This window comes from Gigantopelta aegis, unplaced genomic scaffold (genome assembly GCF_016097555.1).
Source record: "Gigantopelta aegis isolate Gae_Host unplaced genomic scaffold, Gae_host_genome ctg1824_pilon_pilon, whole genome shotgun sequence".
NCBI classification, from domain to species: Eukaryota; Metazoa; Mollusca; class Gastropoda; order Neomphalida; family Peltospiridae; genus Gigantopelta; species Gigantopelta aegis.
In genome coordinates, this window is record NW_024532793.1 from 2,299 (window position 1) to 74,387 (window position 72,089).

At 34.1% G+C, this 72,089-nt stretch overlaps 6 protein-coding genes and 5 pseudogenes across 6 annotated transcripts; 6 read left to right on the forward strand and 5 right to left on the reverse strand.

Annotated features, from left to right (window-relative positions):
• Window positions 1-1,224, forward strand: part of LOC121391168 — a 1,460-nt pseudogene extending 236 nt beyond the window's left edge.
• Window positions 1,225-3,970: 2,746 nt separating this feature from the next.
• On the forward strand, window positions 3,971-13,216 carry LOC121391167 (annotated as a pseudogene).
• A 6,674-nt stretch (window positions 13,217-19,890) lies between these two features.
• On the forward strand, window positions 19,891-20,627 carry LOC121391156 (ras-related protein RABF2b-like). Its single transcript, XM_041522875.1, has 2 exons — window positions 19,891-20,070; window positions 20,187-20,627. Exons 1-2 carry the CDS (start codon window positions 19,891-19,893, stop codon window positions 20,625-20,627), a joined length of 621 nt encoding a protein of 206 aa, XP_041378809.1.
• A 154-nt stretch (window positions 20,628-20,781) lies between these two features.
• On the reverse strand, window positions 20,782-23,491 carry LOC121391157 (RNA-binding protein 39-like). The gene is given in 7 exon segments (XM_041522876.1): window positions 20,782-20,786; window positions 22,594-22,804; window positions 22,892-23,035; window positions 23,037-23,074; window positions 23,130-23,205; window positions 23,254-23,346; window positions 23,429-23,491. Coding segments are annotated over 7 exon segments (630 nt in total).
• Window positions 23,492-24,273: 782 nt separating this feature from the next.
• Window positions 24,274-26,993, forward strand: LOC121391158 (cysteine desulfurase, mitochondrial-like). The gene is given in 17 exon segments (XM_041522878.1): window positions 24,274-24,277; window positions 25,042-25,097; window positions 25,180-25,296; window positions 25,339-25,422; window positions 25,468-25,521; window positions 25,567-25,665; window positions 25,724-25,817; window positions 25,868-25,917; window positions 25,971-26,055; window positions 26,106-26,181; window positions 26,230-26,311; window positions 26,359-26,464; window positions 26,514-26,595; window positions 26,658-26,741; window positions 26,790-26,879; window positions 26,931-26,938; window positions 26,941-26,993. Coding segments are annotated over 17 exon segments (1,224 nt in total).
• Window positions 26,994-45,071: 18,078 nt separating this feature from the next.
• LOC121391159 lies at window positions 45,072-47,950 on the reverse strand (annotated as a pseudogene).
• An 88-nt stretch (window positions 47,951-48,038) lies between these two features.
• Window positions 48,039-51,451, forward strand: LOC121391160 (annotated as a pseudogene).
• Window positions 51,452-51,575: 124 nt separating this feature from the next.
• LOC121391166 lies at window positions 51,576-53,064 on the reverse strand (annotated as a pseudogene).
• Window positions 53,065-53,455: 391 nt separating this feature from the next.
• Window positions 53,456-56,563, reverse strand: LOC121391161 (transmembrane protein 64-like). The gene is given in 5 exon segments (XM_041522879.1): window positions 53,456-53,567; window positions 54,342-54,589; window positions 54,974-55,137; window positions 55,140-55,285; window positions 56,559-56,563. Coding segments are annotated over 5 exon segments (675 nt in total).
• A 343-nt stretch (window positions 56,564-56,906) lies between these two features.
• LOC121391162 (1-phosphatidylinositol 4,5-bisphosphate phosphodiesterase gamma-1-like) lies at window positions 56,907-64,981 on the forward strand. Its single transcript, XM_041522880.1, is given in 26 exon segments — window positions 56,907-57,087; window positions 57,145-57,275; window positions 57,277-57,295; window positions 57,645-57,735; window positions 58,573-58,654; window positions 58,713-58,805; window positions 58,807-58,980; window positions 59,032-59,147; window positions 59,192-59,281; window positions 59,320-59,537; window positions 60,551-60,588; window positions 60,637-60,735; window positions 60,872-60,903; window positions 60,990-61,121; window positions 61,238-61,418; window positions 61,618-61,772; window positions 61,838-62,015; window positions 62,128-62,181; window positions 62,183-62,611; window positions 62,677-62,776; window positions 63,067-63,288; window positions 63,338-63,383; window positions 63,433-63,535; window positions 63,587-63,701; window positions 63,782-64,023; window positions 64,781-64,981. Coding segments are annotated over 26 exon segments (3,522 nt in total).
• Window positions 64,982-65,792: 811 nt separating this feature from the next.
• LOC121391163 (dolichol-phosphate mannosyltransferase subunit 1-like) lies at window positions 65,793-67,554 on the reverse strand. The gene is given in 9 exon segments (XM_041522881.1): window positions 65,793-65,897; window positions 66,017-66,147; window positions 66,513-66,567; window positions 66,569-66,581; window positions 66,840-66,961; window positions 67,135-67,188; window positions 67,190-67,246; window positions 67,297-67,396; window positions 67,445-67,554. Coding segments are annotated over 9 exon segments (747 nt in total).
• Between the last annotated feature and the right edge of the window lie 4,535 nt (window positions 67,555-72,089).

Below are 72,089 nucleotides of genomic sequence, written 5' to 3' on the forward strand. Positions count from 1 at the left end.
AACGCGACAGGGAATACTTGGCTAAGTTGGAGACCTTAGATAATGGTAAACCTTACCATATTGCATATGCAGCTGATCTTGACCTTACTATCAAATGTTATCGCTATTATGCTGGTTGGGCTGATAAGATCTACGGGAAAACTATTCCTCTAGATGGTTCTTTTCTTTCAATGACACGCCATGAGCCTGTTGGAGTATGTGGGCAAATTATTCCTTGGAATTTTCCTCTTTTGATGCAGGCTTGGAAACTTGGACCTGCATTGGCTTGCGGCTGTACAGTTGTTATGAAACCAGCCGAACAGACACCTTTGACTGCACTATATGTTGCATCCCTTATCAAAGAAGCTGGTTTTCCACCTGGTGTCGTTAACATCATTCCCGGTTATGGTCCAACAGCTGGTGGAGCTGTTGCCGCTCATCCCGACATTGATAAAGTAGCCTTTACAGGATCAACTGATAAGTAGGTCATATCATCTTGGAGACTGCTGGTAAAACTAACCCAAAAGAGTGACATTGGAGCTTGGAGGGAAAAGCCCCTGCATTGTTCTTTCTGATGCAGACCTTGATGATGCTGTCGAACAGTCTCATAACTACTTGTTTTTCAATCAAGGTCAATGTTGCTGTGCTGGCTCTCGTATTTTTGTTGAGGAATCCATTTATGATGAGTTTGTTCGCAGAAGTGTTTGAGCATGCTAAAAAAAGGAAAGTTGGTGATCCGTGGGATCAAACAAGTCAGCAAGGTCCTCAAGTTGACCAAGATCAATTTGATAAGATTATGGATCTTATTGACAGCGGGAAAGAAAGAAGGAGCTAAGCTTGAGTGTGGAGGCAATCGAATTGGTGACAAGGGTTTTTTTGTTGAACCTACTGTCTTTACAAATGTTGGTGATGATATGCGTATTGCTAAAGAGGAGATTTTTGGTCCTGTGATGCAGATTATGAAAATTCAATACAATCGAGGAGGTGATTGAACGCTCCAATAAATCTCGTTATGGCCTCGCTGCAGCTGTGTTTACAAAGAACATCGATCGTGCTTTGATGTTTAGCTCAAGGTCTTCAAGCTGGTTCTGTATGGATCAATTGTCATAATGCTTTTTTCATTCAGTCGCCATTTGGTGGCTTCAAAGAATCTGGTATCGGACGTGAGCTGAGTGAGTATGCTCTGCACGAGTACACAGAAGTGAAAAAACAATCACCATAAAGCTTCCACAAAAGAACTCTTAAAATTTAAGTATTTTGAAACTGCTGTAGTTAATTGAACCAATTTACTTGTTTTCCCTAATTGAGAATTAAAAATTACATTTAAATGATTTAACCCCGTGTCCACGTGTCGTGCTTAGCAATGATTGTCAATGTTTTCTGGAGAAGATATTGTACAAAGAGTGAATTTAATCATTTAGGATTAGACACCATCTTGTGTAAGAGGTTATCAAGACTTGGTATAGTAACACCAACTGATATACAACAGAAAGTATGTACATTTAGAAAAGGAATATTATTGTAGTCATTATATTGTAATGATGTTAAACAATCGTATAAAAATTGGACAGAAAATAACTAATGCTACCTTTGCAAAAGAACTTCCATTTAATAAAATGGCGTAGCTTCATTAACTTAATTTAAATAAAGGAAAAGTGTTTTAAAGGTATATAGGTTTTTTTTTTCAATGTAATATTTGATGTTTACAGTAACTAAGCCTTTGTGAATGTCGTCAGTTCCAAAAGTGTCACAATCTAGTCTCAATGTCTAGTTTTAATTTGCCTCTATATGAGCAGAAGAACAAGCTGGTCATTTTCAATTGTATACTTGAATGACTACATAATTATCAGATGATGAGTACGGTGACTATCATGTGATACTAGTATCTCTTATTGATATCCTTGTCTATCCTGTTAGAGTCTACATCATTTATTAAATGGACATCATGTCATTGCAAATGCAGAGACTGGTTCTGGCAAGACTTTATGTAAGATATGATTATATCATTAATTGTAACAATCGATTCTTTTATTGTTGTTTTAATAGGCTTTTTTATTGCCAGTTCTTCAACAATTACTATCTCATTCTCGTATTGGTGTAAATATTTCATCTCCTTTTGCAGCTGTATTAGTTCCTACTCCTGATCTGGCCCATCAAGTAAGTAATGATGATATTTTAGATAATTGAGTTCAGCAGGTAATTGGTGTAAGAAGCTGTTTAATTTTGAGAAGCCACCTTAATCACAATTTATACATACTGATATAGTTTTAATGATCTTTAGTAAAATGTTTATGAGAAGACTAGTAGGTGTTACAATTTGATTTAAAGGGATATATTGTGTCTGAAAAGCTTAGCTGCATGACTTTGTGGTTTGACCACCTCCTTAGTATGTTACTATAGCAATACTACTCAATCAGATAAACTAACTCTCTCAAGTTTATTTTGAAGTCTTGTCGGTATACGTTGTCTTAGCATGTTGTTGTTTTCACTATTTAAATAAATTACTGGTCCTGACTTAAATTAACAAAATAGCAGCTGTTCTAAAGACTTTCAGTATTAATTATCTGTTACATAACTGTCATCAATTAAGTTGTGATTTACTTTATAATATTTTAGGTCGATTTGTCATTTAAAGAACTTGCGTCTGATCAGTTTTAAGTCTTCCATGGCATACTCAAATCGTCGTTTATCTATAACACCAGCAACTCATCTGATTATAACCACACCCACAATGTTATGTCAATATGAAATCTATAAAATATTACGCAATGTGAAAATACTTGTTTTTGATGAAGCTGATGTGCTATTTGTCGGAGGACAAAGACAATATTCTTGGGATGTTCTAAAAGTATTTCAAAAGCTCTCTTTTGAGGAGAGAAAGTCCCATTTGAAAGACAATTCTGTTAACCATAAAAACCATAACACCATACATGACAAAATCCTCATCAGATGCCATCAATATCTTTACCAGACCCTTTAGACAGTTAATTTTTACTGCAGCCACTCTTCCTAAAAGGGTCCAAAGAGTGTTGGTATGTTACTAAGTAGACATGTTCCACGTAGTACTTTGTTCATTAATACTGAAACAAACACATCGTCTTATTTTGAAAACTGATGTAAGCTATGTTAACATTAATTGCACAACAAGTAGTGAAGATCTCTTTGATTTAAAGATTAATCAATTAATTAATGATCTGAACAATTTAATTGAACCAGTCTCAAGAGCTTTGCCGAAAGTTTTAATATTCTGCAACTCTGTTGCAACAGTACAATCAGTATATATGAAATTATCTCATATAAATTCATGGTGGTCAGAGAGAGCAGCTGAATTACACAAGATGGTCCCTCCGGAAGATAGGATATCATTAATACATCAATATAATACAGGAAACATTAATGTGTTGATATCAACAGACTTAGCTTCTCGTGGACTAGACCTTGTTGATGTTACCTTTGTCATTATGTTTGATTTTCCTGTAAACACAATTGATTTTTTACATCGAGCTGGACGAACTGCAAGAGCTGGTAAATCAGGCCATGGTATGTTGTGTTGTTGTTGCTATGTACATGTATTGTTGCTATGTACATGTTTGTTGCTATGTACATGTTGTTGTTTTTATGTAATACTTGTACGTGATGTTGTTGTTGTTGTTGTTCATTATCTTTTTTTGTTTTCAGTGAGAGCATATGTCTGTCCTACTGATAACGATCTTGCTATTGAGATACAAAAGGCAACAAAAGATTTTCCAGCTGGTCTACATTCCTTGTTCAGTAGAAACAAGATGTTTCGTAGAAAATTAAAGAGAAAAAGAACAACATTGATAGATCAGTAACACAATAAGATGTGAATTTATTAATAAATGATGAAAAATTATTATGCAGATAGTTTGATTATTATATCCCACGTGTAATTGTGTATGCCACACCCATGAATGGCAGACAGCTCACTCAATTAGCAAGGAAGCAAACTCATCTTCTCAAGACTTACAAAATGGCTACTGCTGAACTTTCTTCACAAGAATCAAAAAAGACAGTTAACAGATTGTCACAAGAGAAGTCTCCATATTTACTACAACATGCTACAAACCCTGTTAATTGGTATTTTGCATCATAAAGCTATTTACAATTAGACTTAAATAAATTTGTCTCAGGTATCCTTGGGTGAAGAGGCATTTATGAAAGCTAAAAACAGAAAATAAAAACCGATCTTTCTTTCTGTTGGTTATTCCACTTGTCACTGGTGCCATGTTATGGAAAGAGAATCCTTTGAGAGCACCAGTATTGCTAAGATCTTAAATGATCATTTTGTCAGTATCAAGGTTGACAGAGAAGAGAGACCAGATGTAGATCGTGTCTACATGACATTTATACAAGTTAGTTGACTTGATTTAAATACAGAGGAAATCTGAGGACGACCATCACTCTATCATGAGTGCAATATCAATTACTTTGTCACAACTAAATTATTTCTTTTTTAGTAATGTCTTGATCTCCATTAGGCTACTCAAGGTGGTGGTGGTTGGCCAATGAGTGTCTTTTTTAACTCCAGACTTAAAACCTTTTATCGGAGGAACCTATTTCCCTCCTGAGGATGGGCTAGGTCGCCCAGGTTTGCTACTATTTTAAATGCCATACACAAGCAAGTCAGTATAATTTTATTGTTTTAGTGAAATTATTTTTTCCCATTAAAAGTGGACAAAAGATCATGACCAAATTAAAGATAAAATGGCGCATTTGATTACTGCATTACAAAGACTCTGTTACTATTTGTCCAGCTGATCCTCAACTACCTGGGTCAGGATGCATTCAACGAGGTGCGGAGACTCTGGCAAAGAGCTTTGATAAGGAATATGGTGGATTTGGTCGAAGACCCAAATTCCCTCAGCCAGGTTAGTATCAGCAATTTGTATAAACTTTAAAAACATATTCTTTTTGTATTTAGTTTATGCTCGATTTTCTGCTAAGGGTATATGCTCGTTATCCAAGTTCTGAAATGGGACAAGATGCTTTAAAGTCAATCTTATTTACATTAAAAGCAATGTCCAAGGGTGGTATTCATGATCACATTGGACAAGTGAGATATATAGTCTAAAATAAATTATAAGATCTTTATACGTATGTATATAGGGTTTTTCATCGATACTCCACTGATCAGTCTTGGCATGTTCCTCATTTTGAGAAGATGCTTTATGATCAAGGACAATTAGTCTGTGTCTATCTTGATGCTTATCAGGTATTTAAGTTATAAGAGAGTTCTATAGCTGTACATTTGGTATGCTCTTAGATTACTAAAGATGAGGATTTGGCTGATACTGCTCGTGATATTCTCGTGTATGTTTCTCGAGATCTTAGTGATAAAGTATGTTAACAAATCAATTAATAAAAGAATTTGTAATGATTTGTTAAACATACTTTGTTATAGGATGGTGGGTTTTATTCTGCTGAAGATGCAGATTCTTATCCTGATTTTAATGATACACATAAAAGAGAGGGTGCTTTTGTGTTTGGACATTGGAGGAGATTAAATCTCTCCTACCTGACCCCTTACCAGGAGGAACAGATGGAAAAACATTAGCTGATTTAGTTGCATGTCATTATGGGATAAAAGAAGGTGGAAATGTACAAGGAGAACAGGTCAACAACAAGTCACATGACCAATTAATCATTAACTCCTTTATCTAGGATCCTCATGGCGAACTAAAGAACCAGAATGTTTTAATAATAAGAGAATCAGTTGATAAATTAGCTACTCAGTTTTCTTTGAAAGAAGAAGTAGTAAAAACTCAGCTGGCTAAAGCTAAAGAAATACTTTACAATCACAGACAAAAACGTCCCAAGCCACATCGTGATGACAAGATACTCACAGCATGGAATGGTAAAGAAAGCTTTAGCTCTTTATGTTCATTTTGATATGACATCTCAGTGATCAATCATATAATTATAAAATCCGAAATCCTTTTATTGAATTTAGGTATTAATCTAGTGAAAGATATAATGGAAGAAGAAATGCCTTCCTATTAAGAGTGTAGAAATATTTGCCATATCACAAAAAAGAAGTGTTTGATTAGATAGATAACACTAATTTGAATATCTATTCTATGGCTAAACAAAAATGCATTACTTTATAAAAGTCTGAGTGGCTAAGAAAGATATCACAAAAAATATTTAATAGCTCCAGTTTAGAATGTATTGCGGTCCCAATGTATCTACATGTAAATACATGTATTTACATGTAAATGCATGTATTTACATGTAGATACATGTATTTACATGTAGATATATTAGTACCATAATACATTATAACTGGAGCTATCAAATAATGTTTGTGATATTTTTTCTTAGCCACTCAGACTTTTATAAAGTAATGCATTTTTTTGTTTAGATATTTATTTGAGATAGTTTTTGTGATTGTTTTCTATTTTTTGATGAGGTTGTGTAATGTTTCATCTCACCTTTATTAATAGGTTTAATGATTTCTGGACTCTCTCGTGCAGCTCAAGTACTCAGAGGATCTGAGTATCTTAAAACTAGCAGAGAAAGCTGCTACATTTATTAAAGAGAACCTCTATAACAAAGAGACTGGTATGCTGTTAAGGAATGCCTACAGAGATACTAAAGGGTAAATAAAAAGATATTATATAATTTATCTTACATTATAATTCTGTAGTGATCTTAGTGTGAGTAACATTGAAGGGTTTGCTGATGATTATTCCTTTCTTATTTGTGGTCTTCTTGACCTCTATGAGGCTAGTTTTGTCTCCCTGTTGGTTGGAATGGGCTTATAAACTCCAAGTACAACAAGATGCATTGTTTTTGGGACACAAAAGGAGGTGGATACTTCAGTACCAGTGGAAAAGACACAAGCATCTTGATAAAAATAAAAGAAGGTTTGAGAGCTCTTTATAAATTGTCTGTCTCTCTACCTCTTTTATTTTTAGATCAAGATGGTTCTGAACCCAGTCCAAATTCTGTCTCAGTTCTAAATTTATTAAGGTTATCTTCGTTACTTAATAAACCAGAACTTCGTTCACGAGCTGAAGATATCTTCAAAACTTTTAATAATCATATGACAGAGCATCCTGCTGCTCTTGGTGGAATGGTCAGTTCCTATATTTCCTATCTTCAAAAAGGAAAACAAGTAAGAAAGACTATTAAATTTTGTTGATTCAAATAAAATTTATATGTACCAATTTTCAATTTTCTCCAAAATTAATAGATCATCATTGTGGGATCTTTATCTTCAGAAGACACTCAGCAGCTGCTTCAATGTGTCCACTCTTTTTATATTCCCATAAAACACTTTTGCTACATGATCCTCAGAACCCATGTCCCTTATTGGTAGATAATCTCTCAGTGCTGCAGCAAATGAATGTACTCATGGAGGAGAAAGCTACAGTGTATGTGTGTGAAAATTATCAATGTTCTAGACCTACAAACAATGTAAAAGTTTTGAGTGAGATAATTAATCCAAAGAAATCAATGTCTGTTTGATATTTAAAGAATTAATAACTGTACAATTTATTATTATAATTGTCCGCTCAAATTTTGCATGATTTTGTAAAAAAATTAAACTAATAAATTAAAATTTTGTTAATGGCATGGAGCTACGTGTGTAGAAAATGTTCACTAATAAGGCAATCACTAGAGTGCTGACAGTAGCGTCCACCTGTGTTTTCATCATAGTAGGACTTGTTATTTGTAAGTGCAGGTGTATTTTAAATGCATATGAATACAGAATGACTCATATATCAATGTTTTCACATGTATATTGGTTAGTGAAGGCATTTAAGGGTTAAATTTAGAACATAGCTGATGCATGATCCTTAAATAGAGTGCCATGATATATTCTCTCAGCTTTAGTCTTATCCCCAGACCTATACACATGGCAAAAGTACTTTTAGTTTTGTGTGTGTAGGCTCTGTATAAATGTCAGGGGACAAGACTGGTCTCAACCTCTATGTGGAAAAGAGAATAAAATCTGAACATTAATCACATATTATTGTTGAGGAATTTAAGTTGGTATATGCATCAAACTAAAAATGTTTTATTAGTTTTTGTTACTAGTTTGTTTATTAGTTTTGTTTATTAGTTTGTTTATTAGTAATTTTCCTATTCAGACGTTGAATTTCATTATCCAAATCATGAACAAAGACTATGGCAACAAATTTTACAAGATTATCATTTTCATAATAATTCTGTGAGTTATTGATCAATTTATCACCTTAACTACAGTATCTATTCATCCATTTATGATAAATTAGTTGTCCATTTATTCCTTTATTCATCCATTTACTATAAATTAGTTTGTCCATTTATTCCTTTATTCATCCATTTACTATAAATTAGTTGTCCATTTATTCCTTTATATGTCCCATTTACTATAAATTAGTTGTCCATTTATTCCTTTATATATCCATTTACTATAAATTAGTTGTCCATTTATTCCTTTATTCATCCATTTATTATAAATTAGTTGTCCATTTATTCCTTTATATATCCATTTACTATAAATTAGTTGTCCATTTTTTTCCTTTATTCATCCATTTATTATAAATTAGTTGTCCATTCATTCTTTTATTCATCCATTATACACACAGACTATAGGTAAAGTGAACTATGACATATGGACATGTGGACCATACGTAGGATATCTTGTTGATGATATGAGATTACAAAGAGATTGGCCTAACAATCCAACAGTAAATATATTAATAGTAATTAATTACTTAATAACTAACAGTAAATAGTTAATTAATATTGATTAATTTATTACTTAATAACTAGACAAGACAGTTTAGTGAAACATTACAAGTAGTCTATGAGAAAACATTTCACATTGGAGTCAAACTTTATGGCTATATATTACCACCTTTAACAGGTACTATCATTATATATTCCATACTTTTCTCCTTTATTCCCATGTTAATCTATGTCTATACTCTCATCATTTCATTCCCATACTATTCCATACCTATACTCTTATCATTTCATTCCCATACTATTCCATACCTATACTCTTATCATTTCATTCCCATACTGCTCCATACCTATACTCTTAGGTAACTATGAATTCATGATTGTTCAGAAAGTAAACAAAGCAGCTGTTAGTGGAGAATTTTGGCTCAGTAATGATTCTGATCCAACAAATTTAAGAGAACTTTTAGCAATAACATATACTGTAGTAAGTAATATAAATGATATGTGTTGCTATGGAGATATTATTATCATGTTGCTATAGATGGAAGGATTCACTACTTATGTTACAATTTCAAAACCAGCAGCTGTAAAGTTAGTCTTAAATACATCATATTTACAAGGACATGTTTTGAAAATTCTCATATCTTATCTCATTGTTGATACAGTAGTAGATATAGCTAGTAGGTTTAGAATTACATGAAATGTACTGAGCCCTCTAATTCATAATCAATCACGCTTTCTTTGTATGCTATGATCAGATAATAGTAACTATTTTATACATTCTCTTTAATTTAATTTACAATTATCATGTTTTATAACTTTTAAAAACAATCTTACTGTATATTATTGCATATTACTGTATATTACTGTATATTATTGTATATTACTGTATATTACTGTATATTACTGTATATTATTGTATATTACTATATATTACTGTATATTATTGTATATTACTGTATATTATTGTATATTACTGTATATTACTGTATATTATTGTATATTACTATATATTATTGTATATTACTGTATATTATTGTATATTACTGTATATTATTGTATATTATTGTATATTACTGTATATTATTGTATATTATTGTATATTACTGTATATTACTGTATATTACTGTATATTACTGTATATTACTGTATATTATTGTATATTACTGTATATTACTGTATATTACTGTATATTACTGTATAATATTGTATATTACTGTATAATATTGTATATTACTGTATAATATTGTATATTACTGTATATTATTGTATATTACTATATATTATTGTATATTATTGTATATTACTGTATATTACTGTATATTATTGTATATTATTGTATATTACTGTATATTATTGTATATTACTATATATTATTGTATATTACTGTATATTATTGTATATTACTGTATATTATTGTATATTACTGTATATTACTGTATATTACTGTATATTACTGTATATTATTGTATATTACTATATATTATTGTATATTACTGTATATTATTGTATATTACTGTATATTATTGTATATTATTGTATATTACTGTATATTATTGTATATTATTGTATATTACTGTATATTACTGTATATTACTGTATATTACTGTATATCTTACTATTGTATATATGATGTGTAGTAGCATGCAAGATTGAAACAAATTATTTAAAAAATTGATGTAAATCTCTTTCTTTAGTCTTCAAAATGATACATTTTATTATTTCGAGTTTCATGTTAAAAGCTTTAATTGTTCAGGTGATATAACTGTTATGGTAAGTTTAGAATTATTATGAACTTAGTTCATACTCTCATTCCTTCTGCCAGTGGAAGCTACCACTTTTCAAACAATATGAAAGAATCCCTAAATCATGTTTAAAAATGGCTGTAAAATGTTAGTTAATTCATCTGTCCATTTATCCACTTATTCATCCATTTTTCTATTCATATATCCATCTATCTATCATTCACTCACATAGTAAATGGTTCTAACTACATCAACTCAACAACTACATCTTATCTTATTCAATATTTAAAATCTTCCGAACTTCCTAGCAACAAACTAAAATCTATTGGTTACAAACAACCTGTTCCTTATAAAGTAAACAATGGTATGACTCCTAAATTAATAACTTTTAATTTAATTTTTGTATAATTTTTATAGTAAAAGATTTAAAAATTCTTCCCAAGTGTGATTATAAACCTTCATATGTTAAAGTAATGACAATAAAACCTAACAAGGGTGTTTTTAAGGTTGACAATAAGCAACTAAATTGTTGTTGAAATCGCTCATTTTAACAGATATTTAAAATAGAGTCAGCTATATATCCTCCTGATGACTTCAAATATATGTATGAAAACAAACCAACACCACAAAATAGAAACATCCCCAAATCAGTATGTTACTATGGTAACATAATGTTAACATGTCTCTTTTGTTATATATGAACAGACTGCAGATTTGGTTACTAATCTCTACAAAGAGACTTTTTCCAAACAAAACAAGTACAAGTAATTAATTATTATTTACATAATATTTTGTAACGTATTCTCTTATTCAGAGGTAAAGTATTAGGACTCCATTACTTGGAAGAGTCAAAGAATTTAAAGCTTGGATCCCGTTTTCTCTTAGAAATGGTATGTATTATATCATGTGACTGACATTTATGATTTGTTTTGTCATGTGACTATCATATGACTGTGCAGGATGTAAAACTAATTGGACAAGGTAGGTTTATTACATTTAAATATATTTTTCATACTGTACTTTCAGAGGAAATAATTCCTACATCAGAATATGTTTACTTACCACAAAACAGTAGGAGACTATGTCACATCTCTAACTTCCAATGGAAACGTGATGTAGATGTCCATTTTGTTGTATCTTGTAAGACTGAAATGAGAGAGAGAGAGAGAGAGAGAGAATCAAACAGACAGTCACAAAGAAAACAAAAGTCTTACTTTTTCACTTTCTTCTAGTTAAAGGTCTTGGCAGATGGGTAAGACACTTAATTCACAACATGGAGAAAGTGAGTCCCTCCAAAACTAGTCAGGGCTGTTCTAAGATTGTTATCTCATTAGATTTATCACTTAACAAATGACAAACTGTTTGAGCTAGTAATAGTAGACTACAATAGCACTGACATTGATGTACTGGATGAACTAAAAAAATCTTCTTTACCAAGGTAAAGATATTGCTACCAATATAATTATTACAATAAAATTACGTACAAGATGGAAGCTAATTACTTTGGAGGGTAATTTCTCAAGGGCTGGTGGACTACAAGCTGGTGTTAATTATGTCAAAGTTAGTATTACTTATTACAATACTAGTTTATATATGACATGTATAGGATCCTAATAGCATCGTCATGACAATAGATATGCACCTTACAATTCCGCCAACTTTCATTGAATCAGTGAGAAAAGTAAGTAGAGATTATAAGAACTATTATTACAATTATCAACTTGTTAGCATTCTATTCAAGGAAAAATGGCATATGCTCCAATGTTCTTCAGGTTGAATGGTGGTTATACAGAGAACAATGTCAATGGTATATATTTTTTAATAGCAAACAATTTGAACCATAGAAATTACCTCAATAAATATTATATTATTTTATTAATAACCATTTTCCTTATCATTACCAGGTTGGTGGGAAAAATGGACATTTGGACTTTTTGGTATGTTCAAAAGTGATTGGTCAACAATAGGTGGTTTTGATACCAAACAATTTACTACCAAATGGGGAGAAGAAGATAACAATTTATTAGATAGGTACGATTATCTAATTGTTTCATCTCTTTACTGCCCATCTTCTTATTAATCTACCTGTCCCATCATGTTCATATAATTATTTATCCATTTTCTTCTTGAAGGACTCTATCCAAAGGTTATGAAGTCTTTCGATGTAGGCCACCTGGATTATTTCATTATTATCATAGTTATGTTGGTATGTGGAGTACCAAAATTAGTAACTATTATTGTTAACTAATTTTTTAAAATAAATAAAGTTGTTGTTTTATAAAGAGTAGACATTTTTAAATTTCTCTCCTCTAAAATAAATTACATGATCATAATTATGTACCGTATAGCGAGAAAATTTGAGCATCACCTATCTTGTACCAGTACGTGATTGCCGATAACCCTCTGACTTTTGGTAGACTAGTTGAAAGATGTCAACTAACCAAACAATTGGCAGGGCTCTAATATCCCTCATTTTTATCATATTAGTGATCTTCATTTGTAAGTACAATGAACTCACACACGTATTATATAAGATTATAGTTTTAAGTATCATAGAAAGGTTAAATGTCTAGCACGTGTAGTCTGCTTTCTGACTATTTCTGAGAGACATAATACTACTTTAGATCATGGAAATTGACCAACGAAACCATCTGTATTAATCATAAAGATTAATAATATGATACTTGCATGTCTGGGAGGGTAACGTAAGACTACTTCTGCAGAGTGAGAGTCTTCCTCTTCGAAGAAAGAGTCTGACTCTGCAAGATGAGTCTCAGGTTCAGACTTGTATATGAAAAGGAGACTGGATGACTGGGGCTGTGACTATATTCATTTTTTATTGCATGTGTTATTTACATCTATGAATTTTGAAAATACACAAACATTTATAAGCCAAGTAATTTAATTTTATTTGTGTAATACTGTCTTCTTTCTTTTAGTTGTACAATATCATAATAATGGAGCTAGTACATGGCACTATATTATACAAAACTATCAATTTACTAATGATACAGTTAGTTAATTATTAATTAATTCATTAAATCATTAATTTAAACCGCAATATAAATGTCTTTATTCATCCATTTACTATAAATTAGTTGTCCATTCATTCCTTTATACATCCATTTACTATAAATTAGTTGTCCATTTATTCCTTTATTCATCCATTTATTATAAATTAGTTGTCCATTCATTCCTTTATTCATCCATTTATTATAAATTAGTTGTCCATTTATTCCTTTATACATCCATTTACTATAAATTAGTTGTCCATTCATTTCTTTATTCATCCATTTACTATAAATTAGTTGTCCATTTATTCCTTTATACATCCATTTACTATAAATTAGTTGTCCATTCATTTCTTTATTCATCCATTTACTATAAATTAGTTGTCCATTCATTCCTTTATTCATCCATTTACTATAAATTAGTTGTCCATTTATTCCTTTATTCATCCATTTATTATAAATTAGTTGTCCATTTATTTCTTTATTCATCCATTTACTATAAATTAGTTGTCCATTCATTTCTTTATTCATCCATTTACTATAAATTAGTTGTCCATTCATTCCTTTATTCATCCATTTACTATAAATTAGTTGTCCATTTATTCCTTTATTCATCCATTTACTATAAATTAGTTGTCCATTCATTTCTTTATACATCCATTTACTATAAATTAGTTGTCCATTCATTTCTTTATTCATCCATTTACTATAAATTAGTTGTCCATTTATTCCTTTATTCATCCATTTACTATAAATTAGTTGTCCATTCATTCCTTTATTCATCCATTTACTATAAATTAGTTGTCCATTTATTCCTTTATTCATCCATTTACTATAAATTAGTTGTCCATTCATTCCTTTATTCATCCATTTACTATAAATTAGTTGTCCATTCATTCCTTTATTCATCCATTTATGATAAATTAGTTGCCCATTCATTCCTTTATTCATCCATTTACTATAAATTAGTTGTCCATTTATTCCTTTATTCATCCATTATACACACAGACTATAGGTAAAGTGAACTATGACATATGGACATGTGGACCATACGTAGGATATCTTGTTGATGATATGAGATTACAAAGAGATTGGCCTAACAATCCAACAGTAAATATATTAATAGTAATTAATTACTTAATAACTAACAGTAAATAGTTAATTAATATTGATTAATTTATTACTTAATAACTAGGTAAGACAGTTTAGTGAAACATTACAAGTAGTCTATGAGAAAACATTTCACATTGGAGTCAAACTTTATGGCTATATATTACCACCTTTAACAGGTACTACCATACCTATACTCTTATCATTTCATTCCCATACTATTCCATACCAATACTCTTATCATTCATTCCCATACTGCTCCATACCTATACTCTTAGGTAACTATGAATTCATGATTGTTCAGAAAGTAAACAAAGCAGCTGTTAGTGGAGAATTTTGGCTCAGTAATGATTCTGATCCTGCAAATTTAAGAGAGCTTTTAGCAATAACATATACTGTAGTAAGTAATATAAATGATATGTTGCTATGGAGATATTATTATCATGTTGCTATAGATGGAAGGATTCACTACTTATATTACAAATTCAAAACCAGTAACAGTAAAGTTAGTCATCACAAAAGCATGTTAAGATTTCATTGTAATTGTAAAACTGACAGGAAAATTAATGTTGTAATTGATTTAGACTATACTATTATTGGTGAATAGTAAAATGACTACTTATACGATCTATTGATTTATCAGACACTAACTAACATTTGAAGACTTCTGTATAGAAAACTGCCTGTTATGATGTAAAGTATAGCAGGTGGAAATGTTTCTCTTTTTTTAGTCTTCAAAATAATACATTTTATTATTTCGAGTTTCATGTTAAAAGCTTTGATAGTTCAGGTGATATAACTGTTATGGTAAGTTTAGAATTATTATGAACTTAGTTCATACTCTCTTTCCTTCTACCAGTGGAAGCTACCATTTTTCAAACAATTCAAAAAAATCCCTAAATCATCTTTAAAAATGGCTGTAAAATGTTAGTTAATTCATCTGTCCATTTATCCACTTATTCGTCCATTTTTTCTATTCATATATCCATCTATCTATCTATCCATTTCTTTACATAGTAAATGGTTCTAACTACATCAACTCAACAACTACATCTTCTCTTATTCAATATTTAAAATCTTCGGAACTTCCTAGCAACAAACTAAAATCTATTGGTTACAAACAACCTGTTCCTTATAAAGTAAACAATGGTATGACTCCTAAATTAATAACTTTTAATTTAATTTTGTATAATTTTTATAGTAACAGATTTAAAAATTCTTCCCGAGTGTGATTATAAACCTTCTTATGTTAAAGTAATGACAATAAAACCTAACACTGGTGTTAATAAGGTCACTTGAACAATTATAATTGGTGACTCGTTATATAACAGCTGCTCATTTTAACAGATATTTAAAATAGAGTCAGCTATATATCCTCCTGATGACTTCAAATATATGTATGAAAAAAACAAACCAACACCACAAAATAGAAACATTCCCAAATCAGTATGTTACTATGGTAACATAATGTTAACATGTCTCTTTTGTTATATATGAACAGACTGCAGATTTGGTTACTAATCTCTACAAAAAGACTTTTTCCAAACAAAACAAGTACAAGTAATTAATTATTATTTACATAATATTTTGTAACGTATTCTCTTATTCAGAGGTAAAGTATTAGGACTCCATTACTTGGAGGAGTCAAAGAATTTAAAGCTTGGATCCCGTTTTCTCTTAGAAATGGTATGTATTATATCATGTGACTGACATTTATAATTTGTTTTGTCATGTGACTATCATATGACTGTGCAGGATGTAAAACTAGTTGGGCAAGGTAAGTTTATCATATTTTAATATATATGTTCATACTGTACTTTCAGAGGAAATAATTCCTACATCAGAATATGTTTACTTACCACAAAACAGTAGGAGACTATGTCACATCTCTAACTTCCAATGGAAACGTGATGTAGATGTCCATTTTGTTGTATCTCGTAAGACTGAAATGAGAGAGAGAGAGAGAGAAACAAACAGACAGTCACAAAGAAAACAAAAGTCTTACTTTTTCACTTTCTTCTAGTTAAAGGTCTTGGCAGATGGGTAAGACACTTAATTCACAACATGGAGAAAGTAAGTCCCTCCAAAACTAGTCAGGGCTGCTCTAAGATTGTTATCTCATTAGATTTATCACTTAACAAATGACAAACTGTTTGAGCTAATAATAGTAGATTACAATAGTACTGACATTAATGTAGAGGATGAACTAAAAATGTCTTCTTTACCAAGGTAAAGATATTGCTACCAATATAATTATTACAATAAAATTACGTATAAGATGGAAGCTAATTACTTTGGAAGGTAAGTTTTCAAGGGCTGGTGGACTACAAGCTGGTGTTAATTATGTCAAAGTTAGTATTACTTATTACAATACTAGTTTATATATGACATGTATAGGATCCTAATAGCATCGTCATGACAATAGATATGCACCTGACAATTCCGCCAACCTTCATTGAATCAGTGAGAAAAGTAAGTAGAGATTGTAAGAACTATTATTACAATTATCTACTTGTTAGCATTCTATTCAAGGAAAAAATGGCATATGCTCCAATGTTCTTCAAACTAAATGGTGGCTATACAGAGAACAATGTCAATGGTACATTTTTTTACTTAGGAATTTTGGGGTCTGTCCTCAATACTTACATGATTGATAGCAGCTGATATCTTGTAGGTCAATGGCGTATATGGACATTTGGACTTTTTGGTATGTTCAAAAGTGATTGGTCGACAATAGGTGGTTTTGATACCAAAAAATTTACTACCAAATGGGGACAAGAAGATTACAATTTATTAGATAGGTATGATTATCTAATTGGTTCATCTCTTTACTGCCCATCTTCTTATTAATCTACCTGTCCCATTATGTCTATATAATTATTTATCCATTTTCTTCTTGAAGGACTTTATCCAAAGGTTATGAAGTCTTTCGATGTAGGCCACCTGGATTATTTCATTATTATCATAGCTCTGCTGGTATGTGGAGTACCAAAAGTAGTAACTATTATTGTTAATATTTTTTACGTTAATATATTATATTCAAAATTTTTTAAACTCTTTACTGAAAAATAAGAATAGTAGATTTGACAGATGATATAAAATGAGCTGATACTGTAAGAATAGTTAATGATGTGATGACCTTTTACGTTCTAATTTTTTGATTGACATTTTCTAATTCTTTTAAAATTTTTTCGCGATGCAGCAATGATGGATTTTGATGTGCTGAACTTGACTATAACAGAAAAAATATGAGAATCATGCTTGCCACTTTCTAGAGTTGTTATTTAATGGGCATGGTTTCTTTACCTTAGGGCTTGGTTTCTGTGGTGACATAAGTTCTTTCTCTTTTCGTTTTGAGTGAGATTTTGTTTTTTCTCTTGTCATCGTTCGAGCTATCAGAGTCACTTGATCCTTTCTTTGTGGTTTTTCCTAGACATTGACGATCCCACGGATCTACCCACTCTTCTCCTCTTGTCCGATCATTTTCACGTTTCTGTTGTTTTCTTTTCTTCTTATGTTTCTTTTTCTTTTTTATAGAATCTTTACTGCTATCACTATAGAAACAGATAATAGCCTATTGTATCAAAAATTATACTAAAAATAGAACAGTTCTATTTATAGAACATATGTGATTACATAATGCATATGTGTACCTATCAGAGCTTGTATTTGAAGATTGATGTTTTTTCTATTTAAAAGAATGATTTCAAAGCACACAGCTATCGTCATCTACCTTCAATTTACTTCGGAGATCATTGGACTCCTTAGGGGGTGTAGCTTTCTTCATTTCCTCCTCGTCACTGTCCCATCCTGATGGGATAGTCCTCAATCGATGCCAACCTTGACTCTCCTCTATCTTCTCAACTCCTCCTATCATATCAGGATGACTGCCGCCAGAAGGAAGAGAACGATGAGATAATGGCTAAAACAAAAAAATGATTATTTCTATTCTCATCTTAATCATCCTCTTCTGCCATTAGTCCATTTACCCCTTTATCTATCCATCTATTCTTCTATTCTATTTGTCCATTTAACTTACCCAAGGGATGTTCCTGTAATATGGAGGAGGAGGGGGTGGATGGTGATAGTGAGGATGAATCATGTCCAATGATGACCGAGAGTGTCGACCTAATATGATATCACATGACATCATGTGACATTATAGTTCACAAACTCACCGTGTGAAAATGCACCGAAATCCATCAGTGAATGTGGGTGAGGTAACCGAGGGTGGGGTGTGGTCTAAAGGAGGCGGTAAGCCTCTATAGCTATGGGGAGATCTAAAGGAACGTAAGGAATATTCAATAGGGGAACGAGAGCGTCTTTTGTGTGGGGAACTGTCTTCTGTATTTGATGGAGTCTCGTGAACAAACCGACACTCATCACCCCATGAACACCGACCTAGAGTAGAATAAAAGTCTGAGACCCATACCAATACTATCCTCATAGTCTGAGACCCATACCAATACATCCTCATAGTCTGAGACACATACTAACAGTCTGAAATTCATATTAGTGATAGTCCAAGACTCATACCTTGTAAGAAATGACGACAAATATTCTGACCTTTGTCCCTCTAAAAAGGTAGCATTAACCACACCCACATAATTAATTTTACTAACTTGATTACTGGACGATGAAGTCTTTTCACTTTTACTACGAAGAGATTCTCTAAGTGTTCTTCCACTAGTCGAACTTTTCCGCTTTGAAGGGTTCCGAGATGGGGGGGTATTCTCTCTGATTTCTCTTCTTCTTCGCCAGATAACACTTCCCCATCTTCTCTCCCTACTCTTTGGGCTTTCCTGGACTTGTGGGTGTGGTCATCTTCAGAATCTCCTTCAACAGTTTCATCATAATCTAAAACATCATCATAATTTTCAGGACTCGAAGAGACGCAATGATGTGATTGATCCTCTTGTCCAAACGAGACCTTCCCATCGGAAATAATCCCGCTCTCTTCAGCCATTGGACTGATTAAAATAAAGACAATAGACAAATTACCCAAGAGAAGTTGGGTGTACTTGTGGGGGCATGATCCCCTCTGGGAGGAGACCACTATTTTGCTATTAGTAATGTTATACTGACACATTTCTTACACAGTCAAACTATCACTTGATACACTTATGATCACTGATTTCAACACTAATCAATTGATACTAGTAGAAGACTAACACAATGTTCACTCACTGGTAAACTGGGATCTTACAAAGTAGATTTTATAGATCACTGTGTATAATACAAAGGACTCACCACCACAATGACAACACGACCACGCCTCCAATTAATTATTTATAAGCCACTCCCTTCATCAGCTAATCACATGCATGTTTTGTTGTCTGCAGCCAACTATGGAAGAAGTGAAGATCATTCTATTGGGCGATTCAGGAGTAGGTAAAACCAGTCTTATTACAAGATTCATCAGCGATGATGACGACAGTTTTGCGCGAAAGAACAGCGCACCACGCAGTTCTCAATTCGACCCTGACGTCAAAGCAAAAGAAGTGGAAATAAATGGAATAACTATAAAAGTACAGTACCATACAGATTCGTTCTCAAACTCCCTTAACATGGGAGTCTGGGAACGAGGCTACTGCAGCATATTGATACTATAGAACAGTATAATGTATACTTTCTTTACATACAGGCTCATTTCCACGACAGTCCTGGGAAAGACACTTCATACTCCTCTCATAGCATCGCACCCAATTTTTACCGCAATGCTGATGCTGTTATTTTAGTATACAGTGTGAATGACCAACACACTTTAGAAGCACTACAAGATTGCTTTGTCACTGAATATGCAACATATGCTGACATTTCAGCGACATCTTGGATAATCGTGGGTAACAAAAATGACCTTCCTTTGGATATCGAAAAAAGTGTACTTGACGATCTCAGTCGATGTCTGGGAAAGTCTGTTGCGTTATTTGCTTCAGCCAAAACAGGTAAAAATGTCAAAGAGGTATTACATATTGCAGTGAAGAAAGCACACGAAAGACGCAAGCAAAAAGAAGGAACATTTAATTTAAAAGAAGAAAGACAGTCAAACAGAGGAGGCCAGGGTGGATGTTGTGGAAGGAGATGATTTTATTAACTGTTAATATTTTTTTATCAATGACGTTCTATTTTACTTAACAATAATACATTGTATAGTTTTTGTTATTGTTAACTATTAACTATATAATTATTATTATCAATATTTTGTCATTATAAATTAGTAATTGAGTTTAGTCACACAATTATCCTACAATTTCAAGAAATAATTACATTATATGTATATTAATCCTATATTATAAAAATTATCACTTGTGATGTCATTGATAACAACCCTTGAGAACAAATACTACAATACAACAACAGTTTATACAACATTTGTGACTGAATCCAAGTTTACTCCATTGACATCATAACATCCCCCTAACACTAACTACCATATATAGACAGTAGATTAATCCCAAGGGTTTGATATTGAAAGTATATCATCTCCTTGATAGTATTTTTTTACAAACAAAATATACAACACATTTTTCAGTAGTAATCTGTATGATTAACATGCATGAGAAGTTTCTGTCCTCGGTTATGACTTCAAAGGTACAGTAGCTGCTAATGCCCCAGGAAATTTAAGATGGTAGGTGTTTTCAGGGATTAGTTCAGCTGTTATATAGTTACCTGATAATAAAGGAAATATGATGATATGATAATCTAGAACAAGAAAAGTGACAAGTACAAAACAAAAACACACAAAGAACAATAAATTGAGGATACTTGTTCTAGTCCCATACTAATACCTTAGTGTATTATACAACCTCTATATTGAGGACACTTGTTCTAGTCCCATACTAATACTTTAGTGTATTATACAACCTCTATATTGAGGACACTTGTTCTAGTCCCATACTAATACTTTAGTGTATTATACAACCTCTATATTGAGGACACTTGTTCTAGTCCCATACTAATACTTTAGTGTATTATACAACCTCTATATTGAGGACACTTGTTCTAGTCCCATACTAATACTTTAGTGTATTATACAACCTCTATATTGAAGACACTTGTTCTAGTCCCATACTAATACTTTAGTGTATTATACAACCTCTATATTGAGGACACTTGTTCTAGTCCCATACTAATACTTTAGTGTATTATACAACCTCTATATTGAGGACACTTGTTCTAGTCCCATACTAATACTTTAGTGTATTATACAACCTCTATATTGAGGACACTTGTTCTAGTCCCATACTAATACTTTAGTGTATTATACAACTTCTATATTGAAGAGATTTCTATACTAAAGTAAGGACAGTTTTTCCAGTCACAGCACCATTATAATAACCTCTGTATATACTATAAAGAAGCTTTATTGAATTGTACACTAAACAATAAAACTCCACCCATTTTAATATCATAAAGGGTATCACTGACACCACCCACCTGCATATCGTCTTCCCGAAAAGTTTTCAATAACTGCATTAGCAACTTGAGGGGACTGGCATTTGATGTAAACATTTCCTTGAGAGAATTTATCAACGTGTACGTGTAGTATGTTACCAATCTTTATACACTCTTCAAGGACATCATCACGTATATCTCTATCCCAGTCTGGACCAGTCTCTCTAATAAATAAATTAATAATTCAAATAAGGAAGGTTGAGTTGATAAACAGGAAGATGAGATAAGTGAGTAAAGAGTTTATTATTTTAATATCGTGGTTTGAGGACCATGAATATAATTTATAAGAGGAATTCGTGGTTTGGTAGTGTAAATTTTTCACAATTGTAAAGTAACCACAGACATTAATAGATACAATAATACACCTACACATTGGATGCATAAGATTTATAAATGGATAGATGGTTGGACAAATGGATGAATGGATAGGCAGACGAATGGATTGATATAAAATGCTTACTTGGATGGATCAAACATATTACTTATAGCTATACAGGAGGAGACAACAGTCATGGAGGGCATTTGAAACTGTGGTATATTCAGATCTAAGAAGGAAAAAAAGGGTATTAAATAGAAAATTTTGTCTTTAGCCTTACCTGAATTACGACCTTCAGCTAACTTGTGCATTAGAGCCACTCTTGAAGCAGGGGTCATTCCAATACCAACATCCATATCTTCTCCATCCAATGAGTCTATGTTAGCTACACTTGTATCTATAGTACCGTAATTGACCTTCATGGGACGACCAGCTAACTCAAATCCATTGAGATTGGCCATAGCTCTTTCGGCTGATTCCGAGTCTCGGAACTGAAAATAAATAAATAATACATCCATTATGTGTCATCGGTCAATCCATTCATCAATCTATCTGTCCATTCATCCTCCAATACTCACTTCAACAAAAGCATAGCCTCTTGATATATTAGTAGCAGTGTCTCTCATAATACTGACTCTCTCAATATAACCAAAAGGACTAAATATTCCATGCAACATATCTTCAGTAATATTATAATGAAGAGAACCGACGTAGAGTTTTTTTAGGACCTTCAGCCTTTTTCAAATTCTCAGCAGCTGCTGCTAGGCTATACAGATAAGGCAAAAAAAATGAAAACTTTAAAAATAAAAAAAATACCGATTTTTTTTTCTGCCATTGTAGGTTGTATCATAATTGGAATTCCATGTACTTTTTGACCACTTAATAGTAATGCCTAAGGGTATGTATTGATAATACTGCTTAATAAGTGGGTGTGGCTTACCCCAGGCACACTGCTCTCCTCTTGAAATTCTACGTAAGCAATACCTTTGGAACGTCTTGACTGACGATCAGCAATGAGATGAACCTCACGTACCTAAGGAAGCAAGGAAAAAAGGAAGAGAAAGAGAGAAAGGAAAAAGAGATGTTGTACATATTATATAATACTCTTCACTTACAGCTCCAGCTCTTCCAAAGAAATCTTCCAAGTCTTTTCTCGATGTGTGTGCAGACAACTGCATACACATTACGGTACGATTGTCTCTCTCTATTGAAGGTGGCTCTGGATCAGGTGTCTTAGGACGTTTCACAGGTGCCACGGGAGCAGGAGGTGGTGGTGGTGGTGGTGGTGGGGGGGGAGGAGGTGGACTGTTTCGGCGTCTTTTATCTCCTCCTCCATCTTTGTCTCTAGAGCGAGATCTTCTGCGTCGATCTCTTGAACGTGATCGAGAGCGTTGACTATGTCTTCGATAATGACGATGACGATCTTTATCTCTATCTCTATCTCTACTGCGACTGCGTCTACTCATAATGATAGAAGTCATGTGACTATCATATGATACCAACAAACTTTTTCCGTCGTGGAGAACGTGATCGGCTCCTGCTTCTGGAACGACTTCTTTTCTTTTTCTTATGCCTACAAGCCAATATAAAAACATCAATGAAGTTGTCATTCTTACCGTCTTCTATTGTCGTCATTATCAGTGCTCTCCGAGGGTGGATTAGGATCTGTTTCATTGTTGTCATGGCTACCAGGTTTTTCCTACATGCAGAGAACGCCAGATACATCATATGTTGTCATCACATTTTACGAAAGAGAAGAAAATAATAGAAAAAAGAAGGAAATTTGAGAGAGAGATAGGATGGAATCAAAAAAGAGAGAAAAGGAAAAAAAAAAGATAAAAAGTGCAATAAAAAATACATGAATGACATCATTATTACACCATCACCCTAGCATACCAGTCACATAGCAGATAACAGATCAGTACAGTCTACCTGTAATATTACATAATATGACATAACAATGGGTAATAATGAATGGGTGTGGTTGATTGGTGGGTGGAGTCAGGAGTGCTCCCAATGTGAACACCTAATGTGAAATAACAATTGGCTCGTTAGTAGATCACATGACAATAAATGAAGTGCAACATCAATTAATATTAATTAAGGGGTGTGCCTAATTAAAAGAAGGTGTATGGCAAAATGATTTACTGCATTAATTGCCATAGTGCACATGCAATAGAGAGAATTTTGTTTTTCAGGGCTTACCACTACTGGTTCATTTCTAATGATGGGCTGTGGTTTATTATAAGTCGCTTCCAGCATTTCTTCTACGTCAAGATCATCTGTGCGATCATCCGCCATTTTGTTGACCTCTATCCGTTCGAATGACAAAGCAAGCTATCAGTAAAAAGAAAGGAATCAACTATAAAAATACACTCTCTGAGGCTTAGATCACCCACTGGTAGTCTGTAGAGAGGCTAGTTAACCTGATACACAGTCGCAAGTAGCACGTTGCACAATCCGGACGTAAACGGAGAAAACAATTACATCATATAGCGTAACACGTGTGATCTTGTGTGTGTGTGTAAGCAAAAATGGCCTCTTCAAACAAAACTTTACTTCAGCTACTACTGAAAAGAAGTAGCCATCATTGGAGACGATATCTTCATAAAGGAAGTACGCAGATGCAACAAAACACAAATAAATTTAGATAGGCTATCGGACTCAAATAAAGGTAGATGACTTTGCCTAATCCACTCAGACAATGTTTGTTATTTATTCATACTAGATACAGTTACAGAACTTAGACCATTATATTTAGATGCACAGGCTACTACACCAATGGTAAGCAAACAAGCCACGTCCAGAGTCCTGGAGTGATAGCCCAATTATATGTAATATCTATGAATTGATCCTTACCTCCTAGGATCCTCGTGTTTTGGATGCCATGTTACCATATATGGTATCATATTTTGGTAATCCCCACTCTCGTACACATGCTTATGGATGGGAGAGTGAAGAAGGAGTTGAAAAAGCCAGAAAAGTATATAATGTTATGTACTATATTACCTGATATCCTATTTAGCAAGTAGCTGAGCTGATTGGGGCTGACCCACGTGAGATTGTCTTCACAAGTGGAGCCACTGAATCTAATAACATGGCTATTAAAGTGGGTGTGGTCTCATATTGAGAGTTAATTTGACTTTGTATAAAGGGTGTCCTTCATTTTTATAAATCAAAGAAGAATCATGTAATTACAACACAAACGGTAGGGGTATCCTCATTATGATATCCTCTTACATATAATCCTTAGGAACACAAATGTATATTAGATTCCTGTCGCTCTCTTGAGAATAATGGCTATGATGTAACCTATCTCCCTGTACAAAAGAATGGGATCATTAGCTTACAGGTACATATATTATATTATAATGCACGTACCTGTTTATGTCGCAAATGTTCCTACATAGGAACTTGAAAGTGCCATACGACCTACTACTTCACTTGTGTCCGTAATGACCGTTAACAATGAGATAGGGGTTCTGCAGCCTATAAAAGATATAGGTAGATATATACATGTATAAATGATATATGACTTCTTTGTCTGTTGGTAGGAGAGATCTGTCGTAAAAATAAAGTTTTTTTCCATACTGATGCTGCTCAAGTGAGTATATGGATAAATGGACTGACCGGGTTAATGTACTTTATTATTTGTAGGCCGTGGGTAAAGTTCCTGTTGACATTAATAATATGAAAATAGATTTAATGTCAATAAGTGGTCACAAAATATATGGACCAAAAGGTGACACACCCTTCCAATTAATTAGCATTAATTAATTGCTTCATTAATAAGGTGTGGGGCGTTGTATGTCCGTCGTCGACCGAGAGTCAGAATTGAACCAATCATAAGTGGGGGAGGACAAGAAAGGTGCATACTTCAAGAAATATTTATTTAAATTCCACACACATATATTAGGGGAATGAGGAGTGGTACAGTCCCTCATACCCTTGTCATTGGAATGGGAGCTGCTTGTGAAATAGCTCAAAAAGAAATGAAAGTACTTACATTAAAGATGCTATCAATATTTAACCCTTTATTCACTAGTATGATGCTGAGTGGGTGAAGTATCTCTCTCATCGTCTTGTTAATGGAATAACATCTCAAGTTGGTCACATTGTTAGAAATGGTGACCCTGACCAAACTTATCATGGTGGGTTGATTAGGCCACACCCATTTTATTGTTGCATTTGTTTTTGTAGGTTGTGTAAATCTGTCATTTGCTTTTGTTGAAGGAGAGAGTTTATTAATGGCAATGAAACAAGTGGCATTATCATCAGGAAGGTAAGTTATATTGGTACGATATACAATAATGGCTGTCCAAATTATTCTCATTGTTTTATTAGTGCCTGTACGTCAGCCTCATTAGAACCCTCTTACGTTTTGAGAGCTATTGGAGCTGACGAAGACTTAGCACACTCGTCTATAAGGTATGATGACTCCACCCATTTGACACGCCCACATTGATTGTATATTAGATTTGGTATTGGACGATTTACTACTGAGAAAGAAATTGATTTTACTATTCAAAAATGTGTAACTGAAGTCCAAAAATTACGTGAAATGAGGTGAGTCAGTCATGTCTATGAATATCGTTAACTGTTGTCTCCACCCACTAGTCCTCTTTGGAAATGGTTCAAGAGGGCGTTGATATTAAAACAATACAATGGACACAGCATTGATATGACTCCTCCCACAAATTATCGTTCAGTCAAAAATAAAAATCCTTATACTTAAATTTGTCGTACTTTATATTGAAAATGTACACCTTTACCTGCTCAAAAAATTTATTTCATTGTTATTACTATTTTTGTTGAGTGCATTCTCAATAAAGTAGACCCATTTGTAACATGGTGTGAGGTAGTAATCACCTTGTAATTGCTTTGAGACAGGTTGTGGTCAGTAATTAGGAATTCCGGACATACTTTTCTTCGTTAGTAATACCATAATCTGATATAGTCTGTTGTTGTGCTGTCATGGCTAGAAGGAAAGAGAAAGATAAGAGGAGAGTTTTGTGCACTCAATAACTTCAATGCTGTGGCAGTAAGTAATATATATTATGTCTAACATCTATCAGAGGTTATATAATACTGTATATACATATATATATATATGTAGGTGTGTATATATATATATATATATATAATATATATATATATATATACATATATATATATATGTAGTGTGTGTATATATATATATATATATATATATATATATATATATATATATATATACACACATATGTATGTATGTATGTATGTATTTTGGGATGAATAGTTACATTAGATTAAGTTTTGTATATTGAATAAAAGGATGTATTAGAATTACAGTAAGTGTGTGTTTACAAAGTATAAATTAAGTGTTTATCAAAATTATCTTTCTTTCGTTTTCAATGTTATTGGATGGGAATGAGCCAAACATGTACTACATTTAATACTTAACATACTATATTAGTCAGCTTTCTGGGAATATAAATGAAATCTTTAATAATGGTATGATGAATTGAGGACACCCTCTATATTCAGGCCACTTGTTTTACTCCCATACTAATACTTTAGTGTATTATACAACGTCTATATTGAGGACACTTGTTCTAGCTTGTTCTAGTCCCATACTAATACTTTAGTGCATTATACAACCTCTATATTGAGAACACTTGTTCTAGTTCTATACTAATACTTTAGTGTATTATACAACCTCTATATTGAGGACACTTGTTCTAGTCCCATACTAATACTTTAGTGTATTATTTAACCTCTATATTGATGATAGTTCCCAAAACATCCATTATGGAGAAGTCTCACTGTAACATTATTTATTAAAGTTACCTTAATGCATTATCACCATAGCAACAAATTAAAAGTTATGTCCGTCTTTCCTCCAGTTGCTCAGTTTTGTTTTACTCTTTGTTTGTCTAATATTGGTATCAGTAGCTCTTGGACTTGATGACTGGTCACAACAACAAGTAAACAGAAGAGGGAGTCATCAAGCACGGACTGATTCTAGTACTGTCAAGACTCAGGGCCTTGCCAAGAGATGTATCAAATATGTACTTAGTGATGAGGTCTGTGTGTGTATGTGTGTGCAATATCTTTTATAAGATTGTCATCACTAGGTGATTGCTCTTAATCTGCCATCAGAACAGTTACCTCAAAATGGCTGCATTTATTTAAATTCTATGTCATGTACAAATGAACAATCATATCTAGTAAGTGGCCCATGATTCTGCAAGTGTTATGGAACTACAAAATACCGATAGCATTGCTGACTGTAAAGAAGGTAAAGACACACCCACTTAATAATCTTGTTAGCATCTCTTCCTCAGTTCGGACTAGACTACAAGTGTCTTTCTCCTTTAACATTCTCGGCATTCTAGCAACATTTGTTGCTATGGTGATAATGTTTCCTACCTGGCATCAAGTGTTCTTTGTCATTGGTTCTGGAATCAGTCTTTTAGCAGGTATGGAAGTATGAGAATAGAGCAACTACAGTGAGTATTCCATATCATTACAGCTATCTGTTATTCTGTGGCTTTGGGAGTGTTTCTAGACACTGATAACGATTATGCAGGATTCTTCTCCTTAAATGGACGACCCAATGAAGGATGTTTTGGAATAAGTTTTGGTTTGTCATTGGGGTCCTTCTCTATTGCTATCATTGCCTCCTTTGTGGGTGGTCTGGCCTATTGCTTTCATTATATTGAAAAATGGAGGAACGACAAGATCAACTGACATAAAAAAACTACTTTCATTATCATAATTTTTAAATCATCAATTTATCATATCATCATAGCCCATATCTTTTCTAAAACATTATTTTTAGTTAGAGTTTCTATATAGAATATTAATATAACATTCACTGAATTGATAATATCAAATAAAAAAAATCTTGTTAGTATACTCAAGTTCGGACTGGACTAGAATGGACATGAGACTTAAATTAGATTTGGACATGAGACTGGATTCAGTGTTTATAGTTACAATAAATCAGTGCATTTTTATAACATAATAATAACACACAGAATTGATCATTCCCCTCAATGTTTTTATAAACCTTGCTTTTGTAGATATAACTTATACAAAGTAATTTGTCTACTTCAGTTTGTCGTGACATAGCCTTCTTAGTTTTGTTGTAGAAGATGAACAAAATGTACAAGTCTCTGTTGTGTCTATTATTATATCATGTGACTTGTTTGTCAGTACAAGCAACTTTGACCAGAAGTCCTATTATAATTGGTATGTTCTATAAAATATTATTAATACTCTCTTTCTTTCTCTTTTCTCTTGTCCTTTTTCTCCCTCTCTCTCTCTCCCTCCCTCCCTCTCCCTCTCTCTTCTGGTACGCAGTGCCGGGCATACTAAAATAGATTGGAGGCCAAATTAGACAAGCCTTCTGTTGTAAATAAATATTGTAAAAAAACGAGTGACTGGTACACTCTGTGGATTGACTTGAAAATTTTGAATCAAAAATATGAGGCCTGTATTGTTGATAACATAGAGTAAGAGAATAATCCATCCATCCTTCCATATCTTTCACTCATTTATTATATCACTGTAGATTGCAATATGATCCTGCTACTAAACAGTATCATAATGCTACTGGTGTCGATATTAGAGTGCCAGCATTTGGTGGAAACAGATTCTGTAGAATATTTATCAAATGGAGGATTCAAATTTGGCTATTTTACTGATTTTGTTAAATATTTTGAAAAACGTGGATACACTAGTGGCAAAGATATTCGTGCAGCTCCTTATGATTGGAGATTTGCACCAGGTAGATGGATGGATGGATGGACATACAAATGATGAACAGATGGTATGTATTTTTTATTTCAGATGGTCTAGAGGTGTTAGGATATTTTGATGCACTATATCAACTAATTGAAGACACGTATACAACTAACAATAACACACACGGTGTCTATAGTTGTCCATAGTATGGGCGGTCCCATTACTGTATATTTTCTAACTCACATTGCCAAACCAGATTGGAAAGCATCACGTATAAAACAATTTATTTCTCTCTCTGGAGTATTTGGAGGTTCAGTTAGAGCAATTAAAGGTTTAGTTGCAGGAGATTCATTCATGAACTTTATTAAACCACTAATTTTACGTAAGGCACAGAGGACCTTCCCCAGTCAACTTTGGCTACTACCTTCTCCTAAAACTATGGGATAGTCAAGAAATTATTTTCTCCCAACCAAAAAAGAACTATACTGCTCATGATTTGAAGTCTCTATTTGTTGATATGAACTATACTGACGGACTGCGTATCTTGAGTGAAGTACAAAACCTTACCAGTGATTTCTTAGCCCCAAATGTTGCACATTACTGTTTCTATGGTAACAATGTCTCAACTATCTCTTCAATAACACAAGACTCATTTCCTGATGGTGAAGTTCAAGTAAAGAATGGGAATGGAGATGGAACTGTTAACATACGAGCGCTCAAGTCATGTTCATTGTGGAGTGGTAAACAGAAGGAACAAGTAGTACTAAAAGGATTTGATGGTGTCGAACATATTGAAATGGTTATGAATCAGGAGGTCATGAAGTCTGTAGAAGGATTAGTCATAACTAATTAGATTATGACTGTGTGTGTGTGTGTGTGTGTGTGTTCGTGTGTGTGTGTGTGGTGTGTGTGTGTGTGTGTGTGTGTGTGTGTGTGTGTGTGTGTGTGTGTGTGTGTGTGTGTGTGTGTGTTCGTGTGTGTGTGTTCTTCTGTAATTTTAATAATAGTCAGGAACGGTAATTGGCCAACATTTAATGTTATTTTTACTATTATTGTTGTTGTAACTTTTTTCTGAACTAATAACTAATTAGATTATGACTGTGTGTGTGTGTGTGTGTGTGTTCGTGTGTGTGTGTTCGTGTGTGTGTGTGTTGTTCTGTAATTTTAATAATAGTCAGGAATGGTAATTGGCCAACATTTAATGTTATTTTTACTATTATTGTTGTTGTAACTTTTTTCTGTCTTAAAAGTAAAGATTTTGTAGATAATACAATGAAATCATTAACTTAAATAAAAATATATACTATTATATAAATTTTAAAAGAGATTTATTCAGACAAACAATTAAATAAATAAATGTTTTCTCTTTTAAATTTGCATCAAAAGACTGTCACCATTTAGTTTTTTGAATAAAATAACATAATTACATGTCTTAAATGAAACTGAATTGAGTCAATTTATTTTAAATAATAATTATTAATTAATATATATAATATAATTGTTTCCTTGATTGAGGATCAATGCGGTTCTGTAATGGCTGCTAGAATTATGGCGGATTACACGTGTCTGCTGTTTATTTTACAGGCTCTCTTACTAGTAGTGCCTGTAGCAGGCAAATGTCAAAAGAACAGACCAATTGTTATTGGTAAGTGAGAAAATACTACCTCATTAGGATTGTTTTAAAATACTACAGCTATTGTCTGCTCTTTTTAAAGAATAATAAAAGCAAACAAATTAGATCCTGACTGTCTAGAAACAAACTGCTTTCTAGGACGTGATCTTACTTTTAATCTGTGTTTCTTTGATAGCTAAAACAATTAAGATAATATGTCATTTTGGAGATGGAATGAATCTAATGATTTTATTGTACAAAGTTGATAAAATCCCGACAGAAAGAAGACATACTTTAATACAAAAATATAGGTTCCAAGATTTAACTTCTGGGTTCTAGGATATTGTATTAAATATTGTCCTTTCTTATTGCTAATTAGATACAGTGTTTAAAATAATATTTTTCTGACCTTCAATGAGTAGAACTAATCGCAATTTAATACTTAAAAATTAATGTAATAAAATTACATTATTATTGATTAAAAAGATCGTAAATTTTTCATTATATTTCATCTGGAGGTGGGACAGGTGTTATTCTAATATCCATGTTTTTCCTCTTAAAAGTTCCAGGTGCTATGGGAAGCCAGCTAGAAGCTAGGTTACACAAGAGCTCTGGACATTTATATTGCAGGCGCAAATATGAGGAATGGTATCGTTTGTGGCTTGACCTGATGACTTATTACCTATTGTGCAGAACTGTTTTAAAGATAATATTAAGTCAGTGACTACACGTATGGCTTCTTTATAGGCTGGTATTGATTGTGTTAGTACTTTAATTGCTATGTGTGTGTGTGTGTGTACATGTCAATAGGATCTTTCTATTCACATATTGAAAAGTGGTTTAGTCTACATCTGGTCATTGTAGAGAGTGGTTTTAAATAAATTGACTTTCTTGGTCGTTTGGACTTAATTTACATCATCCATTTATCCATTCATCCTTTTATCCATCCATCCACTCACCCATCTATCATCTATCTATTCATCCATCATCTGTTTATCCATCCTCTAGACTCCATTACAACATATCTACTGGTCAATATAGTAACACACCTGGTGTAGATATAAGAGTTGTGATTTTGGTAATACTACTGGTATAGAGACATTAGATCCTAATATAAAAAGTGCTAGTTATTTTGATGTATTAGTAGAATATTTTGTTAAACGTGGATACTCTAGAGGTATTGACTTACAAGCTGCTCCTTTTGATTGGAGACTTGGACCAGGTACAGACTATACTACATATACCAATGTACCATTACTGTGTGTACCAATGTATCATTACTGTATATACCAATGTACCTTTACTGTATGTACCAATGTACCTTTACTGTATATACCAATGTACCTCTACTGTATGTACCAATGTACCTTTACTGTACATACCAATGTACATTACTGCATATACCAATGTACCTTTACTGTACATACCAATGTACATTACTGTACATACCAATGTTCCATTACTGTATATACCAATGTACATTACTGTATATACCAATGTAAATTTCTTGTGGAGTTAGCTATATAGGTCCTTGTTAAGTGACATTAATATTACTGTTCTAAAATTTTGCATTACATTAAAAATATTTATATAATGTCCTTTGTTCTACTAGTAAATGTACATGTAAATTAATGAATATTTTTAGGTTTTTTTACAGACTTTAACAATATTATTAGTAGTACTCTAAAATGTTACTATATATATCAACATATCTTTCCTTTAGTTGAACTAAGTGAAGGAGGTTACTTTAATCAACTTCAGAAAACTAGTTGAGTCTACATATAGAGCTCAAGGAAATTGTTCAGTTGTCTTGTTAGCTCATAGTATGGGAGCTGTTGTGTCTCATTACTTCCTCACTCAAGTAGTTGACCAGTCATGGAAGGACATGTACTTAAATCAGTATATTACCCTCGGAGGTGTGTGGGCAGGGTGTTCACGTTCACTCCGAGCCTTGTCTCAGGTGATACAGATGAAATTTTCAAAATGTCTTTAAACATTGCAGTCCGTCCAATTGAACGGAGTTTTCTAGTGACTATTGGTTGTTACCACTACCAACAAACACAGCTTGGAACAAATCGGTCACAGTAGTGGCCACACCCGCTAAATCTTACTTACAGCTTGGGACATTCCCTCGTTGATACAAGACCTCAAATATCCCCAATGGCCAGTCAATGTATGAAGGAATTATGAAAGTTATTAATAGAAAAAATACACCCCCTAATATAACGACCCATTGCATCTATGGAGTTGACTTGCAAACTGAGGAGACTTACAAGTACTCTTCACATTCTTTTCCTAACGGAAAACCTGATATATCCTTAGGTCTTGGAGACGGGACAGTTAACTTGCAGAGTTTGCAGTTTTGTAATGAGTGGGTGGGACAACAGGAGAAACCTGTCAAATCATACGGGTTGAAGGGGGCGGATCATTTTGGTATGTTAGATGATGTTAATGTATTGAAATTATTAGAAAAATTAATTATTAAAAACAATGATCTATTGTATTATTGTGTTTTGATGACTAGGCAGCCACCCTCCTATATTTAACTCTGCATTTATTGTTTGTCTTTATTGATCATTTTGTTTTTGCTATGGTTCCTTTAATAAGTCATTCATTTATATAATTTATATTCCTTTCTTGTTAATATTTCAATGTTAGGTTATTCATTAGTACTATGTACTGTAGTAATGGAGTATGGAGTTATTTATTGTGAAGTTGTTGGAGATCTATCATCAACTCACAGGCTAACTGCTTTAGCTAGGAGAGAGAGAGAGAGAGGAGAGAGAGAGAGAGAGTTTAAGTACATGCTACATAATGCATTACTTCATTATTAGTTGAAGATGCTAGTTGTTGTAATAAATTTATAGATATAGCTTCTATAGCTTGATGTTTTAATGCTGGTGTTAGTGGCTCTAAAATAGAGACTGCAACAATTGGAGACAAAGTATTTTATTAGCTACACTGCTCTCCTCTAAAGAACAATGAACCAAATTTGTCACAGCACAAACTCAATTCACCTTTGGTTAGCCAGACAATTACTCGTAGTAATTCTGGCTGTGTTCTTAATACAGTAAGTCCTTTTTGATTAATACTAAACACAGAATGTATATTCAGTGATATCATAATGTGTGCATCTGTGTATGTATATACCTGATATTGTAGAGTAACATTAGAATGAGACTAGAGAGGAGAATAGACAGAGACTCAGACTGGTTTGAATGTGGAACTTACTTTTTGAGTTTGGAACTTTCAATATAAACAAGAAAAAAAAATTAAATGTTAATACTGCATATTTACAGACTCATTCCTATTCCACTGGCTCATACCATACATAGGAAAGACTCATTCCCATACCACTCACCATTCTTGAGATACAGGTGCAGTAGCTAAAATAGAGCACATATTCTCTAAAAGACTTTGTCCATCAGGACATGAGGAAAGGTAGTCTCGACCATATGCTGAGGCAGCAATATCTATTAAAGAATCAACATAGCAACATTACTTCTAGACATACTGGTAACTATGCCACATAGAGACAAGACAAACTGGGATTCCTGACTGGTTTCACATGGTAGCTCTGTTTGATATGTTGCTAGGTAACTATGTAGAGTAGTAGTTACCAACTGTAAGAATTCATTGACACGAGACTGAGGAGAGAGAGAGAGAGAGAGAGAGAACGAGAGAGAGAGAGAGAGAGATGAGAGTTGATACCAAACAAACAACTTACTCCAGATAGTAAATTGTGAATGCAGTCTTCATTTTGTGAAGTTCTCCACAATAATGTACCACCAGACACTTCCTAAGGAAGCACAATATTCAATTTGTTGCTGCAATTGTTGATTGAGATCAGTTAATGAGCACTATATTATGAAAATACATAATTATAATGATCATATTATATATTATGTGTATGTACTTTAATTGCAAACTTTTCCTGTTTCTCATGTTCATAGTCAGCCATTACATTGTCAGCTTTGCATGCTAATTGATCTCTTCTCTCTCTCTACTTTCTCTCTCAATTGTTGTGTAGATATCAGTTCTATAAAGGTAAAAATCATTTGTTGCCCATAGCGATAACAATGAATATTAAATAGTGGAACATTTAGGTTTTTAAAAAGGATTTTTTACTGATGTCTTAGTTGTCATGGAAATTATTTATGAATAATAATAAATCATTAATAGACCTTGCTCTGTTTTATTCAGTTGAGGTAGTAGAGAGATTTGTCCTAGAACAGTTGGTAAAAACTCCTTCATCATCATAGCTTCACTGACAAGTTGCTCCATATCACTACGTTCAACTATTAAATGCTGCAAATAGAGAATGTTGTAATAATATGAACTATAATTATTGCTATTACTTTAGAAGGATCTAGTTCCACTGGAAAGGGCTGTGATGTCTCTGTCATAAATCTCGCCATTCTTGCATCAAGTCTCTCAGGTTTCTCTTGTATACATTTCGACAGCAACATCTGGGAATTATGTACAATTATATTAATATTTATTAATATTTAATAACTTACTGCTTTCTCTAATAGAATTGTATTGCCCAGCTGTTTTGCAGCCATGACTAACACCCACTCATTTAATTAATACACAACATGCTTAACCACACCCCCTATTAAAATCAAAGATGGCGGTGGAATTGAAAGATCTTTTATTTTACGAGACATTTTCTCACGACTCGTCTGAGGTAAGGAGCTCAAAATAAAGCAGTAGTTTGAATTAAAAAATTCAAAATAAATTGCAATTAATATTATTTATTATAGGAGCTATGGGTAGATATGGTAAAATTCAGTATGCCAGTTCTTATCAAAGAAGTGCGAGTTGTTCCAAAGGGATGTCCCCCCACGTATCACTGCATATATGGATAAATTAGGGTAAATCTGTATACCATATTGTTGTCATTCAATGTGCTTCTATCTCCAGTAAGACCACACCCTCCAGTTTTAAACTGGACGTATTCACTAATGATGCCCCTAATCCATTAACGCCCACATGTAATTTGGTTGGCATGTAAGTATTATTAATAGTTATTAATAATAATTAATAACTGTATTAATAAAGGCTTGACTTTAATGAGGACTGTCCTATCATTACCTTTACAATCTAAGGTATGCATTAGAACCAGTTTGACAAGTTATTCTAACTAGTTAAACAAGTAAAAACTAGTTTGACATACAAGTATTCCTTTAGACGTCATGTGATGTGATTATAGTTCGAGGTCATTATTCAACATTGTCTCTTTGTCTTTATGGAATAACTGTTGCTCCCGTCTCATTTAACTTGCCTGGATTTACACCTGGAACAAGGTACAAATAAATAGATGTATTAACTGGAGGAATGGATGTATAGTTAGACCAATGGACTTTCAATTTGTTCCTGTTTTTTACTTCATCACACACACACACACACACACACACGCAGTCGTTCTCCTAGCCCTTATTCTGAAAAACTTGGTGAAGATGGAGTACGTCGTAAAAGAGCCCGGGTCTCCATCAGATGCTGGTGGTCCTTTAGACAGTGGAAGAGATGGCTCTCCTGGTCAAGGTGAGGAAAAAGATGGCACCTCTAAGGAGTGGTCAAGTTGGTGAGGAAAAAAGATGGACTTAGAGTGGGTCCTTTAACACGTTATTTGAACCTTTTTCTCCTGACCACTCCCCTGAACATTCCTTTGATTATATGACGATGACATCCCGCCAACAAAGAGAGTAAGTGGGTGTGGTTTACTTTAATAAGCTACAACTCATATAGTCTGCAACTAATGATCCTGGATTTGAAGAATTTCTGACGATGAGATTGCTTTTGCCGAGGAAGATTTTGAAATGCACGAACCTGTAAGATGATCCATTTATCTAACCATCTGTCCATTTTGTCTATCTATTGTCCATTTTTGAGCCCATTATTTGTCTATATGTCCATCTCTCTGTCTATCTCTCTGTCTATATGTCCATCTCTCTGTCTACATGTCAATCTCTTGTGTCCTATATGTCATGTCTATGTCTGTATGTCCATCTCTGTCTTTGTCTCTCTTTGGTCTATATGTCTATTTTTTCTCAGGATTTTGACACTTACAGTGAAGATACATGGATGAATACTAATGTTGGTTTTAGTCCATACCACACAGAACTGACTGCACTTGAAGTATGTTCCAATTCTCTTCTCTATCATTTATATCATAATCTTTCTAGACATTTCCCTCATTGTTCAACTCTCCACATGAAGAACTCTTGCTAAAAAAAAACAAAGACAGATTCATGTAAGTCACTGATATTTCATTATCTATCTCCTTATATGGTTATAAGCTACCAGTAAAAAATCACATTATAATGAGGTAATACATATTATATAATATAATAGATTATTATAATTATTATATTATAGGGGACTCGGTTTTAATGATCAATTATTAAAGTTGAAACAGGAGTCTATTTCATTCAAGTAAGTCACTAATCAGTTTTTGTAATTATACCTCACTAACTACACCCTCACTAAATACACCACACCCTCACTAAATACACCTTAATTAACTACACCCACAATTAACTACATCCTCACTAATTACACACCCTCACTAATTACACTCATTTAGGTGGCTTGAGTCTGTTGAAGAGCTGAGCCAGCAGCTATATCCTTGTGTCGTAAGTAATTTCTATAGTAGTAATGTTATTGTGTCTTTATTAAAGGCTCAATTATTCATGAAATCAGAAGATGATGCTCAAGCCGCACTCCAATGTCTCTGTGATTGGGTCTCAACCTGTTTAGATAATGACATCATTCAGTCACACCACCTCCTGTAAATTATGGATCATGTGACTATCGTATGACTTAATAATATCTATTGTATAGCTTAATGTTCGTGTAATGAAGACTGGACTACGTCTAGGATTGCTGTGATATCTTTTGGGATCTGATGCAACCAACAGATTATTGGTACAGCTCCTTTAATTAAATATTTAATGACCACACCCATTTTTAATAGGAACTTGTCGTTTTTTGGAACGACTTTGTAATTTTTTGTCTCTCAACCATCTTCATTAATACCTTCATCAATAAAGTTAGCAGCTGTTTCGAGTTATTAACGCTTTGCTGGACTATCCTATAAGTATGGAAAGGTTCTTAGGATGGAATACAAAGGTAGTGTCATGTGATACTCAAATGATAGTCATGTGATCTGTGTTTAATATTTAGGATAAAAAGGGTCAAACTCCTTATCGTGAAAATGTTAGAAGTTGTTCTTTCTAATCAGGTTAGCTAAAACAAAAACAGCCCCTTTATTTATCTAGTATTAATTAACTGATATTTAATTAGACTACGAGGGTACAATCTGCTGTTAGCTGTCTTCTTTGCAAAGGTCATCTTTATGAGCTTCTATCCAACCTCCAAGACTGTGTCAATGAAGTCATAATAGCTACTCCAGTTAAAAATATTACAGGACTAACTGAGGACTTTTGGAACCTTAAAGAGGAGGTGACAATGGAGACTAATTTGAAAGATGAGGAACAGACTGAAGGAGGGTCCAGAGGACAGGATGGAGAAAAATTTAATGAGGATACTAGTAGTGGTTCTCCAATGAGGGTTCAGCCCTGTCTCCAGAACTTGTTAAGAAGTTAACGCAATTACTTGTAGAGTTACGTAATGTGTTAGATAAAGTGGACACTACGTATGTCTATTACCACCTAAAGCATTTCCTAGTAAAAAAATAGTAGTGGATCAACCTGTACAGGAGGTATTTGTGGGTGTGGCTAGAATGCTTAAAACCAAGTAAATTGTATCATTTAATAAATTGTTTATTAGTCATTTTTTAGACGGTTTTTGGAATGTCTTTTAATACTTTTAACAGCTCCTTCATTACTTGAGGAAAATAATATTTTTCTGGTGTTCGTGATTTATTTTTATTGCTTTTATGTACTCAAAATGGTAAACATTGGATTACATCATTATGATATCATTATGACTCATTCATTAGGTCTACTCTTTCTGTTGTCCCGCCCACCTATAATTAAGGCCATTATTAGGGTTCTCTTTCAAACAACAGTACGTCTTAAATATTTGTATATTAATGATATTCATTGTTCTCCCCCAGGACAATGAAGTCCCATTGGATGCAGTACCACCATATCAGTAAGCAAATAAAATTATTTTGATTTTCTTTATGACCACACACCACCTACAGGATTTTTTACAGCCAGATGCCAACGATACATGTACGGCTTTCAACATTGGTATGCTCTTGTATATCATTTACAGTAATGACAAGTTGACTTATCTGGTTTGGCTGGTTGCTATAACTTGTTTTGTAGGTTCTTCAATCCTTAGATTCTTTACGACAGGCTCCAAAGCAGACCATGAGTGATATGGAGTCAGAATGTTTGTCATCATTGCATACTCTCTTCTCAATGACTTTAGTGCCTGTTGGTATGTCATGTGATTGTCATGTGATCATATCATGTGTAGTATCATTTGGTTTTATAGGAAAATGTGCAGTGGCACATGTTCTTTCACTTGACAATAATATTACTGTCCTTTTGCCATTTATGGAGCCAAAAGGTACAAATCTATTTAATATTTAGTCTCACTTCTCTCTCTCTCTCTCTCTCTCTCTCTCTCTCTCTTCTTCATCCTTCCTTCAGGTCATAAAGAGCATGATAGTAAACTCTCCAAATCCTGTATATCCAGCCGATATGCAGCTGTTCTCATTCTCCAAGTACTACAAAGTATGTTGGTCATGTGATTATCATGTGATAGTCACATGACTTACACAGGTTCCTGTAATTTATCACATGACTTTCTCACTACTCATTCTCGTCGTTTTACTGGCAATGTCAGAATTCTTTAAAGGTGAATAGCATTAATTAAATAGGTGTGGTTTAATATTTTAAGTAGATAATCAAAGTCCAACAATGTCTGCATTGTATTGTTGGCTCCACCCACTCAAGCACCTTGGAGAGTCAGCGGCAAACTATTTCATTATTAATGGGCGTGATTAAAGAGTAAGTATTAAGACTGTTATACTTAAATTTGATTGGTCAGTTGTTAGGAGTATTAGTCAATTGAGTTGGAACAAACTACTCGAGGTGTTGCAGCAATTATCACAAGTCTCCGCCTTATTTTAACCTATTGTTGCCCAAACCCTCACCTCCTCATTACTTATAAGAAAAGTAGATAATAATATTCATAGACTTGTGACTCCACCTTCTTTAATTGAACACTTAACGTTAGTTGAACAAGAACGTTTGGTTGCATTGTTTTCTTTCGGGAGCTATAGAAATAGTTACCAATTTATTACAAGTAAGTAGTTATTAAGTAGTTATTAAACTAAGATCTATGTGTAAAAACATTCTATTGGTACATGTAAATTAATGAAACTTTTTAGTTTTTTTACAAACTTTAACATCATTTCTGAACACAAACAATTACTCTACTTAACAAGGACTTAATATAACTAACTTCATAAAAAAATTGAAGTGATTTCGCTACCTATCATCTTAGACCAATTTTTAGTCTATTATATTATATTATATTCAAGTAATTACTTTATAATTATAGAAGTTAAATATAATTATATTAATATAGATTCTTGTTAAATGAGTTTAAAAATTATATAAAGATCTTTTTTCTTTAAAGAAATTAGCTGATATGCTTCTCCCTCTTTGGAGTCAGAAACAAATTATTGGTCTGAACAATGCAGGAGTCCTTGTTCTATTGTCTTCACTAAGTCTGCGTTTATTGAGACTATTATTAGTAGAACTACTTGATGATGGGACATTTCAATGTAGAGATGTACGTGTTCTACATGCATTGTTCTCAGTACATACTGTTATGTGTTCAGCTCCTCATTCTGGGTGTTTTCAATCCTCTGTACCTGAGGTAATAGATGTACTGTTATTGTGGGTGTGGTTTAATGTGGTCCTCCCCCAATAGATACAGCCATTGATTGTTGATTGTCTTGTTACCTTCACTATCGTCCTGATACTATCAATGAAGATAACAAGAGTCTAGTCCAAGTACATCAAATGTTCATTGGTTTATTCATTTGTCTATCTATCTAGATGTCAGTAACAGCTGCTGGTGTTTACTGATAGCGGAACTGATTTCTTATACCTCCTCAAAACCACAAGGTTTTCTCTCTGGTCTTATGTTGTTTTCTGATCTCCTCCCTTTGCCCCTCCCACTTCACTCCCCTAAAGTAATATCTCCGTGGTAACCATCTAGAATTACAGTGTATTCTATAGCCATTATCTCAACTGATCTTGAGAACATTGTCATCTCCGATATCTTTGGCAGCTCATCTTCTCCCCTTGCTGCCAGAATTGTTGTCATTACTTGAAATGTTAGTCCCTTCAATGTGCTTAGCTTTGCAACAATGTTACGACGTGTGTGTGTTCCTCAGTTAGTGGATCTAGCTCCTACGACTAGCACTTGGAAATAGCTAAGTAAGTTGTAATGATTTGTATACTTCAGTATACTGTTGGTATTCCTTTGGATATCTCAGTATATTGTTTGGATATCTATTGTGGGTTTGTGTACTTCAGTATATTTCTCTCTCTCATAGAATTATTTGCAGTCGTGTTCTGATGAAGATAGATTCACAAGATGAAGGAGTTAAGGAGATAGACAATACATCTGCCACAACTGAGAAAAAAGAGACATTGTAAATTAAAATAATTAATTTAAAATGATACATATTTTATCAGGTCACCGTTAGTGATGATATTAACATTATGTGCTGTATTGAGTAGACAGTCTATGTTTAAAGCTGCTCTGCTTTCTCTTATATCTAAGGAAGATAATGAGAGAGAGTTATAGCAGATTCATACCTCTTCTTTTGTTTTTAGTTCAAAAAAAGAAACGGTTATCTCAGCTAAATTATGTGTAATGGTAAGTGATAATATTCTATAGAACTAAATACATGTACATGTGTATAATATTAGATGGGAGACACACCCCTTTATTGTGTTATTTTTTTAGACAATCCTTCAAGCATTAGTGAATGTTTTTGTCACACTATCAGAGCCTGCTAAAAATGACTCACAAGTATCGCTACAACATGTTAGTTTAATTCAGTCTGTCCATTCATCCATTTGTTTGTACTTTCGCTGTCCATTTATTTATCCATTCATCCTTTTTACTTAGTTTATTCATCTATTGATTATTCACCATCTATTTATCCATTCCATTTAGCAGACAGCCTTCCACCATTACCTCAATTGGAACACATACTCTCTGCTGTACTTAAACACATTGGATCACCTGATCAGCCTCTAACAACTATTGCTCTCGGTTTAAAAACAATATCTGCATGTAGTCCAAACATATGCCTGGACTCCACAACTCTTCAAACGTAAGTATGTTGTCATAGTAACATGACCACACCCATTAATCTATAGACTCCTCCCATCATCAATCAAACAACTTGCAGCACTACTCAAAAGATTAGTGTCAGCTATAAGGTGACCACACCCATTTTAAGCCACGCCCATTTACTTTGCAGTTTCCTTTTAGGGATTCCACTTCGCCTCCAGCAGAATCTTTACAATGTTCATCTATATTTTTGGACACCCTCGGAGACCTAATAGCACCAGATTCCTCTCTCCCCCTCTCCATCCCACTCCCACTATTAAAATGTTCCATTTGTGATGATGAAATGGAGACCTTCTCCCCCAACTTCTTATAGCTATTAAGGAAGGTTATAAGGAAGAAGAAGATCAAAGATTGGCTGACGACTTTACTGCTTCCATAGCAGAAACTCACTGATTTGCTAGCAGACTAACCCCAGATGCTTCTGGCTGACTCCGCCCAGTTTGGATCTGCCAGCTATGCAGAGTTTAGAGCAGCAGTTTTATCACGACCTAGTGTTTACAAACAGGATTAGAATTGTCGTCAAGGTAACCAATATTATTATTGTTAATGTTAATTCCATCATTCTTAGTCCTGAGTACTGGTTAGCCACACCCCCTTATGACGAGGCTGAGTTAGAACCAGAAACGGTGCGTTGATTTATCGAATGAATAAATTTATTTTTTTTATTTCTTTAGCTTTCTATAAACATTGAAGATTTAGCTAAAGAAAGTTGTTCTGGACTTAATTTACAAGAAGAGCTTAAAAAACAGTTTCTACCATCTCCACCATCATCACCAGCTAAACACGAAGGTAAGTGGTAGTAGTGGGTGTGGTCAAAGGTGTGGTTTATTTATAACAGGAAAAAAAGATTGTTATCAGTGGACCAGAAGCACAACAAAAACTAAAGGAAGGTATGTTAGTTATAAATGTACATACTAAAAATATAAGCTCAAAAATGTAATATTACAGAAAATGGTGTTGTTTATTTAATAGCTATACAGCAAAGGCTGCTTTGGGGCGTGGTCGAGATCTTTTCCGTACTAGAAAACAAACACTAGTCGTCCTCCCATCAATGCATGTTGATGAATTTATGAACATAGGACCGAGGTAAGAATCATCAAGCCCCCCTTTACCTAATGAGTATTAATTGCTTTTTTATATAGTTACCTGGTGGTTTACAAAGAGAAGCTATAGGAAGCATGTCTCGAGGGATTAATTAGGGGGCGTGCAGCATGGGTGGGCTAAGTAGTGGATACATGATGCCTCCTCCTCCATTGTTACCACCGCTCATCTCAGTGGACGATGGATGAGTGGATCTCGCTAGTCTGGGACCTTATCATCGACGTGATCTTCCGGGTGAGTTTAGGGGGATCCTCCTTAAATTAGTTTTGTTTAATTAGGTTTACACCCACCATCAATGCACTCGTGGGAGTCCCGTACTCAACAGTTTTTTGGCATCAATTAGTAAACCTGAGCCAATGAGGTATATAACTATGTCATGTGATCTATCATGTGGACTTATTAACTAGGTCTTGTCTGAGTCATGTGATGCAACAGGTATATGTACATGTTTTAATGAATTATTATTTTTTACTATTTTGTAGATCCTTATAATCGAGCTAGAGTGCAAGTATGTCACATAACATCACATGACTCTCGTGTGACTGATTTCACACTATAGGATGGTTGAAATGACACATTATGCACGACCTAGTCCAAGTAGTAGCCGGATGTCTAGTCGCCTCTCTCGTAGAAATTAATTGTCCCCATTCATTAAGTAATAACCTTCAATGTCATTATTACCTAATGATGATGTCATGATTTGTCATCATATAAAATTGTTAATAATAGTTATTATAACCAGGTTATCAGACACTGAGGAAAATTCTGGGTCGTGATGAAGGGGTGTGGCAGTGGGGATGTCCCCTCCGTCCCTTCTTTCGTTCTAACTCTTCCTCTTTTATTTTTTCAATTTTCTTCATATACTTCAATTTCACTAGGTTCTAGAAACTAAACAAGAAGTAATGGTTATATATTATTTTCAAACAAACTTCTAACTGTTGTCCTTGTTCCCATCATGCTAGCTCCATGCCTTCATTACCTCAGATTGAACTACCTACAAAAAATAAAATGGCAATTCTTTATCTTAATATATCTTACCTCTAACAGTGCTCTAATAGCCCAGTGTGATAGCATCTTCTCTCGTTTTAACATTCTCCTCAGAATAATGCTTCTCATAAACTCACGGACAGTTTTTGGCACTACGACCAGTTGCTGCTGCCTATATAAGAAGCCAATCACATGTTCATCACATGACATCACATGATCTTACTTTCCATTCATGGTAAGTACCAGCTGGTTCTGTTTGATATAATTTTAGGTGGTTTGTACCCTCGTCAAATCCCATCACTAATAATGAGATACCAAATGGACGAGCACCACTACTTGTGTGTATATCGCTATGGCAACAAATCATAAGTCACATATCTATCACATGATAGTCACCTGACAGATAGTAGCAATAATGTCTAGTAATATACTCAATAGTGACGGGATCTTCAACAGTTAACTTGTGACTTTGACATTCAATACGAGCTTGATTTATTTAATACACGAGCATCAGCAGTAAGCCCTAAATATATTAACATTTACCAAATAAGGTAATACCATATTATATGTTACTATGAGCAATACTACATGTAGCTAGCCTGCTGGTAACAGGATTTAATGGCAACATAATATTGTACACATAAATGTGTTGAAGTGGGTACTCCATTGGTAACTAGAGTTTAGACATTAAGCTATACCATTAACAGTACTGGCTCTAGTGCATGTAGTAATGATATAACATTTACCAGCAAAAGCGAGGCAGACATGATCGTCTATTGAACAGATCTTACGTACAGTACGAGCATCTTGTAGCTTAGCCAACGCTCTCTTTTCCACTGCCAGAACTACAGTGTCCAAACCTCTCACAGCAACCTAGTATATAACACTGGTACTGTACATATAGTAGTATATTATAAGCTCACAGCTGTAGAGCCTTTTTCACTGCTTCTTTGCGCGTATTTCTACTTGAAATAGTGTCCATCTGGTGAGAAGACGTTAAAGCACTGTCATATCGACCGCTCATAGGTACTGTTGTAATAGGAATTGCTGTAGAGAATCACGAGGCAGGGCATTAAATAAAATTTGAAGGTGTGGCTTATTATTATTTTTTCCAATAAAAAGATGTGGATTAGTCTACCTTGTTTTTTTAGCAGACAATGCCTTCCTCACCAGTGAGAGCTCACGACACAGATGATGACTGCCCCTAATATTAATCGATTACCTGTGCTGAAATCTCCACCCACGCATTATAATTATGACTGGTAATCTCTTCTACTGTACTGTGAAGTAATAGTATCTCTATATAATACATGTATTTGTTCATAGAACATGTTTTTTCTGAAGATAAGGACCACCCATGACTCCTCCCATACATACAGGTAATAATGATACATTTAATTATATATAATTAATTTATAATTAATAGGGTCATTGAAACTGAGAAGGTATTAATTTTTAATGAGATAATGTTTGTACAATTATTAGTGCATTGAAAATACTACCATATCAGAGAGACGATGTAGGAGCATTCATTCTTTCTGTAAGTTTCAACAAGATAGTTTCTTGTACGAGAATACAGTCCAGATCAGAATAGCAGGAAGAGATGCAGAGATCAGTCTGTGAACACAGCATTGATAGCGAACACGAGAACAAAAGAAGGAAGCAAGATCACATTATTTGTGGATATAAATAATCATCAACAAATATGTTTCTGCTAAACAAAAGAAAGAAAAAGATTTCCTCTTACACCACCATTCAAGTACTTGAAGTATATTTATAAATTATTAATTATTTTAATTTAGGAACGCAAACGTTCAAAACCAAGGCTATTATTAAAGATACTACAAAATAATACATTTTATGATACATAATTATTAACCCTTATCTGTCAAAATATTAAAGTCTATTAATATTAATCTATAGTTTTTTAATTGACCGTATATTCCAGGATACTATTTACCACATGGTTTTTAGTGTTAAGCGCCAAAGGTCAAATGAGTGGCATGAAACGAGACAGATCTCCTCCATCAAGGAAAGATTATAGACAGAGAGAAGGAGAAGAAAGGGTCGTTCAAGGTCTGTAAAAGTATTATATCTACCTGTAAACTATATAATAGTTTATATCATTTTATTTATAATTTTATTTTATGACTGGCAATCTTTTTTTCTTTCTCAGATCCAGAGTCCAAGATTTACAGGACGTGATTGGAAAGAAGATGGCATAAGTAACAACACACAAAGAGAAGAAGAGCACTTAAAAGATCTCGTCTTTTTGTTTGCAATGTAGAATCTAACCTTATATCACGTACTGATCTCATTGATATCTTTTCTCGCCATGGAGAGGTTCTAGCTGTGTCTATACATGGAGGTTATAGCTTTGTCCAGATGGACACATGAAAAGAATGCCAATAGAGCAGTAAATTATGAACATGGAGCACAGATAAATGTTGTAAAATAAGTAGACCCTCCCCATGTATTGAAGTGAATTTATTTATTTTTCAGATGTGAGTTTCTCTACGCTGCTTTAAAAGCTGGAGCTAGATGTAAATCTCTTTACTTAATAAACTTCTCTGTAACCACACCCCTTGCTCTTTTCTTTACTTGACTTTCCCATTTGCCCCTTTCTTTGCTTTCTAATCCTTCCTTAGTCTTGTCCTTGGCAAGTTAATTAACCACACCCCCCCTTTTCTTTGTTACATTTCTTAGGCTTGTCTTGTCTACTTACATTCTTTTTACTTTCTATATTATTTTCTTTTATCTCCCTTTAGTCAAACGACCCCAGTGAACCGATCAGTGTCTCCTCCTCATCTCCGAAACTATCCTCCACCATTCCCCCATCCCCCATCTCACAGTTCCCTCAGATAGTGATCTGATAGACCGTGAAAGAAGATTAGCCTCGTGTATTGGCTCTTGAACGAGAACTAAAACAAGAGATGAGCTATCTTGGATATGAAAATCCAGAACCTTCCTACAGCCGTAGGGGAGGAGGAGCAGATCTTGTCTCCTTTTCCCTTACCCTGAATTCTTACACCAAGAAAGAACACCAACTACATTACACTAAAAGAGGACATTTAGTGAAACCACGTCAAGAAACTAGAATCTCCACCCCACACTATATCTCCTCGAGGAACGCTCTTCAGGAAGATGGGTACACTTCAAGAACTACAAGTGATCGATTTGGTCGTTACTCTACAAGCATGGGGGATCCTGATTATGGACGAGGGCCACAGAGCAGCTGGCAGTAATAGCGTTCACACCTATCCCTTATCACTTGTTGTACTTGTATTATTACATAAGGAAGTGGACATAAGCTTTCTTTTATCTTTTTAATTATATCGTTGAAAATCTTTAATCTTATCTTGGAGGTCTTTTCAAATAAGTTTCCCTTGCTAAAAAATTAAAAATCCTTAATGCAGTTTAGCAGTTTACATATAGCAGTAAATGACATTTAACTGCTATATGTAACCACATGATTAGGGCCTAAACTAAAAATAGTAACACGCTGCCATTTACTAATTCTAGTAACAATGTACTATATTAAGAGCACCCTTTATAACTTACCATCATCACATGACATGTTGTAATTGTGTAATACATTTCGACATCTATGAGTGATACTAAAGTGCCCATAAAATGTGTTATATCTTTTGTAATACTTACATGTTAGCTGCTCTACTTCGTTGCATAACACCAGACAGACAGAGTATGGCAAGCACAATTAGACATAATGATAATCCTTTATGTGCCCACACTAATTCTGTATATGTATTCTATACAATGTGTTAAATAATTATATAACTGATATTGAACTTACATATGGAATTTTTCATCTCTCCATAAATTCCATATTGATGCAAATAAAACCGCAACACCATTACAAGTAGAACTATTGATGATAGAGTCTTGAATAAATTATTATAGATTCCTTGCAGTAGTTCACTGCTTCTTACCTCGCCATTTGGTGCTAGTAGAGTCAATGTAACTGACCATTCTGTTAAACGTTGTTCAAAAGCTTTCAAATCTGTAATAAAATAAATAAATAATTTTATATTGACTTAAGACCTTCAGTCTGTTCTCTAGTATTCATTGCCACGCCTCTTTAATTAAGCTCTTGCGGACTCCACCTACTTTTGCTTGGAAAAGGAGGGTTTTAAGGAATTCATTCAAAATGCCTTCTTTTTGGAGAAATGCAGGAATTAGGTACGCCATTACGTACCACACAAATACTAGATTAGAAATAAATTGCAATAGATTAATAATAGTAATGTAATTTAATCAAATTCTACATCTTTTAGTTACATAGAATACTCCAGTATATGTGCTAGGCTATTGCGAAGAGCATTAAAAACCCGAAGTACGTGCCGAAGTTTTGAAATGTGAGGAAAGTACAATGAAATTGACACGTTGGGAACAAGGAAAACCCGCTGAAAGTATAAGTCTATGACAAGTGTTGTCTGTTAATTTTAACCTTTACTTTGTAGGAACAATTAACCAACCAACACAATCATAGTTCATTCAGATTCAAGGAAGTTAAAACTGATCTGGACTGTGTATAAAATATATCTATTGTATTTAGAACTAGTATTATTGAAAATAAAACAAGGTTGAATCAATTTCTAATTTAGCAAGCACAGCTGCTTCAGCAGGAGATACCAGTGAAACTCTGACAAAATTTACACTAACAAAACATTGACATCCAGTACGTTTAGCTAAAGAAAGTGGGAACATAAGTATAAATAAGGTTTGTGTTTATACATACCTAGTCGTTGAGCCATACCTGAAGATATCGCATCAGTAGGTGGTCCAAATAATTGAGACGAAACCACTTCTGATGTCTAGTAATTGAACACCATAAATATTTACTAAAACAGTCACATTCCAATAATATATGTTTTATAAAATAATATTAAGTGTCATACATTTATGTTTTTCATAGCTACAGAAAGAACGTCCATTTTAGCTGTTGTGCCGATCCATAACATAAAACTTTGTTTCAGTCTCAAAACATTAAATAAACAAACTGTCCTTGCAAAAGCTCCTTGAAAGAGTACACTCCTACACCACGTGGTTTCCATAGCCATGATAATTTACGGACGTATGCGGAAACATTCTGAAATTTGTATAGAAATGTAATGCGGGAAAAATTAATTGAAAAAATCATCTCCGTATACTACTAAGTGGACTTGTCAAGAGACAACAGAAAGAAAAAGAGTACAAAAATAACTATGAAGAAGACGAGGAAGATAGCAGGCCTAAAAAAGTTTCCCAAACACTAGTAGAAAAGACTCACAAAAAAGATTAATTATTATACTAGAAAGAGCGAACTTGGAAACCATCAAAGTATGTATCCTTACTAACGACTAATATAATTAAATTAATAAATTTAGTATACACAGTATTACATATAGGAAATGTGCCATTAGTGATGTTGTTATTTAGATAATTATTCTATAATTATGTTATTGTAAATAATTACTATTGATGTGTTTTATGTAGGTAGGTAAAGATTTCGAACTGCTCAATTCAGACAAGCACAAATCTCAAATAGCCAAATATGGGGCGTGAGGTCAGCTCAGCGAGACCAGACATTACTCATCAGGTGTGAAATTGTAAAAAGACATCACCATTGGAATGATTGTTATTATATTTGTGTGTCTATCTCTTGTTCTCACATAGTGTCTAATGATGTTACTAGATAGTCCATTAAACAGAGCAGGTATGCTACAAGTTTATATACATACTGAGAGAAACGTATTGATTGAAGTCCCACCCGCAAACAAGAATTCCTCGTACTTTTGATCGATTTTGTGGGCTAATAGGTGAGTAAAGTAGGTGCCCATTAGTGTCTGGAGTACATTTAAAAAATTGAATTAATGATGTGGTTTGGTGTTTTGGGTATCTGTTTACTCTGTGTTATTTTAATCTGGCTTCCGGATAGTTCAGCTGTTAAACAAGTTGAGTATTCATGCTGCAGATGGTCCTATGAAGCTTATGAAAGTACTAACCTCAAATTATCTGTGCCAACCTTTTCCTGACCAATGTAGGTTATCAAGAATCCTGTTGTTGACCATTTACCCACAGGATGTAGAAAAATTGGCACATCTTTTCATGCGGAACAATGCCTAAATGTACGCCAATTTGCTCAAGAAAAGCCTATTGTTTTTGTAGTAGGAGCAATGGCTCATGGAAAGTAAGCATGATACAATGGTAGTCTTTGTGAATGGCATTACAGGTATCTGTTGACTACACTGAACAAGATATTGCTATTAGTGAATACCCATTATCAGCAGCACTAACATGCACTAAAATTTGTAGTGCCTTTGAAGAGGCCTGGGGAATTCATTAATCATATTATCACATTTGTACTAACAAGTTATAAGTTAATGAACTAATGGTATTACAACGTATTAATCAAATAAATACAGGCCAGAAGTTCCATATGGATATAGTTCAGGGATTTAAGATGAAATTTAAGCATCTTCGGCTTCCTCTTCCTCATCTTCCATTTCAGCTTCATCATCAGCAGTAGCTTCTTGATACTGTTGATACTCAGATACCAAATCATTCATGTTAGATTCAGCCTAAATGTATACATAATATAGATACACTCACACACAACAGTACTATAATTTACTCAGTAAACTCCATCTCATCCATGCCTTCACCAGTATACCAATGCAAGAAAAGCCTTACGCCTGAACATAGCAGTGAATTGCTCACTGATACGCTTAAAGAGCTCTTGGATAGCAGTGCTGTTACCGATAAAGGTAGCAGACATTTGAGACCACGGGGTGGGATATCACAGACAGCGGTCTTAACATTGTTGGGAATCCATTCTACAAAGTAAGAGCTGTTTTTATTTTGAACGTTAAGCATTTGTTCATCCACTTCCTTCATGGACATGCGTCCGCGGAACATAGCGGCAACTGTGAGATAGCGACCATGACGTGGATCACAAGCTGCCATCATGTTTTTAGCATCAAACATTTGCTGGGTAAGTTCAGGACGGTCAAAGCCCGGTATTGTTGAGAGCCACGACTAGTAAGGGGAGCAAATCCAGGCATGAAGAAATGAAGACGTGGGAATGGAACCATGTTGACAGCAAGTTTACGCAAGTCAGCATTGAGCTGACCAGGGAATCGCAGACAGGTAGTAACACCGCTCATGGTAGCTGATACAAGATGGTTGAGGTCGCCGTAAGTAGGAGTCGTTAGTTTAAGTGTACGGAAACATATGTCGTAAAGAGCTTCATTGTCAATGCAGAAAGTTTCATCGGTATTCTCGACAAGTTGATGTACTGAGAGAGTGGCATTGTAAGGTTCTACTACAGTATCGGATACTTTGGGGGATGGAACAACACTGAAGGTGTTCATGATTCTGTCTGGGTATTCCTCACGGATCTTAGAAATAAGAAGAGTTCCCATGCCAGAGCCGGTACCACCACAAGAGAGTGAGTAAGCTGGAAGCCTTGAAGACAATCACAGCTCTCGGCCTCTTTCCTAACAACATCTAAGACGGAGTCTACTAATTCAGCTCCTTCAGTGTAATGACCCTTGGCCCAGTTGTTACCAGCACCACTTTGACCTAAAGAAACAGTTATCACCTGAAATAACTTTCAATATAGAAACTTACCAAAAACAAAGTTATCAGGACGGAATATTTGGCCAAATGGTCCTGAACGAACTGAATCCATTGTGCCTGGGCTCTAAATCGACTAGTACAGCACGAGGTACATATTTGCCACCGTAGCCTCGTTGTAGTAGACATTAATACGTTCTAATTGAAGATCAGAATCACCTATGTAAGTACCAGTGGGATCAATGCCATGTTCGTCAGAGATAACTTCCCAAAACTGTGAGAAAAGTTAGTCAGTATGTGTTAAATTTAAAATAATCTACTTACTTTAGCTCCAATTTGGTTGCCACATTGGCCAGCTTGTAAATGAACGATCTCACGCATTTTAAAAGTAAACAAATCGAGAATAGAGAAATAGTCTGCACACAAAACTCACAACTGTCTGGCAGTGTCTGCAAGTGATATAATAAGGTGTGTCGGTTTCTTTTGAACCTCAGCAACGCGCGTTTCTAGTTAGCAACAGTATCTTAGTAACCACAGGTTGCTCTGCAGTCGTTAAGCAACATTTGGATTTCAATAATTTCATTGGCTAACATTTACAACCACGCGATGATGTCATTTATTATAAATTTGCATTATTCATTACCACGTGGTTCAGTTTGATTATGGCCAATCCACACAAGCAAGGACTATCAAAAGCATTAGTAGATATGAAAGCAAGTAACCAAACAACCTGATAACATAAAATTGTTTTTTAAAATATTTAATATCTTCTTTAGTTTATGAAACGTCGCTCAAGAAACAAACCAGATTTGGATGATGGAGGAGTGTTAACAGATAAATGGGTCGTACCAAATGTACCTGAGACACCATCATTGTCTACACGACTAGAAGTGATAGATAGTTATGTAGAATTTGAGGAACTTAATCAGTTTGGTCGGTTTCTCGTATAACCAATACAACAAAGACATTGAAGTATATATATAATTATAATAATCCAATTGTACATGTACTGATCATATCAACTATTGAAATATTTGCTAAATCTTTATTTTATTATTGAATTGAGTGTGACTTAAAAATTCCTCATAAAAACTACATTTTATATTTCTATATTTCTAAACCAGAGCATTATAACATATATTTGTATAGCACAATTAATGTAATACATAATGGTACTATACATTGACATTACGGAAGTAATCTTGTTTATTTTAGCGTCTAATGGTGGCCTACAACAAACAATGGACAAAGATACACTCAGTGAGGGTGAAGTGGAAGACGACATGGAAGAGGATGTGTCAGTGAGAGCTGTAGAAGTAGCACAAAGGCAAGTGTTATCATAATTAGTTCATTGTCTACATAGACCAGGGCTGTGGTATGACATATATGGGCCTATTAAATATTATGTTTATAAAAGGGATGAGTATTTAATCCTCTTGGAATAGGTATGAAGAATTGGGTATGAAACCAAGTAGCAAAGTGTTAGGAAAAAGACAAAGAAAGTAAATCTTAATGTTCTATTTGTTGGTCAATTCTACAATTAAATATGAAATATCTTCATTTGGTTAAATTTTGATTAAATATAAAATTATCATGATCATTGAATATATATTGAGATTAGAAATGATAATAACAGGGTTATCTTTTTTTCTTCTAACAATCCACTCTCCACATCCTTTGGTTTGGCCAGTTTACCAAGTTCTTGTTTTGCTTTATGCACCAAATAAAGTGATAAAATAACACTAAATATAATTTGTATTGTTAAAATAATATATCCATCAGCTCTATCTGCTAAAATCTCTTTCATATTTCTGACTGTACTACCCATGTATGTATTAAGGACTTGAGTTGGGAATAAACCAAGTATTGAGCCGATTAGAGCTTTAGTAAATTCCACTTCTGTTATCTATTGAAGGATAGAGTACACATTATGAGTAACAGGGGAGTACCAAATATAGTAATATATTGATATAATTGTTCCATTACTAGAAGGTGTGTGTTTTAAACATGTTATTTAAAGGTGGTTCTAATTTACTCAAAGACAAGTTATTAATATTATTAATAATAGTCTAATAAAAGATGACCTAATGGCTGCTTGGGATGATCTCAAGTGTTGCTATGACACATCATGTGATGGTTAATCACTATTATCTTGTTTGCTCTTTTATATATCACATCAAAGTATGTACTGACTGGGTGTTAAAGGTCACCTGATAGGAATTGTACTAATAATTAAAACAACATTTAGTATGTTAACAATAACATATAAAAATGGAATATGCATACTTACTGCAAACAATGCATTTTGAAGTCCAAATGGAATGGGAGTGAGTCTGGTTAACAAAATGACTCTGAATCCATGTGGTCCTTCAACAACTTTGGTCATTGCTAATAGAGCAGGGGATGAAGCAATGTACTGCCCCGCCCACTCTCTCATACAACATCGACACACCACAAACCTATCATAAATCCAATAGTTACTGAGACAGTCACTACTGCTTGACCACGTAACATACCGTACAGATAACCAGCAGCCATATTTAAAATAATATAACCGAATCCAAATGGAAAAGATATAATTGTAAAGAGTAAGATGAAGACACTTAAACTCCAAATAAATGGAAGATTTTCTAACCAATTTAAGAGCTGTGTTAAATAGCCTCTTCCCAATGAAATAAATGCAATGCAAAAAATACTAAATATTAGTAATGGCCCTGTGAATTGACCACATGTTACACAGGTACGCCTCCATCTTTGACATGCTGATAAGCTTTCGATGTCCTCTATATCAAGAACTGGTATTGAGGAAGAGGTGGAAGAAGGAGGGGGTAGTTGGAACATCCCTGTGGTCGAGAGGGACGCAGCCATCTACTGATACAACAGGATAGCTAAGTTTATCTAGGATGATGTTGCATTCTGGCGACCAATCGTCTTCTTGTTCTGAATGTGAGAGATCTGTACTGGAAGGGCTAGTGGAGACCAAATGGGGTGGCAACGAGGGAGCCTCTAGTACTTCCCTAGAGTGAGACATTAGCGGTTTGGTCAATTGCTTTGCCTAATGTAGTTAGAGTCAGCTCATCATATGAGTAATTTTATATATATATAGTAGGCGTGGCTTATTAACTTAAAATTCTTTTTTTTTTTGTCCAGAATATTTGAGCAATGTTTTATTTATTTCTGCTCCTGTTCTCTCCTCAATTTCTTGACTTGACCACGAACAACACGATTTCTCTACAGCAACAAAATTAAATACAGTCATTTTTATTATAAACTGTTACCTCTTTCTTGAGTAACTGAACTTTGAACCTTTGAAAGTCAGTGAGCGAGGCTCTAGTTTTACTGAGCTGGATCTTTTTATATAGATTACACTCTTCCCACTTTTTGTCAATTTCTGCCTTCGCCCAAGCTAATTCAAAAAAAGTTCATATCTTGTTAATACACAATATTACTTTTTTTATTGTCTTTTCTCTAGCTGATCGTGGAATTCTGATCTTAAAGTCCATCAAAGTCATTCTATTGAATTGTAGTGCTTGACGCTTGACACCATGAGCTGGTCCATCAATTAAGGCCTACAATGAGATACACGTAGAAGATAGATTTTATCAGACTAAGGTGGGTGTGGTGAATTCATACATAAGAGGTATATTTAGCTATTTTGGTCTCTTTGCCTGAAATTGGTAGCATACTAGATGACTTGCTTGCATGAGCAGTTTCAAAGTAAAGTCTCTCTCCTTACAACAACTTGGTGTGTTTACAAAATTACCAAAAGTGTATGAAATTCACCACACCTACTTTGTGTATATAGACAAATTATTTTAGTCATACAATTTTATTTAAAGCATGTCTTAGTATAAGAATCAACTGCTTAAACTAACTCCATCTTATCACAGACTATATTATGATTAATGTATTCTATTTCACCTTCTTCTGATCAATAACATCAATGATAACACACAATTTACCAGCATCAGGGCCGTCTGTAATATAAACTACGCGACCTATTTCCACAAATCTTGTGAAAACCTACAGGAATGTGGATATAGAAGATAAAATAAAGATCAACACAAAAACCTCACCATTTTTGTCACAACGTGGTCAGCCTCTCATTGCGCATGCGCAGAAGTTATTTAATTTTTATTGCTCTTTTTCGGCACGCACGTGAGGGAGATGGGTTGGTACTTCATGCCCTAAAAATTATATCTTGACAATACAGCCAGTCCATCATGGATCCCAAAATTCAGAGAATAACAGACATAATGAAGGCCTTAGAGTCTGGGACTGTAATGTTTAAGTTCAAACGCAGAAGGCCTCCAGAGAAACGTATTTTTACTTTGAGATTGACAACATTTGAAATCCTTCAATTTCCATTTCCAAGCAGAGGTCGAGCTATCATTGAAGACACAGGTACATTGTTATAACTTAACTATTTCTGTGAATAATTCACAAACTCTTTTTTTGTAGTTGATGTGAGAGAGATCAGAGAAGTTAGAGAAAGTGTAGAATCTTTGGATTTCAAGAAAGGCCAAGAGGATTTAAAATTAGTTGACCCCCAGTGCTGTTTTATTATTTTATATGGCTCAGAATTTCGTCTCAAAAACACTAAGTGTTGCTGGTAAATAAACTGCATTTAAAGTAATGCTACCTACCTATCTTATTACATGGCAATGATGTCATTCTTAAGTTTAAAGTTACATATCTTCTATTGTGATTCTATTACCAGTATAATAGCCATGACCTAATGATATTTCTATGTAAAATACATGACATCAATTGTACATTCAACTGTAAAAAGAGGAGGTCCCCTGTAATCAAGATACATAGAGTTGTGATACTTTAATTGTATTGAACTAGTAGTACATTAATTGAGATGGCCTCCTGTATTATATAATGTAATACAACCTTGTTAATTACTAAATAACTCATCTACTAGTTTATAGATTCTATGATCATCTTTCCATTAGCTCTGTGTAGAGAAGAGAGAGATGCTTGGATAGATGCTTTAAAACATATTATGCATCCTACTAACTTTCAGACGCAGCACTTGACAAACAGGTATGCAAAACATGATTCTGAAACCTGTTAGCATGATCATACAGAGTGTGTTTGTTTTGGATATATGTTTGTTTTTTCTCTACCTGTTAAACTGTCATTAAAAACAATGTGAATTTTTAATAGTTTTCATCATGTTGCATGCCCCCCCTCTCTCTTTCTCTCTCTTCCTCCCTTTCTCCCTCCCTCCTTTCTTTTCCCCTTCTCTCTTTCTCTTCCTCCCTCTCTCCCTCTCTCTCTCTCCTTCTCCCTCCCTCCTTCCCTCCCCCTCTTTCTTTCTCTCCCTCTCTCTTCCTCCCTCTCTCTCTCTCCTTCTCTCCCTCCTCCTTTCTTCCCTTTCTCTCTTTCTCTCCCTCTCTCCCTTCCTTCCTTCCTCCCTCCCTCCCCCTCTCTCTCTCTTTCTCTCTACCTCCTTCCCTCCCCACTCTCTCTCTCTCTTCTCTCTCCTCTCTCACTAACTCACTCAAACATACCACACCACTAGTAACATTACTGCATTGATCTTTATCACTCTAGGTGGCTCAGGAAAAAGTTTCTATCATTAGACAAAGGCAACAGTGTGTAAGTAGTACAATACTTGTATATACACACTTACTAATTATCTCCTCAAATGTTTAACAACTATACATCAAAATAGTGTGCGTGTCCGAACAGTGTTTAATAATTACTTGAGTACATAATCAAGTACATATTATACAGCTAATAATACATTCTTAGAATACCTGATATATGACTCATTTGCATTATTATAGCCTTTATTTGGATGTATATGTATTTCACTACTTAATAATATATTGTCTTTATTTATTTATTTATTTATTGTTGTTGTTGTTGTTTCAGTGTTGGTCCAGTTGAATTAAAGAAATTTTTCCAACAAGCTGGTCACAAAGGAAACATGTTAAAAGTCCGACAAATTATGCAGGTATTGTACTTGTCTTCTTAAAAAATAAATATCACAGACTCTTATTTCTTTATTATAGGACTTTGATTCTACAAGAACAGGTGTTCTGACGTGGGATGATTTTGGTCGTATGTATCATTATCATATCTATGATGAGCAGATTGGACGTAAACTTTCATAACTATTGCTCAGATCAAACTCACTTCACTTTTAAAGAACTCTTGACTTTTTTTAGAGATGAACAAAAGGAACCTCATTCAACAGATCCAGCCTCCTTAGTATGGGACTTTGTCAATTTAGCTGGTGGACATCGTGATCCTAGACAACCTTCTCTCACTTTGCCAGAAGTAAGTTTATTAATTTATTGAGACATAGGAAATCCAACTTCCTTTTTTTAGTTTGTTAATTTCCTATTCTCAAAAAGAAATTCTATTTTCAAAGATGAATGCAGCACTGTGTATCAAGATATGGACCGCCCACTTAATCATTATTGGATAGCGTCATCACACAACACGTTAGTCCTGTTTTTAATACCTGTTTATCAAGTTTGTAAAACAGGTACTTGACTGGTAATCAGTACTCAAGTGAATCCTCTGTTGAAGCATATGTGAGAGCTCTACGACAAGGTTGTCGCTGTATTGAACGTAAGTTATTTTAATGATGTCATAGATCTATTTACTGATAAGACCTTTTGTGTAGTGGGACTGCTGGGACGGTCCTGATGGTCCTATAATTTTCCACGGCAAAACTTTGACTTCTAAAATCAAGTTTACTGATGTTGTACAAGCCATTGGAGAACACGCTTTTGCTGTATCTGAATATCCTCTCGTATTATCTATTGAGCAACATTGTGATGTACAACAACAAAGGTTTCAAGCCAATTATTTTAAACAAATATTTGGAGGTGTGTAAGCTCTAAACAGCAATACTTACCACAATTATCTAAGATAGCTATCATTAGTAAGCTCTAGATTATTGAACATCAGTACTTACCACAGTGATCTAGGATAGCTACCATTAGTAAGCTCTAGATTATTGAACATCAGTACTTACCATAGTGACCTAGGATAGCTACCATTAGTAAGCTCTAGACTAGTGAACATCAGTACTTACCACAGTGACCTAGGATAGCTACCATTAGTAAGCTCTAGACTAGTAAACATCAGTACTTACCACAGTGACCTAGGATAGCTACCATTAGTAAGCTCTAGACTAGTAAACATCAGTACTTACCACAGTGACCTAGGATAGCTACCATTAGTAAGCTCTAGACTAGTAAAAACATCAGTACTTACCACAGTGACCTAGGATAGCTACCATTAGTAAGCTCTAGACTAGTAAACATCTGTACTTACCACAGTGACCTAGGATAGCTACCATTAGTAAGCTCTAGACTAGTAAACATCAGTACTTACCACAGTGACCTAGGATAGCTATCATTATTATATAAATAACTGTTATAGATAACAGGATGACATCATTACTGGTACTAACTAAGGATGTTAGTGTTCAGTTATACAATTATTAATTTGTTATTGTTCTTGTTATTAGATATGTTATTAACTCTACCAGTATCATCAAGTAATGAATGCTTACCTTCTCCAAATCAACTTAAAAAAGAAGATTATTGTTAAAGTCAGTTTGTTAATAGTTAATTACAGGGGCAAAAGCCTAAACAGTGCTATACAGTATATTAAAAATGTTATTTATTTATTTATTAATTAGTAGGGGTAGACTCACTTTCCTTTTGTTTTTAGCACAAAAAGTTACACGCCGGTGCAGAATTGACTGCCTCGGTATCATCTCAAGGAGGAGGACGTAGTGAAGGTAAGTTAGTTCTGTTTTATTCTCTTACCACTGATATTACAATAAACAGCTGATTTAGAACATCCTAATGATGATCTGATCTTCTCTCTTAAAACGGTCTCCTCTACATGCAAGATCCTATTAACAAGGTTTGATAGAGATATTCTAGGACTTAGTTTTTTAGACCCTTTTTTTAGAAATGGTCTCCACATTATTTTGTTTTAAGTCATGATAAATTGTCTTTTACTGAACAACAAGAGAAAGAGGAAGACCCTGAACAATCTGAAGATCAAGAGGTATATTATCAACTCACTCATCCATTTGTCTTTCCGTTTATCCATCCATTCATCCATTTGTCTATCCATCCATCCATCCATTTGTCTATTCATCCATCCATTTGTCCATCCATCCATTAATCTTCTTATTATCCAGTTGGCTCCTACAGAGATGCATTTAAAACAACCGTAAGTTATATCAGCAATTTCAATCACCTGGGAGGGAGAGGGGATGTGATAACTCTCACCTTATATTGACCATATTTTGTACACAGCTGGTTTCATGGCAAACTAACTAAAGGCAGAGATGATGCAGAAGTACTATTAGTTGACTATCAAGGTGTCAATGGGGCATTCCTGGTACGAGAGAGTGCAACATTTGCTGGAGACTACTCTCTATCATTTACGTGAGTATCTGTTATCTTTCTTTTGAATATCCTTTTCTTTAATATGTCTTTTCTATGCATCCATTTTCAATATTATGCATCCATTATTGTCTTCTATCTGTCCATTTCTTACATAGTCGAGATCACAAATACAATCATGTTCGTATCCATACAAAGTCTGAAGGTGGCAAGACAAAATATTACCTCACTGACCACACCCTCTTTGACTCCATCTATGAACTAGTCGAACATTACAGACAAGCTCCATTGCGTAGCCCACAATTTGAACAAATCCTTAGCACTCCAGTCCCTAGAAAAGTATGTGGGGTTTACCATATTGACCACACCCCTTTATTGCGAATAAGGAATATTGCCTTTAATTTGGTCTCCTTAGTATTGTACAATAGTTGAGCAATGTGCTAGATAGTATTCATATGGGACTAGAACTAATGTCTTGCATATAGAAAATGTCTTATTCAATGGTTGTATTTCTATTAGGATACTCATGAGAGAACAGCCATGGTTCAACAAAGATGTCTCAAGTAGGAAAGCAGAAGAAATGTTAAAGAGAGTTAGAATGGATGGTGCATTTTTGGTACGTCCCTCGGGTGCAGGTCAGGAGTCATTAAAGGATGATCATTATGCGAAAAAAACATGGGCCATAAGTTTTAGGTAAGACTAATATGTTGATATATTTACTAATCTCTCTTTCTTTCTCTCTCTCTCTTTCTCTTTAGAGCTGACAAAAAAATCCGTCACTGCAGATTTTGTGAAGAGAATGGTCAGTTTACTATTGGGTCAGCAACCTTTGATAGTATGTCAGAACTGATTTCATATTATGAGCAGAATCCTTTGTACCGTCGTATGAAGTTAAAGTACGCCATTAATGAAGATATCCTGAGACAAATTGGACAGGTATTTTGCTAAATGGACAGATGAAAAAATATTAAATGGATTGATACATTGATAAAATAGATTAATAATTGTTTTAATGGATTAATGTATTAATAAATATTATATATTTTAGGATCCAGACAACAGTTTATATCACTCTGCAGTTTATTTTACGTTAAATGAAGAAACAAGCTAAGACTGTATCAGTACGTGCTCTCTATGACTACAATGCCATGATGAGTGACGAATTATCTTTCTGTCGTGGTGCCGTCATTACTAATGTTGAGATATTAGAAGGTGGATGGTGGTGTGGAGATTATGGCAAGTTCACACGAGGGTGGTTCCCGGCAAACCACGTTGAGGAGATTAAAACAGAAGAAATTGAAGAGCAGGAAGAGAAGCAGCTGGGAAATTTACAACAAGGAGCTATTAATATTGTTGGTTGTATGACTGAGCTGTCTCAACCTCCTGGCTCTAAATATTACGTATTGAAAATATTCCCTGGGGCTAGTTCCGGGATAGGACAACCTGGTTTGGAGGTGTCTGCTGAAACTATGGAAGATATCTTGCAGTGGAAGGGTGCTATTGATGCTGCCAGTAACAAGGCCACTAGTATGGTAAGTAAACCATGCCCCTTTAATAACCATACCTAATAATACAATTATTTTTGCTATTTTTTTAGATTGATAAAATGAACAAACAGCAAAGAATTCAAGGAATTGCTCAAGAGATGTCTGATATTGTAGTCTATTGTCAACCAACTAAAGATTTTGACATTGATAGTGAGTATCTATAGCTAGTATGAGTCTCAGACTATAATTAATATTGGTCTCAGTATTGATAAAATAGGAAAGTATGAGTCTCAGTCTATAATTAATATTGGTCTCAGTATTGATAAATTAGTAAAGTATGAGTCTCAGTCTATAATTAATATTGGTCTCAGTATTGGTAAATTAGTAAAGTATGAGTCTCAGTCTATAATTAATGTTGGTCTCAGTATTGATAAATTAATAAAGTACGAGTCTCAGACTATGTAGCATGAGTCTCAGTTTGCCCATTTATTTTCTCACAGATCCTCTTAAAGGCAAATATTACCAAATGACTTCATTTGTTGAGAACAGACTTGATCGCTATGTTAAAAATAAAGAACATGTTGATAATTTTGTTGTATATAGTCGAGTACAAATGAGTCGAGTTTATCCCAAAGGTCAACGCCTTGATTCATCAAATTATGATCCCATGCCAATGTGGTGTGCAGGATCTCAACTTGTGGCATTGAATTATCAGACTCCAGGTTAGTCATGTGATTCCAGCATTCAAGTCATGTGATGTATCATTTGTAGATAAATCCATGCAGTTGAATGAGGGTCGTTTCATGCAAAATGGGAGGTTAGTTGCAATATAATAAAGTGGTTGTGGTTGATATTTAATTATGTAGGTGTGGCTATGTTTTGATGCCAGACTGTCTTCTATTTCAAGAAGGGTTTAACCCTTATGATGCAACTACACACAAAACTGAACCTAGTACTATAATCCTTACTGTAAGTGACCACACCCCTTTAATTACTAATTAACAAAATTTTCACAACTAGATAATTGGCGCCCGACATTTAGTCAAACCTGGGCGTGGTATCGCATCGCCTCTAGTTGAAGTAGAAATAATTGGTATGCCTTGTGACAACAGCAAGTACAAAACTCAACAAATAGGTCAGTTATATCTCTCCATTGATCTAATCCTCTGTCCATGTATGATTTATTGACATATCGTTTCATTTTTTTCTTCACAGATTACAACAGTTTCAATCCTATATGGTTTGCAAAGTTTGAATTTGATATTAATAATCCTGAATGTGCTCTCTTGAGGTTTGTGGTACAAGACCTTGATGTGTTTGGTGATCCTATTGATCTGGGACAAGCAGTTATACCGGTACCTTGTCTGAAGACTGGATTTCGCTCGGTGGCTTTGAAAAACCCACATTCTGAAGAACTGGAGTTGGCGAGTTTGTTAGTGCATTTGGAAATGAGAAAAGTAAGTACTGATGTTTACTAGTCTAGAGCTTACTAATGGTAGCTATCCTAGGTCACTGTGGTAAGTACTGATGTTTACTAGTCTAGAGCTAACTAATGGTAGCTATCCTAGGTCACTGTAGTAAGTACTGATGTTTACTAGTCTAGAGCTTACTAATGGTAGCTATCCTAGGTCACTGTGGTAAGTACTGATGTTTACTAGTCTAGAGCTTACTAATGATAGCTATCCTAGGTCACTGTGGTAAGTACTGATGTTTACTAGTCTAGAACTTACTAATGGTAGCTATCCTAGGTCACTGTAGTAAGTACTGATGTTCACTAGTCTAGAACTTACTAATGGTAGCTATCCTAGGTCACTGTAGTAAGTACTGATGTTCACTAGTCTAGAGCTTACTAATGGTAGCTATCCTAGGTTACTGTGGTAAGTACTGATGTTTACTAGTCTATAACTTACTAATGGTAGCTATCCTATGTCACTGTGGTAAGTACTGATGTTTACTAGTCTAGAGCTTACTAATGATAGCTATCCTAGGTCACTGTAGTAAGTACTGATGTTCACTAGTCTAGAGCTTACTAATGGTAGCTATCCTAGGTCACTGTGGTAAGTACTGATGTTCACTAGTCTAGAGCTTACTAATGGTAGCTATCCTAGGTCACTGTGGTAAATAATGATGTTCACTATTCTATAACTTACTTATTGTAGAGGCTTACTAATGGTAGCTATCCTAGGTTACTGCAGATTTTTATTGTGTTTTTAGGCCAATGAAGATGAAGATCTTTATTGTACGATCAGAAGTCTACAAGAGAACATACAGCAACTCAACACACAAATGAGCATGGTTGCTACACAATATAACTCTCAAGGTGCTATGAAACAATTAGCTGATTTATCAGATCAAATGCAAGACAGTCAGACACAATTAAGAAAACTTCGTGATGCTAGAACAAAACAACAGTAAGAATGAAATTACAGTCAAAATATTGTTAATTCAAACATTGTTAATGTATTGAGTCCATGATGGCTAAGTGGTCTAACTATTTGGTTGTCACTAAGTTAAGTAATATTGACTAGGACTAGTATGGGATGCAACTAACTATTAATGTTATGTAACTAAGGGTACCATGTAAATGAGGTCATATCTTTATTAAGTAGCAAGGGATGTTCCATCCTTAATAGGGTGCTCTGTTATGTATGGAAACTGGCGAGTGTCTGAGATAAGTATATTTTAATACTGATTCCTACCCCCTAAACCTTGAATATTAAGTGTGTGACCCTACCCCCTAAACCTTGAATATTAAGTGTGTGACCCTACCCCCTAAACTTTGAATATTAAGTGTGTGACCCCTACCCCTAAAACCTTGAATATTAAGTGTGTGCCCCTACCCCCTAAACCTTGAATATTAAGTGTAGATTGTTCCACTGGCCCAAGCATGAAGTTTAAACTGAGGCTGGGTTTTCATAGGTATGAGGTATTTATTGTATGATACTAATATCTTCTATAATAAATTTGTAATTTTAAATGTATTTGGTCAGTAAATAATGTTACCTCTCTCTCTTTCTCTCTCTGTCTTTCGCACTCACTCACTCACTCACTAGAATTAGAAGCACATCTCGAGTCAACTAATGTTATGATACATTAGTAATAAAACATTCATTAACATTCATTAATTGTTTAGTGCTGGTCTCTCTTTCTTCTCTAGTTGTAGTACATTGTTTAGTGAAATCAATTTTATTATCAATGAAACAATTGAACTGAAATTAGTTGTTGTCTAAGTAGAGGAAAATAATTGAAGAAGACCTTTAGCGTATGAGACAATCTCTGTACCTCCTAACTTTGATTCTCCATATAACCTGTCTACGAATGTTATGGGTACCTAAGGGAATGGGAGGGTATGGAAGTAGATTAATGATCGTATGAAATGACTTGATGATGAATGGATGGGGTGTTGAATAGTGACATAATCCAAGTTGAAGATAAAATCTACGTTGTTACCTCTCCTAAAGTGTAGCCATTTTCTCGAGCACGTACAATCATTTCCATTTGAAACACATATCCCTTTGAGATACAAAGTGAGATAAGATGTTCCAATACCTCTTTACGATATAACCTAACACATAATATAACTAACATATTATATAATATCTAACATATTATGTAATATAACTAACATATTATATAATATCTAACATATTATGTAATATAACTAACATATTATATAATATCTAACATATTATGTAATATAACTAACATATTATGTAATATAACTAACATATTATGTAATATAACTAACATATTATGTAATATAACTAACATATTATATAAAATAACTAACATACTATATAACATCTAACATATTATGTGATATAACTAACATATTATATAATATCTAACATATTATATAATATCTAACATATTATGTAATATAACTAACATATTATATAATAACTAACATATTATATAATATTTAACATTAATATATTGTATTTACGAAAACTTCCTGTCAAATCTGATGCTGAAGGTCGCAATAAAATCTGAGCTAAAAAAATTTGCTCCTCGACTAACAATGTAACAAATAATTACATGTAATCTTAATTAATTAATTAACTACATGTATTATCAATAATTAAATGTATAATTAATTAATACATTTATTATTAATAAATTAAATGTGTGATTAATTAAAACATGTAATATTGATTAATGATAATATTAATTAATTAATTAATTATATATACTATTAATTAACACATAATATTTATTAATTAATTAATATATTTTATTAATTAATTAAATGTATTGTTAATGAATAATGTACCTTATCACTTTTCTGTGTAAGTCCCACCCATAAACTCCACCCCCTAATGAGTATCGAGTACCAGTGACAATATCATAATCACCCTCTTGTTGTTTTTTAATAAAAGTGGGAATAAACTTGGGCTGGAATGAAGGCATGGGATGAGTCTAATAATTATGTAATATGATGGAAGAATAGGAATCAGACTACAATATAAAGCATGAAAATGAGTCTGTGAGCTCTGAGATTTAAGGTATGGAAATATTAGAACAGATTCATAGGATCATAGGAATGGAAGTACGGATCTGAGCCTTACATGATGAGACAGGTCAGCATCCATTAATATAATAAAATTTCCAGTAGCATGTTTTTATTCCATGTATATATGCTGTACCAAGACCTAACTTAGCTGGGCGGGGACGTAAAACCTATAATGATGTCATTATGATGTCATATATAGTAACGATATGATACATACTATTTTTTCTTCTCCATAAATTTTCTGTAGTTGTTTCGCTACATCTAGTGTTCCATCAGGACTGTTGTCATCAATGATAATGACCTCATAATTATAACCACTGCAGAATAGGATATATTGTGGGCATGGTTTAACAATATTGCCTCACCTCTCTTCAAAATGTTGTACTAACAGCCAGATGACCAATGGAAGGTTCTCTCTTTCTTCATAAGTTGGAAGAAGGACTGTGTACTTATCTTCTTCATTTTCTTGATTCATTTTGCATCGCACTAAAGGGTTAAAATAATTTGCAAGGGCTGTTTTTAACCCTTTGATGACTTGACTCTAAGCAACCAATAAACAAAAAGTATTTGCAAAGAGTTCGCCAGTCAGTTCGGCAATGAGTATTCCAGGGGACGTAGCCGCTAAATGGAGAGTCTGTACACCTGATGGCGTCCATATGATTGTATTTGGAACATGGAATGACCCCCCCCCTGCCAGTGGAAAAAAAGAGTCGTTAGAGTTGATGGCAAAGAGGTTAGGGGAAAATAGTCTCATTTCCAGGCTCCAGAAAGGGAATTTAGGAACGAGACTAGGCTATAAATAACAGGACTCTTTTATATTTTAGCTCCTTTTTTAGGTGCTTCGTAAAAATTGGATGTTCTCTTTAATAGGAAAAGAAACATTCTAGTCGGTAGAAAATCTGCTACCATTACTATTGAAGGAGAAGGGCTATCATTTACATACACGCTTACAATTAATGGACAAAACGTTGAAACAATATATTGAGGCACATAACAAGCAGATGCGAACATGGCTACCAACTATTGCCGGACAACTTCACAGAATTGTTCTAGGTACATTCAGAAACAAGTTTGGTAAACTTGTTTGACCAGTTTTCTGTCTGTTTCTATAGATACCAAGACAATGGACGTTTACGTGGATGGCACCAAAACAGAAACAGTGGTATAAACAATACATACATAATAGTAGGTCTTGTATAACCAAACATAGTAGGGGAGATTACCCCTGAATGTCTGACCACATTACTTCAAAGGTAGAAGGTTAAGGACTAGTCTCATTCCCAAGCTTCCATATAGTTTGGGGATGAGACTAGCTAGGGACAAGGAGTTTAGTGACAATATATATTCAATGAGATGGATCTTTGTCAAATATTTCTATCTCCTTTAGGGTAAATTTGTGGACAATGGGTCTGAGAATCATTTTAAAGTGGGCAGCTCTGATTCTGCATATATTAAAACATTTAGTTCTGGTGATCAACGTAAAGGTATGCTTTATACTTTAGTAGCTCATGATATAGAACTAGAACCTGTTGTTGAAGTAGTGGCTGATGACTAGTCATCTCAACAGTCCTGTAACTCGGTGACTGACCACATATATATAATATATTGTCAATTGCTAACACACTTTTATCATGATTCCTATTGAAATTATTTATTATCTCAAATAGTAATAAAACTAATAATATTTACAAATATCAATTCCGTTTTGGCTTTCTTGTTGCATGTCAGGAAATATTCTCACGATTTAACAGCTAAGCAAAATGTTAAATACTATTTAAGGTAATTATGAATATAGGTATATTCAGAAGTTTTATCATAACAATATTTCATGGCTGAGCTCAAAGAATCTATCATGGCATGTCTATCTCCTGAATTAGCTGCTATAGCTGCTAGAGAACTGAACGAGACGCCCGCGACAAGACGCCAGTCGCTAATAGAGCTCAAACGAAGACTCGGTAAAGACGAGGGAACACTTGAAGATGATACGATTCTATTACGTTTTTTGAGATGCAAAAAATTCGATGTCCAGCGAGCTATGTCAGTATATAATGGCTACCACTCTTATCGACGTGATAATCCTGATCTCTTTAAAGATTTATCAGCTTCTAGCGTCAATCATATTTGGGAATCTTGTGTACTAGGGGGACTAAAAGATAGAGACAAAAAAAGGGAGAGCTGTTATGGTTGCCTTTCCAGGTCGTTGGAACCCAGAGGAACACTCTTTAGAGGACATGTTACGAGCAATGATTATACAATTAGAATTTTATATACAAAGTATTGAGACACAAATTAATGTATTGTACTAATAGCTGATTTCACTGATTTCCACTCTATCAAGCACGTTGCATTCGACCATGGTGCATTCAAATGATGACAGCTCTTGTACAAGTAAGTCCTGTTATAATTAATGTCTGTTATCTTTAAATGATCTATTTTTTGAATATATTACTGAAGAAAGAATGGTAACAAAATCATAATAATATTATTTGTCAACTACTATCAAAGTAACTTAGTTATATAAAATCAACCATTGTATTGAAGTAGCTAATTGTATTATATTGAGTGTATTCTTTTACCACACTTTCCTGTGTTGTAAATATCAATTACCTTAGTCAATAGAGTAGAATAAATATTAATAGAAAGTGATAATTGGTGTTAAGAGCTAAAAACAAACAGTCAGAGTGATTATGTAATCAGAAAGTACTATATATATTGTAGTATATATTGTGTGTGTAGGAACATAAAAGGGTTGTAATGACCATATTTGGCAAACCACTGTCTTACAAGTATACACCAACATGACACACCTGACACTAATCTTTCCTAATAGAATGCATTTCCGGCTCGTTTCAAAGGGGTCTACATCATTAATCAGCCCTGGTATTTCAGTTTAATTATGGCTGTCGTCAGCCGTCTCTTATCTGAGAAGATGAACAGTAGAGTAAGTTAACAAACCTCATCACCACTATAATACCTTGTTCACACTCACACTATGGGAAATAAATGCTAACACATCATTATGACATTAATTGTATCTATTGTATTTTTGTAGATACACATGTTAGGTGACAACTACGAACAAACTAAGTGATTATTTCAATCTGGAACAGCTGCCAGCTGAACTTGGCGGGTCACGGCCACCTTATGACTGTTCAGAGTGGATTGATAATCTGACTAAATTGTCTGTTGCTATGGAAACTAAAACCACACCCCTCACTATACCCTCAAAGAGTCACATTCAAACTGAAGTATAATGTTTTATTGTGTTATATTAATTACTAAAATTTATTAATTATTAAAATTTGTGCAATAAATTAATAATAATTAAGTCACCATTGATGATGCGTCAGAGATAACACGTTCCTTCCAAGTAATGTATTCATTTCTAAGAGGATTAGACAAACAACGTCCTTCAAATGATTCCTTTTGTAGTCGAGAAGAAATATCTAAGTCATCTGAAAAAAGAAGCGTGTCAGTTCACTATTTAACTATTCACTGACCTCATCATCTTCAGATTTATGTTCGATATCTTCAACATCTTCTGGGGCTTCTTTCCGACTTTTTTTTTGTCTTAGGATGACCAGCAGTACCTACACTCGCTAAATACAATATTTTAAAGTCTTAACTTACTAAGCGTTTTTGGTGCTGTCTTCATCATTTCTTCATGAACTGAATTAAAGTTTGCTTTGCTTGTAGAAGCAGCCATGACAAACTCATTCTTGTCACATCTAATTTTTAAGTAATCTGTTAAGAAAACAGGTTTGATCAGATTTAAGAAACTAGTTTGACCAGTTATACTTGAGTGCAGTGTAAAGTGCAGCTGATGAGTAAAGTGATGAGGTGAAGTTGATAGCTTCATATTGAGCTGGAGTGTATTTGGTCTCAATATGTCTCTGATAACTGGAAAATACCCATCATATGTTGTATAACTACATGTCCATTTGTCATACATGTATCCATTTAGCAATATATAAATCCATTCAAACAGTTATGCATCCATTTATGTAACTATGATAATCATAAATCACTATGCATCCATTGCATATATCTGCATCCATTGCATATATCTATGCATCCATTGCATATGTCTATATATCTATTACATATATCTATATATCCATTTGTATTGTATTTAACTACCAAGAAAGCACTCTTTCGCGGTGGATTCTATTCTGGGTAACCAAATCGAATAGCAAGATCACGAAGAGAACTTTGAGATTTGATATCCAACAATTTCTCAATAACTTGATAACTGCTACAATAATATTTCATTTGTAAACCGCTAAAACGTTGAAATTTTCTGTAAAAGAAATTCTCAATAACTTGCCGTCCAATTTCACTCACTTTATCAGCAACTTCTCCAAGTTCTCTGCATGCAAGTTCCACACATATTGCTGCCAGACATGATGGTTGTAGACCAGCTGTACGTTTTATTTCAGCTAGTCTGAAATATTCAGCTGCTTTCTCTTTGACTTCAGGAGGACACCTCAATTTCTTAACCAAACTCTGTACTTGCTCCATGTGGTATACCGTATATAGAATCTTACTCTAATTAGAAACTTACAAAATTGAGGAAATTGTCTACTTGACCTTATTTGCTGAATGTACAACAATGGCTAAGAAAGTTCTTGTATTGTGGCATGTGGATGTTCCCTGATATATTGCAGCCAGCACTGACTGAATACGTGATCAATGGACAACAAATGGTGCTGAAGTAAAGCTAGAACATGTAGATCGATTAATAAGGGTACGTATATGACTTGCATTGTATAATGTGACCTTTATGTTTTCTTCTGTTATTAGCTGAGTATGCTCGTTCGACATTTGATTATGTTTTTATTAGGGGTCTTACCAACTGTTAGTTATGTACATAATAGTGAATGTTAGAAGAGATAGCTCGTATTATGAAACCTTCAGGAGTACTAACTCTTAAAGAACCCGTTACAACAATGACAGATTCAGGTATCTTAAAATACATTGAATGTATTAAGAAATCATTTATACTTGCCT

Excerpts from the sequence above, each read along its gene's own strand:
- LOC121391156 (XM_041522875.1), top strand. The coding sequence starts at position 19,891 with ATGGAAGAAGTGAAGATCATTCTATTGGGCGATTCAGGAGTAGGTAAA. Across the intron at positions 20,071-20,186 it reads TAAATGGAATAACTATAAAA|GCTCATTTCCACGACAGTCC; the intron begins GTACAGTACCAT and ends CTTTACATACAG.